Here is a 72,089-nt window from a genome sequence, read left to right as displayed (position 1 = left end):
GGTTGAAAGAAACTTTATAAGACAAATATGCACCATAAATGAGGGTACAACACAGGCTGGTGAGTCTGTTTACAGTTGCGTTTGTTATCTGAGTCAGTTGGAGTCAGTGACTTAACCTCCTGCCCCCTTTTTTCCCACTCTTTTGTTTTTTGTTTTTGTTGGTGGTGTTTTTTGTCCACCCCACCCCCGCCCTAGACAGGGGTTTCTCTATGTAGCCCTGGCTGTCCTGGAACTCACTCTGTAGACCAGGCTGGCCTCGAACTAAGAGATCCACCTGCCCCTGCCTCCAGAGTGCTGGGACAAAAGGTGTGTGCCATCTCTGCCCAGTGGACTTAATCCCTTCTAAAATGGCTAAATATTTCTGTAAACTATCCCTCCTTGTTCCTTCCCTGTGTGGTGCTCTCTGTGCAGTTCAATAAATACAGAGCAAAGCATTTTGTTAGGGACACACACAGACATGGGGACAGATTCACAAGGTAGCATTCGGTCAGGCACGGACTCAGACTCATACAATGAAAAGTCAGGTGATATAAGAAGAGAGAAGTGGAGAATTCAAATCTGATCTCTCAGTAAAATTACTCCAAAAGGGGAGTGTTAGTTTCTTACTTAATTCATTTCTTATTAATTTCTTAATTTGACACGAATGCATTATTGGTGACTCTTGAGGGCTGTTTCCAGTCCACTCTAATGTCCTCAGTGGCTGCCTGAAACCACACGATTTACCTACCCCAAACAAACTTTTCCTATACCTGTATACCCATCGGATAAAATTCAATTTATCAATTAGACATAGTCAGAGGTCGACAACTATCGTCAGCAATAAAATAGGACAGTTAATGGTGGTGCATGGCTGCAATCTCAGCACTTGGGAGACTGAGGCAGGAGGATCAGGAGGAGTGTGAGGCCAGCCTGGAAGCACGAAAAGACTGTTTCAAAAGGACAAAACAAGAGCTGGTGAGAGGGCTCTTGCCCTCAAGCCTGAGGACCGCTGGAACCCACACAGTGGAAGGAAAGAAGTGAATCCCAGAAGCTGTTCCTGACCTCCACATGTATGTGTTTTGTGTGTGTGTGTGTGTGTGTGTGTGTGTGTGTACGAATGTGTGCATGAGTGTGTGTGTGGGCACATGTGTGTTTTGTGTATGTGTGTGTGTGCTTGTGCGCACACATTGCTCTCCCAGAGGATCTGAGTGTGATGCCTAGCATCATCATCTGATAGCTTACAACCACCTGTAACTGCAGCTCCAGAGAATCCAACTTTCTCTTCTGCCTTCCAAGGGCACTTTGTACTCATGTGCTCCTGCCCCCCACCCCACATAAATAAAAAATAAAATAGCTCAAAAATCAACAACCCAGGGCTGGTGAGTTGGCTCAGCAGGGAAAGGCGCTTTGTGTCAAGTCTGACATTCTGAGTTTGATTCTCAGGACCCGTGTGACAGAAGGAGAAAACTGATTTCTGCAGGTTGTCCTCTGCTCTCCACACATATGCACTCATGTGACACCACACACACATGCACATAAATAAACGTAATAAAAACAATTTTTAAAGTGAATGAATGCCAGGCAGTGGTGGCGCACGCCTTTAATCCCAGCACTTGGGAGGCAGAGCCAGGCAGATCTCTGTGAGTTCGAGGCCAGCCTGGGCTACAGAGAGAGTTCCAGGAAAGGCACAAAGCTACACAGAGAAACCCTGTCTTGAAAAAACAAACCAAACCAAACCAAACCAAACAAACAAACAAAAAAACCCACCCACAAACGAATGAATGAATAAAATAAAAACTCAAACATAAAAGAGACAAAAGCAAATGATCACAATAGGCAGTAACAAAAAAGATGTCAGCGTCTCTCAGATACTTGGTGCTATGCAGGATCTTCAGACCTAGGTTGACTGTGGATAAAGGAAACTGAAAACCTCAGAGAAACAAGGACATGGGGACTAGCCGAGGGATGGGTACATCAGGAGCCTTTCTTTTTTTTTTTTTTTTTTTTTTTTTCAAAGATTTATTTATTTATTATGTATACAGTGCTCTGCTTGCATGTATCCCTGCAGGCCAGAAGAGGGCACCAGATCTCATTACAGATGGTTTTGAGCCACCATGTGGTTGCTGGGAATTGAACTCAGGACCTCTGGAAGAGCAGTCAGTGCTCTTAACCTCTGAGCCATCTCTCCAGCCCGCCTTTCTTTTTTTTAAAGAAAGGATTTATTTATTTTTATTTTATGTATTTGTTTTTCCTACATGCATGTATGTGCACCACATGTGTACTGGGCATGCAGTGCCCTCAGAGGTCAGCAGTGAGCGTTGGACTCGGTAGAGCTGGAGTTACAGGTGGTTGTGAGCCACTCCATGTGGGTACTGGGAACTGAATCTTGGTCCTCTCCAGAGTATCAGGTGCTCTTAACCACTGAGCCATCTCTCCAGCTCCACCGGGCTTTCTTTTGAGGTATAACACAGGAAGCGTCTGTGTCATACACATGTTTTGTGGGTGGGGACAGCTCAGGAAGCAAAGCTTCACCACAAGAACACAGAACAAAGGAAAAGGCGGGGTCAATGATGTTTTCTGAGCTGCTACAATGTGCCAGGCACCAAGCTCAAAGATCTCACGCGCATGACCTCAGAACCTTTCTCTCACACAGGTGCTCAGAGGCCCGGAGAGTTTATGCAAGGCTCTGTAGTCACACAGAAGTGGGGGTGCCAGGACTCAAACACACACCTGTCCAAAATGACCCTTCAGCACTAACAACAGCCCTGAACACAAGCACATTCCTAGATCTGTGTTTGGAGTAGAGGAGACCTGGGATGCAGAGAGAGTCCAGTCCAGATACACTGAGGAGTTTGCAGGTGTACGTGCTGGTGTGTGCACAAGTGTGGGTGCATGTGGAGGTGGGAGGTTGGCATTGTCTTCTACAATTGCTTTCCTCCTGGTTCTTCAATCAATCAATCATTTGTGTGGATGTGTGTGTACGTGCCACAGCGTTTGTGTGGAGGTCAGAGGAAAGTTTGCCATTCTCTCCTTCCAACTTGTGGGTCCCGGGGACAGCACTCAGGTCAACAGCCCCGGGTGCCTGGACCCGCTGAGCCATCTTCCCGGCCCCCACCTTACTTTTGAGATAAGCTCTCACTGAACTTGACGCTCACTGATGCAGCTAGACTGGTTGGCTAGAGAGCCCCCAGAGATCCCGTCTCTGCCTCCACAGAGATATCAGGCCTGTACCACCACGAGTGCAGGCCATCTGAACCTAGATCCCCACGCTATCTCCCGAGGCTCTGGAGTCAAAATCCTGCTGGCTCTTCAAGACCCATGAAGAACCGCCTCTTAAGGAACGGACAGTCACAGAGAGGTGCTCAAAAGGGGGCACAACTCTCACTTTCCTTCTTTGCAGAACCAGGGAGACTCTTTTGGAGGGTCAGCCCCGTGGGTGTGACAGTCGAAGCCTGCCCCCCACCTGACTCATCACCTCCATCAGAGTGGTCAGCTCTGCACCCACTTCTGTGTGGCTCGGGTCACCTGCACCTAGAGTGCTTGAAGTCAACCCAGGATCCTGGGGACCAAGGAAGCTGCAGGTCTGGTACAAGGCACGGTGTGCCTCCCCACCTTGCTCCACTCAGGCAGTTGCTGTGGTAGGTTCCTCAAGTGGGGCCATGAAGGGAGTCACCAGTAACTCCCCAAGGTTAAGAGCCCGCAGCTGGAGGATGGCTGGACTAAGGGTGATCCCCCTGTGGAAGACCTGGAAAGATCTGCTCTTCAGCAGATGTCAGCCTTAAGTTTGCTTGCCAAGCTGGGTTCTCCGAGCCTGTGTGAGGGGAGGCTGAATGGACCCCCCGAACTAATGCTTTGAAAGGTGAGGAGGTCAAGCTAGGGTGTGGTGGTGTGCATGCACTCCTGTCATCCAAGATCTGGAGAGGCATGGGTAGGAACGCCGGGAGCTGGAGGCAGCCTAGACTACATGGCAAGACCCAGACTCAAAAGCAAAACAAAACAGAACAAGATAAAACATGAACGCCTGGCGAAGGACAGACTAAACTCCTTCCCTCATCCCTGCCCTCGCCCCCCCCCCTTCCCGTACAGCACTTGTTTACAAAGGGCTCCTCCAGACTCCAGCATGGGTCTCCAGTAGACCAGGCAGCCTTTGAACTCCCTGTGAAACTGAGGATGACCTTAAGGACCTCCTGATCCTTCTGCTTTCTACCTCCCAAGTGGTGTTTGACAGGCATACAACACCCAGCCTTGATTTATGCAGTGCAGGTATGAAACTCAGTGCTTTGCCCATGCTAACAAGCACCCCACCAACTAAGCTGTGTCCCCAGCACCCTCCAGGCTCATTGGAGGACAACTGATCTCTACAGAACAGACACAACGGACAAACAGCTGCCCCACTCTCTCATGGGCGTGACCTGGCTGTTCGCAGGCTGTCTGTCTGCCGACTCGGGGGCTCGCAGACCCATTCCTGCTTTGTCCCAAAGTGCCCATCTGCCCACCGCTCCTCAGGATGCTTACTCACCCACTGGATCTTGATTCTTGCTGAAGCAGGTGGCTGCCCTTGTTAACAGCTCTTGCAGCCCCCATGTCAGATAGCCAGGGTTACCAGGGGCACATGGGCCAGGCTAACCACAGGGTGGCTCAACTTTGCCCAATTTCCTCTTTCTCAACCAACCGCTTTTTGGTTTTTTTTTTGTGCCCACCAGTTTTGTGCAGCGGGCAGCAGCTTTGGGGGTTTGCAAGGAGAGTAGAAAACAGGCAGGGGTGGGTTGTGAACCGCCGTGAGTCCACCCTTGGCTGGCACCTGCCGGAGGTGTCATGGGGAAGTAAAGCAGAGAGGGGAGAGGGGAGGCTCAGCCCACTGAGCCCCCACCCAACAGCTTCCTGTGGAGCCAACTGCTGAAGAGGAACGGGGTATGCGGGCCTCACCCTAACACATGGGTACACAAACAGACACACACGACATGCAAGTCACATGTCTCCAGAGAGACACACGCCGGAACACACGTGGGGACAGAAATGTAGATGGGTGTGGGGACCTATGGAGAGACTAGTGGAGCTTAGCGCTGTGCTGGTGAATGCCGGACAGCTATCATTGTGTCCGGCATCTGTCCATTCTTCTGGTGTAAACACGCCATCCTGGCAGACTCCAGTTCTTCAGCCGTTACCAGAGCTGTCAGGGTTAGAGCCTGAGCTCTCGGAGTCCCCTAACAAACCAGGTTCAGAAAACCATCCTCAGAATCAATCAAGGGTTGGGGAAATGGCTCACTGGGTTAAGTGCTGGCCCTACAAGCAAGAGGTCCTGAGTTCAGATCCCTTCTGACCTGACTAAAACCTGGGTGTGGCAAGGGCACCTGTGATAATCCCGGCACTGGGCTGGCAGAGACAGGAGGATCCCAACCAGCCTCCCCCAGTGAGCTCCAGGTTCAGAGAGAGACCTTGTCTTAAAAACTAAAGTGGGAGCTGGGGGTGTGGTTCACAACTTCACTGTCAGCACTGGGAAGACAGAGGCAGGCAGATCTCTGTGAAGTGAGACCAACCCGGGTAAACACACAACAGCGAAAAGGTAGAAAAAGCCCATGGATTCAGAGTGGCTGTCCTGGGAAGAGGAACAAAGAGACCCAGTGCTTCTTCCTGCCTCTGCCCTCCAAGTCTGTCCTCAGAGTGCTGACATTAGATTAGGTTTAAATAGAAGGCAAGAGGTATGCACGGGCTAGAGAGATGGCTCCGTGGTTAGGAGTGCTGGCTGCTCTTCTGGAGGACCTGAGCTTATTTCGGGACACCCACATGGGGTGCCTCATAACTGCCGGCAATTCCAGCCCTAGAGGATCCAGTGCCTCTTCTGACCTCTGTGGGCACCTGTACACACATGTACATATCCACACACAGACAAACACACATACACATAATTTAAAAATTAAAATGAGTGCTGTGGGATGTTCTGTATGGCAAATGTGTTTCTCTGATTGGTTGGTAAATAAAACACTGATTGGCCAGTAGTCAGGCAGGAGGAAGTATAGGCGGGACAAGGAGGAGAATAAAGCTGGGAAGTGGAAGGCTGAGTCAGAGACATTGCCAGCCGCCACGATGACAAACAGCATGTGAAGATGCCGGTAAGCCATGAGCTACGTGGCAAGGTATAGATTTATGGAAATGGGTTAATTTAAGCTATGAGAACAGTTAGCAAGAAGCCTGCTACGGCCATACAGTTTGTAAGCAATATAAGTCTCTGTGTTTACTTGGTCGGGTCTGAGTGGCTGTGGGACTGGCAGGTGAGAGAGATTTGTCCTGACTGTGGGCCAGGCAGGAAAACTCTAGCTACAAATGAGCATTTGATAAAAAGAGATATGCAGATATATGGAGAGATGGCACAGTGGTTAAGGGCTCTTACCATTCTTTCAGAGGACCCAGGTCCAGTTCCCAGCACCCACATGGTGACGTGGTAGCTCGCTGCTGTCTATAACACCAATTCTAGGGGTTTTATACCCTCTTCTGACCTCCTTGGGCTCCTGCACTTATGTAGTGCACACACACACACACACACACACACACACACACACACACACACACCCATAGGCCCACACACAGATACATAGTATATAATACATGATACATATTTTTTTAAAATTATTTATTTATTATGTATACAGCATGTATGACTGCAGGCCAGAAGAGGGCACCAGATCTCATTACAGATGGTTGTGAGCCACCATGTGGTTGCTGGGAATTGAACTCAGGACCTCTGGAAGAGCAGTCAGTGCTCTTAACCACTGAGCCATCTCTCCAGCCCGATACATATTTTTTAAAAGATGAGCATAGCTAAGCAGTTCAGGTCAAGGTGTGGTCCCTCCTGTCATCATTGTCTTGGCTCAGGTATCTCCTGCAAGGTGGTCTCAGAATTGTTTGAAATTTGAAAGATGAGTTCCCTATCTGTCTGGTCCAGGAGCCAACTTTTCCTTTTTCCAGCTTGAGACTCCTGAGGAAATTTCAGTTACTCAAGGTTCATTGTCTCAACAGTCAAGCAGCCAAAGGGAGCAAATGCCTCCTTAGAATATTCCTGGGCCAGGTGAGAAGGCTCAACAGGTAAAGAATCTTGTTGCCAAACTTGAAGGTCCCAGGTTCAACTCCTGGACCCACCACATGGTGCAAAGAGAACTTACTTCTGTAAATCATCCTCTGATCTCCACGGGTGTATGTGTACACACACACACACACACACACACACACACACACACACATACACACACATACACGCAGAGAGAGAGAGAGAGAGAGAGAGAGAGAGAGAGAGAGAGAGAGAGAGAGAGAGGAGAACAACAACAACAGCAACAACAACAACAACAATATGGAATATCTTCAGTCCTGCCAGGATGGGTACACAGTGAACGTAAAAGTGAGAAGAAGGGCTCACACTGGGCTCCAGTATGTCACTCTGGTGGGTTCTCACATGTTGCCCTCTGGGAAGCAGCTATGTACAAATAGTATCGTCCACAGATGCAGAGAGCCCTGCGTGGACACGTTATACACTGGGCTCTGCACACACATGTGGAGCCGTGCAGCCGCACACATGCCCAGGGGACATACACAGAGTGCAAGGCTGGAGGGAGTGAGGCGATGCCACGCACACAGGATGCACCGTGAGTGAAAGCAGCCAAAGGAAGAGTTTGTTTTGTCCTGGATGCTGGGGAAGGCAGGCAAGCAGGGGCAGGAAGCTGAGGACCACATCTTTATTCACCAGCAAGAAGCAGAGTGCAGCCGGGTGGTGGTGGCGCACGCCTTTAATCCCAGCACTCGGGAGGCAGAGCCAGGCGGATCTCTGTGAGTTCGAGGCCAGCCTGGGCTACCAAGTGAGTCCCAGGAAAGGCGCAAAGCTACACAGAGAAACCCTGTCTTGAAAAACCAAAAAAAAAAAAAAAAAAAAAAGAAGCAGAGTGCAGCAGACTGGAGGTGGGGTGAAGCTACACACCCCCAAAGCCCATCCCCAGTGACAGTCTTCCTCCAGCAAGGCTGTACCTCCTATAGGTTCCAGAGCCTCCCCAAATGATGCCACTAGCTGGAGACAAATGTTAAAATGCATAAGCCTATGTGGCACATTTCTCTGTAATTTTTTTCTTTTTTCTTTTTTCTTTTTTCTTTTTTGTTTTTCAAGACAGGGTTTCTCTGTGTAGCTTTGGAGCCTGTCCTGGAACTCACTCTGTAGACCAGGCTGGCCTCGAACTCACAGAGATCTGCCTGGCTCTGCCTCCCAAGTGCTGGGATTAAAGGCATGTGCCACCACCGCCGCCGCCGCCGCCGCCGCCGCCGCCGCCGCCGCCACCACCACCACCACAACCCGGCATCACATTTCTCATCTGTACCACCCCAAAGGGGACACAGACCTCTGGGATACCTGTTTGCACAGGGCCACAGGGACATCTCACACACTGTCAACCATATCTGGCCTCTCACACTCACCAGACCCCCACCAACTCCTCTGGCTTGTCTTGGCTCACAGTAGTGGATTATTAATCTTCTGGAATGTTGGGCCTATGATATGGCTAAGCAAACAAAGGTGGTTGCTGCCAAGCCTGATGGCCTCAGTTTGATTCCCCATCCTACACTAATAGAAGGAGAAAACTGACTCATTACCTTGTGATTCATTATCTTGTCACTGTGGACTCTCAGCCTGAAGTAGAATGAGGTAGAAAAGACCAATTATTAGATACTGATTTGCTGATTTATTTAGTGATTTAGTTAATACACTGCTTCTACTGCCTGTTTGCCAGGGCCGACTTCACCTGGCACCTGGAACAGAGTGATCTGGAGAAAGAGCTGAAGCAGTGGGAAGTCTTTAACAGCCTGCTGACTGCCATGGATACTTCAGTAAAATCTCACTTGCTTGTCTGCCCCACCTTGTGGTTTAAGAGCATAAAATAAGGATAAAAACTGGACCTGGGATCAAAGTCTTTCAGGAGCTTCTAGTGGCCAAGGGGACTGTGAGATCCAGGATCAGAGTCTCTGAGAGGAAGAAGACAAGACTGGGCTGGATGTCCAGATCAGGTGAGGCCCCTGGGCATAGGCAAGGGTGCTGGCTTCGTCACCCCACAAGGGATTGCATCTGAAGCCTTGATGAGGTACCAAGATGCACTCACTGTGTTGCTGGGTTCTAATGGCTCCCGGGGGAGGGGTGAGAAGGTGCAGTGTCAATGACACAGACACTGGGAGTTAGGTGAAGGCAAACAGCAGACTTGTTTATTCAATAATGGAGAAGGCCATATAGATCCTTCTCCCAGCACCCAGGCTGTGTCCCAATCTGGTGACATTGCATGGTCATCCCTCATTGGCTGGGCATGGTCAGGAGCTCTGATGGTGATCTGGTGACATTGCATGGTCACCCCTCATTAGCAAGGCATGATCAGGACCTCTGACAGTGCCTGTTGCTAGGACCTCAGGCAGACTCCAGATTGGCTCCTAAGGAAGTACATTATGTGCATGCTTTGGCAAGTGGTCTGAGCCAATTTCCTTGACCCTATGGGCCTGTCCTACTACAAGGAAAAGGTAGATTGTCTTTGGAGAAACAGACAAATTAGGAATTCAAAAATGGTAATGTGTACCTTCTGAATGAATGGTAAGTGAATGTGGAGATGCTTGTAATGGTCCCACAGCTCTGTGGCTACAGGATCAGATTGGGCCCTAACCTGTGGGTCCACTGAGGTCATTTCAACTTAATGTGCACTCACCTTTCAAAATAGGAGGTGACTGAGCACAGGGTTACATGTGTGGCTCTGAGGTAAGACCTCTTAAGTCACCAAGAGGTGGCTGGGCAGGCGAGAACCTGATTGAGGGAGAAGCTGGACTCTCAGCCCCACCTTATATACCAGGCAAGGCACATCTACACCACACCCCCAACTCCTAGTTTAAGGGACTCCTCTCATCATGGGATCTACACAGTCCTGATGTGAGACCCGCACAGTCCTACAGACTGTTCTCAACAACTTTAGAAGAGGGACTGCTGACTACAGGGTAAAGATGAAGCCTCCAAATTAAAGACTCTGTGAAATCACTTGCCCTTTGGTGTCAGCTGGCCACCTGAAGGAACTCCAGATTAACAGAGTCTGAGAGCTCTGTATGGGACACCTGGCCTCACAGACCAGTTCCCACGTATTGATTCATCGTGTCTGTTGGCCCAAGAGCCTCCAGGATGGCTTCTCCACCAGAACCTTCCCAGCCCTGGACTACATCAGCTTCAAGGACTGTTAAGCCTGAAGACACTAGGCTTCCCCAGGGGATGAAATTTTGCCCATGATGCCACCTCCCTACCGGCTCTGATTTTTCAGCCACCAGCCACATGGCTCTGAGGCAGTCATAAGACCTCTTGAACCTGTCCCTCCAAAGACACCCCCCCCCCCAACCCAATGCTCACCAACCTCATTCTGCCAGCCAACTCTGCCAGCCAGACTCAACATGGGGATGCTCACTAGACTCAGGTCAGTTGTGTTCCTGGCAAGAGTCCTTTCCAGTGTGCCGCTAAGGGAAATGCCAGGCTCTCCCCTCATCTAAGAAGATGACAGCTACGGTACCTGTCCCTAATCCAGCCACACACTTGTCTGAAGAGGAGAGAGAGCTCACCCATGATTTCAGAGAAATTATAAAAGGGATTTTTCTCCTCATAGCCTGACTCAAAGAACGAGCTGCTCCCCAACTCAGACATGGAACTTTTTACTGATGGGAGCTGAAGCCTCCAATGGGGGAAGAGCCTCTCACACCAAGACTCAAAGCAGCAATATATAGAGAAAGGGGACTGCTTACCACAGGGAGCTAAATAAACAAATAAACAAAAACGGAGACCATACACTCCAGCTGCTAGAAGCCCCGCTGTGGCAGTGTGCAGTGCCAGGCTCACACAGAGTCAAGGCTGAGGGAGCCAGGGGAAACCATCCAGCCGTCATAGGCTGCCCTCATGTGAAGACACAGCCCGGAAGTTCCCAGGAGCCATTACCCCCTACCAGAAGGTATGTTTTAATAACTGACAAAAGGGAAACCAAAATCTAGGAATGCTGGCTGGTTACCTGAGCTTTTAGCCTAGTCCAACAAGCTCATGAAACAACCTCTCCCCACTGGAAAAACTGCCAAACAGGAATTTTTGGCAGCAGAGATACTTGGTGGTCCCAAGGTTTCCAATACTGACCCAACAAGCTAGCAAAGCCTGTCTGCAATGTGCTCAGAACTATCCCAAGCATGGACCCCACGACGATACAAAAACAAGGGTCCTGCACGTTGGAACATTCTAGAAATGGTCTTTACTGACACTCAACCCAGTAGAGGGTATCAGTATTTGCTGCTATGGTGTGCACTTTCTCAGGCTGGCTGGAAGCTCTTCCTCTCTGCACAGAGAATTAATTTGGAATGTGACACACGGAACCACCCTCAGCCATCAGACCAGTTGAAAGGATGAAAAAAAAGCTTTTAACATGGTACTGGTCAAACATTGCCAAGAAACCACCCCAGGCAGACATTCGGCCACGAGTACTGTTTAGGATGCATTATGTGCCCTGGAAATACGTGGCCACCCACCTCCACTGCCCCCAAAGGGCTCAAAGGACCTCTGTGAGTGTGGACACACCTGTCCCCAGTGGTTCTTCAAAGACTTGGCTGACACTGCACACAATTTGCCACTCTCTCAGCTCTTAAAGTTGCAGCTGTGGATACACTACACCCACACCAAGGCTGCTTTGGACCTGAGCAGGAAGGGACTATGGAGCCCAACCGGACCAGCCTCTGAAACTGACCAGCTCAAAATGACCTTGGAACGGGGACCACAGCTCAGCTCCTATTCTGCTTCCCGATGCCCTTCTTGATCCTATGGATGCACATCTGTGCGGTCTCCACTCAGCCTCTCTGATCTTGTCACATAAATTAGTCTGGAGGGCAACCTTGTTCCAGGGCAACTCCAATTCCTAGACACCCATCAATATAACCCAGAGAGGGTCTGCCTTATCTCCTCCAGGTGATGCTTCTACTGAGAAACCGGCCCAGCCATGGGCCACACTGTGATGAAATTGTCCACACCGGTACAGCAGGCTGTGATTCCTTTTAGAGACAGCCTGTGCACAAGTGGCTGATGACAAAAGAATGATTCTGGATTGTGCAGGGACCTACTGGTCTTTCTTAAATATTGGTCATGTATGGACTTCACCTTGAAAGGGGCAGAGAGAAGGGGTCCTACAGTGGGACAAGGAGTTAAAGCCATAATGTGACTTTGGGGAGAAACAGGGAGGAATAATATGGGAACTGACCATAGAAAAGCCTTCCTTCTTTAAAAAGACATGTCTTAAAATGCTCCTTTACCCAGGTCAGGATTGCTGAATACGCTCACAATCAAGCCAGTTTATTAATACTGGAGTAGGAATAAGTAGCTAAAGCCTGACTAACAACATAGTAGGGACATGGTGACTATATTAAAAATAATGTATTGTATGCTTGAAAATCACAGAGGGTAGATCTTAAATTGTTTCCACAGCAGAAAAGATAGATAAATGAGCTGAAAGAATAGGCTAATTATGTAGATTTAACAATCTAAACATATCAAGACATCACATAGGGTTTGAGGCATGACTTAGTGGCAGAGCCCCTGCCTAGAATCCCCCAGTGAGGGGCTGGGGTGTGGCTCAGTGGTAGGTCACCTTCCTAGAATCCCCCAGTGAGGGCTGGGGTGTGGCTCAGCCACTTGTGTTGCAGAATATTTGTTTACACTGTAAAGATGTGTCTCTTCCTAAGGCAACTTTTGATTGGTTTAATAAAGAGCCAAATGTCCAATAGCTAGGCAGAAGAAAACACACAGGACTCTGGGCAGAGAGAGAGAGAAACTGTAGGAGGAATCAAGAAGGGCAGATTCCACCAGCTGACTTGGAGCAAGGTGGATGTGCCGTACAAAGAAGAGGTAACCAAGCCACGTGGTAGAATGTAGATGAAAAAATGGGCTAATTAAGTTATAAGAGCTGGTTGGAAAAAAAGCCTAAGCTAGGCCAAGCTTTCATAATTAATAATAAATCTCCACGTCATTATTTGGGGGCTGGTGGTCCAAAGACAGTCCGATAAGAAAGCTTGCTATCCACCTGTTCCCAAGACACTAAGAAGACACGCAATAGCGAAAAACAGAAGGACATTTATTCATTGCGGTCACACTTGGAAGAAGAACAAACTAGGAGGTCCAGTGATCTCTGGGGTCCTGACAGCAAAGGGTTGCATAGCTAAGCAGCCCTGGTCACGGTGTGGTCCTGCCCATCTTACCCCATCACTGTCTCTGCTACGGTTTTTCCTGCAGGGGATGTGACATGTCAGCCTGTGGGGATCTCTTCCCAGGAGACCAGTTCTCCCAGCTGGCTCAGGGTTTCAGTCTTTCTCTTCCCTCAACATGAGATTCCCGGGGAAATTTTAGTTCTTTGGGGTCATTGTTCCAACAGTTTGATAGCTAAGAGTAGGGGTTTAGGTATCTCTCATTAGAATACCCCATCTCCTGGGACTGGGGAGAGGGCTCAGTCAATAAAGTGCTCGTCATAAGAGCATGAAGACTTAAGTTGGCTGATCAGCACCCACTTAAAAACCCTGGCATGATGGTGTGTGTTTCTAATCCCAGGACAGAGACACGGGGGTCCCTGGAGTTAGTTAGCCAGCAAGCTTAGCTGAATCGAATGTGTGAGCTCTGAGTCTGTCTCAAATAATAAGGTTGCTGAGGCTTGACTTCTGGCTCTCTCTCATTCTTTCACACACACACACACACACACACACACACACACACACACACGAGGCTGAGTATCTCCTTTCCTGACAGGGTGGTTACAATCACGTGAACACACACAGTGAATGTATACACACATACTACCCAGGCACAGACACACACAGATACTCTCACACTGGTGTCTGGAACGTCGGACCCCACGGTTATCATGTGAGTCTCTTAAAGTCACAGATGCTTGGTTCTGGAAGCAGCTCAACACAAACACCAGTAGTTCAAACTCGTCTCCAGGGACACACAGGGGACTAAACTAAGGCAGCACTCACATGCATGAACACGCGCACGTGGGAGGCACCAGGAGACACAGCGATGCACAGATTTGCATCTATACATTCTGTGGTTAATTTTTTCTTCAATGAAAAAACAGACATTTATTTATTTTTGATACTGGGTCTAATGTAGCCCAGGCTGGTCTCCAACTCCGTATGTATCTGAGGTTGACTGGGCTCCTGATCCTCCTGCCTCCACCTCCTGAGGGCTGAGATGACAGGTGTGCACCACCTTGTCCAGTTTTATTCAGAACTCAGTGTGTCATGCCAGCCAAGCAAGCACTCCGCCAACTGAGTCCATTCTCAGTCTGCAACATGTACTTACGAAGCACCCACTTGTTCTGGGTACTGTCTGTTGAACAAGATAGATGACCTGAAGTGGATCACAGGTCAGTGGGGGGAGGCAAGCCGTGAGCCAGGAAAGATCTGGGAGGAACAGATGGTGTGGAAGGCTTTGACAGGAAGCACACAGGGTGAAGGGACACAGGCTGGGTCCGGGAGGCAGTTGCCTCAGCCTGGAGGGTCAGGAAAGGCCGTTGGAGCCGAGACCTGAAGGCTGTCTAACTTTCTGGGAAAGGTCAACCGGGAGCAGGATGTGGGTAGGGCAGAGGCTGGAAGCAAGACAGCCCAGAGGCCTGAGTTCAATCCGCAACAGCTGCATGAAAAGTAAGTGTGGCTGTGTGGCCTGTAACCTCAGCACTGAGCATGGCCAGCCCATCAGTCTGAGACAGCAAGCTCTAGACTCAGTGAGAGTTCGTGAGACACCTCAGTGGGTGAAGGCGCCTGACGTCAAGTCGGAGTCACATCTCCAGGACCCACTGGGTGGAAGGAGAGAGCCACCTCCTACAGATTGTCCCCGACCTCTACCAGTGCATCGTGCACATGTGCGCATGGACACTACAAACATACCTACAATTAATAAAAGTAGTAAACGTTTATTTTTGTAAAGTAGAGATTGATGGAGGAAGATACCTGGAGTATTAGGACCCTGCTATGGCTCACACCACAGTGCTGCAGCAACTCCGCTCCTCTCCGAGGAGACACTCACAACACCCTACTGAGACCTTGTCGGAGACTTCCCAGTGCCAGGTTCTCATCTTTTGTGTCCCACACCATTCCCTGCCTCCTGCAGGTGAGCGGAGGGACTGGCTGCAGGCTCCTGCTGTGAAACCCCAAGTACTCAGAGAGCTGCAGGAAGGGACTCTGCCTGACCTCACTTTCCACCCACTCCACGGTCTGTCTGTGGGCTGGGCCTGCTCTGAGCCCACCACCGGGTGTCGTGCTGGGTTGGCTGAGAAAGGAGCATCCTTGGGACTCAGCGGCCCATGAATGAGCCTGAGACACCAGTTCAAAAAATAAGGTGGAGAGCAATTGAGGAAGATACACTAGGACACCTACATACAGACAGACACAGACACCCACAGACAGACAGACACACAGACAGACACACACACACAGACACACACACAGACACAGACACACATGCACACACACACACAGACACAGACGCACACAGACACACATACACACACAGACACACATACAGACAGACAGACACACAGACATAGACACACATATAGACACACACACACACAGACACACATACAGACAGACACACAGACACACACACACACACACCCGTTATATGTCTTTTTTTGTCAATCATAGTTACAATCCCCAGTGTGGCCACCAGAGGGCAGCACTGTCTCCTGGCTTGTGCTTTCACAGGGGAAATCACACTTTCACACTGTCACAATCACAGAAAAAGAGAAAACCGTTGGATGTGGAAATCTCAAAGACTTTACAGGGCCAGGTGTGGCCAGAGCTGGGGTGTGAGCTTCAGGATACCCTTGCACTTTTGGTAAAGGCTTCATAGAACAAAATACGCTTGTGCCATCAGGAAAAAAAAGAAGTAAATATAATCTCTCTCTCTCTCTCTCTCTCTCTCTCTCTCTCTCTCTCTCTCTCTCACACACACACACACACACACACACACACACTCACACATTAATTTATGTAAGTAATCTTTAGTCTTTAAGCATCATTATTCATATTATTGTTAGATACAGGATCTAATGTAGTACAAGGTGGCCTCAAACTCAGCATCTCCTACATCCACTTCTCTAGAGCTGGTCTTATTAGCCTGTACCACGGGCCCTCAGCTTGGGAAATAATTGTAACATTATTAGGGAAACTATTACTGAGGACAATAACAACCACCACCACCACCACCACCACCACAACAACAACAAGTAAATGTCCCTCCCGTTCAGCCTTTCTGGAGAGTTTGGATTAAGGGCTGAGAACTTACTTTGTTTTTAAAAGGTGATTTGGGTGGGTGGGTGGGTAGGATGGCTCAGTGAGTAAAGATGCTTGTTGCCAAGCCTGATGACCAGTTTTACCCGGGACTCACCTGGTGGAAGGAAAGACCAGCTCTTGTAAGTTGTCCTCTGACTGCCACATGTGTGCTGTGGCCCTGGTGCCCATGCATGTGCACACATTAATTTAAAATGCAATAAGCAAAAATTTTTTTTTTCCCAGAGCTGAGGACCAAACCTAGAGCCTTGCGCTTGCTAGGGAAGCGCTCTACCACTGAGCTAAATCCCCAACCCCTCAAAAATAATTTTAAAACAATGAATAGGGAGGTGTGTGTATAAGCCACATTTCGGAGCTGGACAACCTCCCCTATTGCCCTCCCCTGTACTTCTGGAGACAAGTCTCCCACTAACTCCAATACTCATGGGTTGGCAGACTGGCTGGCTAGTGAGCTGAGGGATCCTCCTGTTTCTGACTGTCTTCCACATGCTGCCCCTGCAATGCTGGGGTTACGGGTGCACACGGCCATCCCTAGCTTTTCATACGGGCACTGGAGATTCAAACTCAAGTCCTCAGGCTTGCAGGGTGAGGGATTTATTCACTGAGACATCTCATCAGATCATCCCCTCCCCTACACACATTAATTCCTAGTGTAACTGCTATATTGGCTGTAGCCACTAGAGTGGAATGCTGTCTCATGGCTTCTCCTCTGGGTAGCCTTCTTCCTGGCCAGAAGGATTAGAGAATGGAGAGAGTTTACAAATTGGTAAGAAAAAGCAGGAAGCCCTGGCTTTCATCCTGGACCTCATCAACCAGGCTTGGTGGGACACCTGACATCTCAGCACTTGGGATGTGGAAGCAGGAAGATGCGGAGTTTGAGGTTAGCCTGGGCTACATGAGGTCCTGTCTTTAAAAAAGGAAAAGATGAAGAGGAGGAGGAGGAGGCAATGTAAGCAGAAAGTCATGAGATTATCAACAAGTGTGTCCATGAAAGGCACTGCTCTAACCACCAAAGACAGCGTTGAAATGGAGTCGCCGGAGCCCAGGGAGTTAAACTTCAGTCATAAGGGGCCACGGACACCACACCAGGGAGCAGAGTCAGAACCACAGAGAGAGGTGGATTATCATCTTGTAGCCTTAATTAGACTGGAGCTTAGAAAATTCATCTGAGAAATTCACATGTTTAATTTGTACATGGTTATCCAGACATTGTCATAAAATATGTAAAAACAAAGTGATTAAAACCCTGGGGGCTGGGGCTGGAGAGATGGCTCAGAGGTTAAGAGCATTGGCTGCTCTTCTAGAGGTCCTGAGTTCAATTCCCAGCAACCACAGGGCACACAACCATCTGTAATGAGATCTGGCGCCCTCTTCTGGCCTGCAGGCACACATGCAGGCAGAACACTGTATACATAATAAATAAATAAATTAAAAAAAAAATACAAACAAAGCCGGGCTCTGGTGGCGCACGCCTTTAATCCCAGCACTCGGGAGGCAGAGGCAGGTGGATCTCTGTGAGTTCGAGGCCAGCCTGGTCTACAGAGTGAGTTCTAGGACAGCCAGGGTTACATAGGGAAATCTTGTCTTGAAAAAATAAAAACAAAAACAAAACAAAACAAAACAAAAAAACAAATAAAAACCCTGGGGGCCGGGGAGATAGCTCATTGGGTAATGGTGACTGCCATGACATCGGGATGGCCTGAATTCAGTGCCTGGGATCACGTGGTAGAAGAGAAGAAAGACTGACCTCCACAGACAAACAACAGCACGCAGCATCCCCATCCCTGAATAAAATAAAATGTAACAAAATTTAAAACAAAACCCTCAACACCACTGGGCTAGAGAGATGGCTCTGGGTAAGGCACTTGCCATTTAGCCTAATGACCCAAGTTCAGATCCCCAGAACCCATGTAAAGCCAAATAGGGTAGCGTGTCTGCAATCCCAGGGCTCCTGCTGGGAGATGGGAGGCAGAGGCAGGAGAGTCCTTGGAAGCCCCAGACAACGACAAACTAGAGCAATAGGAAACCTCAAAGACGGCTCAGGACCCTCAAGACCAAGTTCTCAGCACTACAGAGATTTATTTGCCCCAGAGGGACAGGGGGCAGGAATAACAGACAAAGACAGGAGACAGAGGACGAGGGAGAAGGGGGGAGGGACAAGGGGGAGGGGGAGGGAATATCTGTCCTGGAGGACAGAGGACTGCCTCTGGACAGAGAGGAGACAGACGTGGCCCAGAAGCAAATGGCAGTTTATAAAGGTAGAAGGGGAAACCCATGTTAGGATGAGGTGTTTAAGTTTAATTGAGCATGCTAATTAGGGCAGCCCAGGGGGCTTTCGATCGCTGGACTTCAATACTTTGACAGCTGGACCTTGGTCGTCAGCCTCAGGAGGAGGAAGTGTCCAAATAAGGGAACAGACCTTGGTGTCCAGCTTTAGGAATGTGATCTAATGGTTTTTAGCAAGGCAGAGGGAATGGGGGAGAAGGGCAAGGCCTGTTGGAGCCTTGTTTGCCAGGCCCAGGCTGGAGTCCCTTCAAGAGGCACCCCACAGAAGGTGAGGACTGGCACCCCATCTTCTGACCTCCACACACAATGCACACAGTACATGCATGCCTACACTCACATATACATCTCTCTTCTCCCCCCCACACACACATACACACATATGAAGGAAGCATGTGACATTCATCTTTCTGAGTCGATTTTCCTTTGTTTAACTTCATGATTTCCATTTCCATCCCCTGTTCTGCAATGGACATAATCCACCCTTCTTCATATTTGCATTTTTGCCTTTGTGAATAGCCAACAAAAACATTGCTCTAGTTTGCTGTTTCTTGCTGTGATAAGCACAATGACCCAAAAGATCTTGGGGAGAAGAAGGCTTATTTCCTCTTACAGTTACAGTCCATGACAGAGTGAAGCCAAGGCAGAGACTGGAGCAGAGGCCATGGGGGAGTGTGGCTTACTGCTTTGCTTCTCACAGAAACTCAGGACCACCTGCCTAGGGATGGCACTGCCCACAGGGGGCTAGGACCTCCCACATCAGCCAGCAATCAAGAAAACGCCCCACAGACTCAGTCACAGGTCACTGGAGGCAATTCTTCAATTGAGCTTCCTTCTTCACAGGTGTGTTGGGTTGGCAACCAAGATTAGCCATCACACACATAGATGTACAAGTGTCTCTGTAATGTGGGGTGTGTGTGTGTGTGTGTGTGTGTGTGTGTGTATGTGTGTGAATGTATGCTAGTTTGTGCACACTTGTGTGAAGTGGCCATTAGAGGGTGTTGAGTGTCCTTTCTGGCTCCCTGCTCATTCCTTTGAGGCAGGGTCTCGGTCCAGGAAGGACATAGTTGGGTCACACAGCAGTACTATCTTCAGCCCTCTGAGGGGTCTCCACACTGACCTCCACAGCAGCTGCACCAGGGACCGTTTTGTGATAAACCCCAAATCTTCAAGGACTGGTTTCCTAGGTCAGAGAGTTACTTGAGGTTGGGGACAGAAGGCTGGTCCTTCCCAGGCCTCTAGGCTGAGGACTCACCCCACCCCCTCTGCTGTCCTGGACTGTCAGGGAAACCACAGAAGACTCCAGAGCCTCAACAGGAAAACCATGTCTTAATATAACTGGAAACTTACTGTTCCCATAACTCAGTGTCCACGACTGGAGGCCACTCCATGGCTGTTTATGAATTGTTTGAGGGCCTCCTATGTGGCTTATGCCATCTTGCTCTGTCTTTATAACTGTCATGAGAGGCGGGCCTCGGTGGCACCATTTCCCAAAAGAGGAAGCTGAGAATGTCTGAGGAAGGCTCTGTGAGATGTTTCCTGGAGGCTGCAGTGGTAGACCCCTCAGAGACGGTCCTGTCAGGGTTACTCCTGCTGTGATCAAACACCATGACCCAAGGGAAGGAAAGGGTTATTTCAGCTTACAGTTCCACATTACGCTTCATCACCAAGGGAAGGCAGGGCAGGAACTGGAGGCAGAAACTGATGCGGAGGCCATGGAGGGGTGCTGCTTACAGGCTTGCTCCCCAGGGCTAGCCCAGCCTGCTTTCTCATAGCACTCGGAACGACCTGCCTGGGGGTGGTGACCTGAACCCATGGGAATAAAGGTCCCAGGTGGTGAGGTGTCAAGGGAGAGGGCTGGGGATGAGAAATAAAGACAGATAGCTGGGGTGGGAAGTCCTGAGTGATCTGATGACTTATGCCAAGCAAGCTTATTAACCTTTTTTACTGTTTGCAGGGGCCAAGGGCAGCAACACTGGCAAAGAGAACACAGGGTACCTCAGACACTGATAACCACAGCCCTTCAGGGGGGAGAGCTGGGTTCTCAGGAACTGAACCCTTCAGCCCTTTGAAGCCGAGGCCCCACAGCCGGGTGCCCCACAGCCTGGTCTTGCCAAGTCTGCCCTGGTAAGGACACAGAACTAGGTTCCCTTTATCCTTTCATTAGGGCCTCTGAGAAAGGCTTGGATGAGTCTCTCAGCAGGGCCACACTGCCCAGAAATGGGCCCTCCCACATCCATCACCAATCAAGAAAACACAGCACAGGCCAAACTCAGGACATTTTCTCAGCTGAAATTCCTTCTTCTGAAATGGCTCAAGCTTGTGTCAAGTTGACATAAAACTAGCTAGCACAGAGACCTTTGTTGTCAAAAATGTATTGGTGGCACCTGCCTTCTGTTCTAGCACTTGGGCGGTAGAGGCAGGTGGAGCTCTGTGCGTTTGAGGTCAGCCGGGGCTATACAGTGAGACCCTGTCCTAAACAAACAAAAACGTATGGAGAGGAGCTGGAGATGCGGCTCAGTCAGCAGTGTTTGTCTGGCATGCACAAAGCTCCGGGGTCCATCCTCAGCACTGCATGCACTTGGTGCTGTGGTGCATACCTGGAATTCCAGCACTGGAGAATGGAGGCAGGAGGATCAGAAGTTCAAGGTCACCCTCAGCTACATAGTGGGTTTGTGGCCAGCCTGGGCTACGTGAGACAAAATTCACTGAGAGAGGCAAGACTCTGGCTGGTTGTGTTAGCCACAGTAGCTGGGAGCCTTCACCCTTATCACTGACTGACTTTGATTGTTTCTGCTACTGCTGGGGATTCGTGAAACTAGAGACAGAGGTGTGTTCTGTGTACCATCACCCTTCTCCATTCTCTCCTCTCCCTTCCCTCCGCCCCCTCCCCGCTTCCTTCCCCCTCCCTCTTCTCCAGCCTCTCTCCCTCTATTAGTCAGGGTTCTCTTGAGGAACAGAACTGACAGAATGAATGAATCTATATCTATATGGATATCAACATATAAGGGGATTTATTAGAGTGGCTTACAGGCTGTGGTCCAGCTAGTTCAACAACGGCTATCTACCGATGGAAAGTTGAAGCATCCAGTCATTGTTCAGTCCGTGAGGCTGGGTGTCTCAGCTGGTCATTAGTAGATGCTGGAATCTCAAAGAAGCAGGCTCTGAGGCCAGTGAAGGAATGAACTTGCCAGCAAGGCCAGGCAGGCAAAGAGCCAGAGCTTCCTTCTTCCATGTCCTTTACACAGGCTGCCAACCAGAAGGGGTGGCCCAGATTTAAGGTGGGCCTTCCCACTTCAAATGAATCAATCAAGAAAAAGCCCTCACAGGTGTGTCCAGCCTCTTGGGTTTTAGTTGATTCCAGATGGAGTCAAGCTGACAGCCAAGAGCCCCCCTCCTCCCTCCCCTCTTTGCTTCCCCCATCTGTCACCCTCCCTCTCCCTCTCTCTTCCTCCCGTTCCTCCTGTACCTGGATCTTCTGCGAGAGCAGACGTGCTCTAAAAAAGCTGAGACATCTCTGACGTCCCCTGAGTTTTAGTTGCTCTTTTGTCCAGTTTGGTCTTGCGGCCATAACTTCATATGGACTGGCTACCTATCACTCTAGGAAACTTGGATGCTCACTATCCAGATTAGCATAGCTCTTCTCTGTGGACACAGACACGATCTGTCTTACCACACTGGTAGTACAACAGATTCAGTTTGGACAGTGTTGTGGAACATTCCTTTACATTGTGTGAAGATATGTCACTGAGATTGGTTTAATTAAAAAAAGCTAAATGGTCAAAAGCTAGGCAGGATTTTGAGGCAGAGAGAATGCTGGGAAGAGGAAGGAGAAGAGATGCCAGGAGAAGAAGCCAGACTCAGAAGGAGTTGGATGCGCAAAATGGTATAGAGGTAAAAGCCACATGGTAGATAAACTATAGATTGAAAGATATGGGTTAATTTATTTAAGTTATAAGAGCTAGTTAGAAAAAAGCCTAAGTTATCGGCCAAGCTTTCATAATTAATAATAAGTCTCTGTGTTGTGATTTGGGAGCTGGTTGGTGGGACAGAAAAATCTGTCTACAGGTGAATGAAAAGACACGTTATAGAATAAATTCAATAACAATATAATATTTAAAAAAACTTTCTTTTAACAAATTATTTTATATACTAAATATTAATAATACTAATAGAAACAAGAGTCCAGACCTATTAAGAATCAGAATTTTATAGTCTTTGTAGGCATAACCAAATCTTGCTTTTTATTTTAATGTTTAGAAATGAAAATGGGAGCCAGACATGGTGGCACACGCCTTTAATCCCAGCACTTGAGAGGCATAGGCAGGAGGATCTCTGTGACAAAGCCAGCCTTGTCTACAAAGGAAGTTCCAGGGCAGTCAGGACTCTGTTACACAGAGAAACATGTCTCAAAAAAACAAAAAAAATAAAATAAAATAAATAAATAAAAATGGGCCTGGAGAGATGGCTCAGTGGTGAAGAGGACCCAGGCTGGGTCCTGGCTCACAACCACCTGTAACTCCAGTTCGAGGAGATCCAGTGCTCTCTTCCAGCTTCTGAGGGCACTGCCTACAAGTGGTGCACAGACATACCTGGAGGCAAACACTCATTCACAGACAATAAAAACAAAATTAGAAAAAGAAGAGAAATGGAAATGGGCTAACAGGAGGCATTGTTGTGGAATTGCTCACTTCCTTTTAATTAGAAAAATACAAATATTGGGGATTTTTGTTTTTGTTTTGTGTTTTTGAGACAAGTTATGGCTATGTGACCTTGGCAAACATGGAACTCACTATGTAGACCAGGTTGGCCTCAAACTCATAGAGATCCACCAGTCTCTGCCTCCTGAGTGCTGAGATTAAGGGTGTGCACCACCACACCAGAGTAGTCATTGTTTAATTGATTTTTAATGTTCTATGGGCACCTTAGATACTAATTTAATCAAGGAGCATCAGTACCTAAGATGTAAGACATAAATGCTGCTGTTATCAGAGATCAGCATCTTTGTATGATCCAGTATATAATCTATACGGGAAGAGTTGACTCAAAGTTTTTGAGTATCTCTAGCTGGAGTAAATGGAGTTAAAGTTTGTTCAGTATCTAAGTATGCTATGGCACCTTTTACAGTGTTTAATTTGTTGTGTATTCATAATAATACAATTGATTGGGCCATATATATTATATATTATACTATATATTGTTATATATATGATTAAGATATATGGTAATATATAATATACTATCACATGTTATCTATAATATATTAACATATAATAAATAATATATGCTATAATAATATATTATAATATATGTTATATATATTAATAGTAAAAAACTTTGGTTTTAGAGGAAAAACTCTAAGGAATTGGATTTAAAATATAGTTACCTCCAAATGGAGTTTCCTTTGGAAGATTTAAAATACACTTTTGTCAATTTAAAAATGAGATTAAAAACATTCAAATTATACTGAATAATGAGAAAAAATTAAAACAAAGACAGTGAAAACACATGAATGTTTTAAACATGAAAACTATTTTTTAGTTAGGTAGAGAGATGTTCTGAGTAAGCAAACAAATTACAAAAAACATGTTTAATGAAAGGTTATATCCTCATTTGTAACTTCATTAAAACCAAGACTACCATTATTATACCTCTTAGGAATATGCCAAATGAAATATTAATTATCACACAGAACGTTAACAATCTAACATAAAATATGAAGGAAATGTTCAGTAGATGCTAAAGATGGGCATGTCCACCACTTCTGAGGTCCACATGGATGTGATGGGCATGGTCCTGCACTTCTGAGGTCCACATGGATGTGATGGGCATGGTCCTGCACTTCTGAGGTCCACATGGATGTGATGCGCATGGTCCTGCACTTCTGAGGTCCACATGGATGTGATGGGCATGGTCCTGCACTTCTGAGGTCCACATGGATGTACTCTCAGGTGAAGCTGGTGTTTGGTATGAGACAGTTTCATCACCTGGGACTTGGGTGTGAGAAGTATCTGGATGAAGTCCTTTTTCTTCTGTCAGAACAGAATCTGTGATGTAATGTTCTTTCTACCTATCCTTTGAGGAAGACTAATTTATAATAGTATATGTTGTTTGGTAGAGAGGGCCTGTATAGTCTTTATTTAATTTTTTTTATAGGCTGTCAAGTACTTATTTTATGTGGAGATGACAGAAATTTTCCAAAAGGAACACATCTCTTATTTGAGATTTTATTTTTATTTTATGAGTATGAGTGTTTGCTTGTATATATTCAGTCTGTGTACCATGTGTGTGCAATGTCGGAGGGTGCTGGAAGAAGGGCTTGGCCCTCCTGGGAATTGAGTTACAGTTTTGTGCCACCATGTGGGTGCTGGGAAGGAAATCTGGGTTCTGAGGAAGAGCAGCCAGTGCTTTAACCACTGAGCCATTTCTCCAGGCCCCCAAAGAGATAAATCTTAAAGCCAAAACTATAGTTAATTTTTATAATTTATTAGTGTTATTTGTTTATGTAATAGGCCTAATTTTATAGATGGATTTAAAAACTTGTCTGTTAAAATGAGTTCCCCAGTCAGCACTTGACTTAGCAGGAATGCCCCAATAACAAATTTCTAACCAGAACTTCTCCCATGACGAAGGCTGTCCAACAGCAAAGGCTTTAACCAATGGGAAAACAAGCAAAACACTTAAAAATAAAATCTAATCACAGGTTGTAAATGTTACATTCGATAAAGAACAGAGCAAAGCTCTTGTTCTAAAGCCATTTTTTAGACATTACTTAAGAAACACACTGTTGTGAACACAATGTCATCCCCGTTAATCTACCCAATGAGAGTAAAGACTGTCACCCAAATTCTTAGGTCAAATTATGCAAGATTTATTTTCTGTCAGACAGGGCCATCTCTCTAAAGTGGGTTTCAGAAAATAGCCCTGAACATAGGAAAAAGTGGGGCTTGTGTGGTCCCCCAAACTGCAAGGCTAGTCAGTTTCCAAGGGTGTTTGGTTAGGTAGGAACTTGGCAGAACTTCTTATCAGGCTGGAGCATCAAATCCCAGAAAATGGTCAAGACCTGGTCAAATCCAAGTTTACAGAAAACAGGAACTTATTTTGATCTTGTAACAAGATGGCTTTTAATTTTAAAATGGAGTTGGGCTGGTCCATCAGTCTCAGCTATTGAATCTTGACCTTAAGTTAAGAACCATTATTTTATACTCAACTTAGTTATATTTTTACAGTCTTTCTAAAACTTAAATCTTAATTTAGTCTAACATTGTTCATTATGTTTCTTCCCCCAGAACAATCTCATCTCACTGTTTAAAGTCTTTTCTCTTTCAAAAGCAGTTTTCTTTAACCTTCTTTACCAAAAATATCTCATACCTATAACCTTTCTATCCTCTTTTTCAAAACTTGATGCTTTTGATTTTATCTTTATTATTTTTATAAATTTTAGAAAATATTTTTAATAAAATAATTTTAAATGAAAACCCAGGAAGCTGTATCTAAAACATAGAAAACATATATGTTGTATCTTAAGTATTTTTTTTCTTTTTTCTTTTTATTTACTCTTCTCTCACACGATACATCTAGACCACAGCCTTCCCTCTATCCACTCTTATCAGTTCTTCAGCATCTTAAATATTTAAAAAAATTGAATTAATTATTTGTTAAAGATTTAAGACATGTTGAAATTGTTTTTCTCTAAACAAAAAGCATTCAATTCTCATTAGGGTCTGAGACACAGGAACCAGGGTAAAGTGTGATCTTGACTGTATGCCTTTTGAATCGCCTGTTTAAGTATGTTAATCATTTAACAAGTATTTACCTAAAATACTTTATCTTTGTTAAAACTAAAAGCAGCCAGTCAGGGCGGCTCACACCTTTAATCCCAGCACTTGAGAGGAAGAGGCCATTAGATCTCTGAGTTAAAGGTCAGTCTCGTCCACACAGTGAGCTCCAGGACATCCAGGGCCTCATAGTAAGGTCCTGTCTCCAAAACAAAAACAAACAAAAAACTGAAAAGAGAGATGAATAATTATCCCCAATATATTATGATGTAATGCATTAAGATTGTTTATAAACTTTAAGATGTTTTTGTAAGTCTTGAAGCAGGTTTTAAAAAAATGACAATTAAAAAATTGTTTAGTATTGTCTCTTGCATAGTCCTAGTAAAGATAGGATCTGGGTAAACCTGTTGGTTAGTTTGTTCATTTATTTGATAGAGGCAGCCATTGAAAATATCCTTAAAGTCCTTCAAATTCTTGTGTTTATACACATGCTTGTGTACACGAACCTCTCAGACCTCAGAATGAAGGATTTGCAGCTCAGAGCAAAGCAATTATCCAGCAGAAAGCATTGCACCTGGAGCAGGAGCGCATATCTTGTGGATTAATCAATATCCTTGAGCAATGGAGACATTGTGAAGGGGTAGAGAGCGTCGTGGCTGGCTGTGCTATGGAGGCGGCTGAGGTTTGGTCGGTGCTGAATACTGTGGGTATACAGCGATGCTGGTGGCTGTGGCAGCCATGGTTTGGCTGGCAGCTGAAGAGAGCGGAGGAATCACAAGCCATGGTACCTTTTAGAGCTTTATTAAGAGAAGGAGAGAGAGAGAGACAGAGACAGAGACAGAGAGACTTCGCAGAGGGAGAGTACAGAGAGAGAACGTACGGAGTGCAGTTTCCTGCTGATGATGTAATGAGGCACCAGATGAGACTCCTGAGCAGCTGAGCTGTGGCGCGTATACAGAATTCTTACACCATGTAGAACCAAAATTGTGACAAGGATCAAGGAAATAACATCATGACCACAGCTTTTGTACATACATAATCACACATAAGATAGATTATTTTTTTGAGACAGGGTCTCTCTACACAGCCCTGGGTAGGCACTTTCTCTGTCCCACCAGCCAGCTCCCAAATAACCACACAGAGAATTATTATTAATTATAAATGCTCAGCCAATAGCTTAGGCTCTTACAATTTAATTTAACCCATTTCTATTAATTTATGTGTTGCCATGTGGCTCATGGCTTGTTGCCTCATTTTCTACACATCCTGTTCCTTTGGTCTGACTGGCCACTCTTTCCTCCTCTTTCCCAGTGTTCTCTTAGTCTGGTTCTCCCACTTAACTTCTTTCTTCCTAGCTCTTGGACAGTTGGCTCTTTATTAAACCAATGAGAATAAAATATCTTCACAGTGTACAAAAGGATTATTCCACAACATTTCCCCCTTTTTGTCTAATTAAAAAGGAGGGTTTTAACTTTTACTAAAATTATATACAACAAAAAGTTACCAGGTAAGAATTACAGTTACACACTTCCTCCAACAAAACCACATCTCCTAACAGTGCCACTCCCTGTGGGAGCCATTATCTTTCAAACCACCACCTATAAGTAGCAACTTACCTAAATTTCCTAGCAGTTTGGTTATGCATAGTTAGTAAAGATGTAAGTAGTTAGACACACATCTTAAATCAGCTTTTGTTAATCTGAATAGACCTTTATAACTTTAAATTTTATCATCATGTATAGTATATTCTAAACCAGAGTTGGTTTAGAATACATATATGGTATGTTGTAACAAATATAAACTTAGATTTTTGTCATCTCACAAAAATCTATACCAATCCAAAATATTTTTTGTGAAAGCTTGTCTGCTTTCTTCTTCTTCTTCTTCTTCTTCTTCTTCTTCTTCTTCTTCTCCTTCTCCTTCTCCTTCTCCTTCTCCTTCTCCTTCTCCTTCTCTTTCTCCTTCTCCTCCTTATTACTCTTATTTTAATTTTATGTCTGTTTTGCCTGCATGTGTGTCTGTGTGAGGGTGTCAAATCCACTGGAGCTGGATTTATAGACAGTTGTGAGCTGTGATGTGGGTGCTGGGAACTGAACCCAGGTCCTCTGGAAGAGCAGCCAGTACTTTTAACCACTGAGCCATCTCTCCAGTCCCCCAATCCAAAATATTAGATACTTATCACTTCCTTAGTCTAAAGGCAGACACAATATAAACAGAGAGTTTTTTAGGACTAAGAAGTTTTATAATTGTTGCTTTATGTCACATGGTCATCTGAAGATGGAGGAGTCATTTGGCATGTACCTTAGTAAAGATGGCTGCCAGTCATGTGGCTGCTTACATCCTGATGTGGTTACTAGCCAAGATGGAGAAGAACAACATGGTTACTATTTAAAAACATCTATTGATCTATTTTTTTTTTAATAAGAGTCAAATTCCACACATATACACACAGAGTTGAATCTGAGTTACACACACACATACACACAGAGTTGAATCCAAGTTACATATACACACACAGAGTTGAATCCAAGTTACACACACCCCATAAACAAGGGTTGAATCACACACATATATAAATTTTTAATTATAAGATTTTGTTATAAGTTTAAAACCAAATTTTGTTACAAATTTTATAGATATTTTAAAAACCATATCCAATGAACAACTTACAAATCCTGAGATAAGAGTTTATAGCATAATCTTAAGAAATGTATTTGAGAGAAGAGCACAGAGAAATCAGAGTTAAAAGACTTAGCAGAGTGGAATGTAGACCCTTAGAGATAAGAGACTTTGGGATGATTTTGTGTGGTGGCAGAAGTTGTTATAATCTAGGAGAATTTGGAAATCAAGCATTGCTGGTTTTTTTTTTTTTTTTTTGCCATTGATCTGTACTGAGGCCAAGCTGTTGTAATAAAATCGAGTTCATGGAGGAAGAGGGAGAGGGTTGCAAAACGGAACACCATGTGGGTGTGTTCCCATAGGTTCCAAGCGGGAGCGGACGGCCAAAGCTGCGGGACTGCAAGCTGGAGATAAAAGGAGAGGGCAGAGGAAGGGGAACAGCAGGCGACTTTAGTGGCAAGGCAGAGCTGAGAGAGAAAGTTGTCCTCATGGTGGAGCCCCAAGGGAGTAGAAGCTGGCTCCAGGAGCCAGAGAGACACTTGCAGCATAGGACAAGGAGATGATTGGCTAAGGAACAAGGAGAAACAATCAGGAACTGAGAAGCACAGTGAACAGCTCCTAGGGGGAGGCAAGGAAATTCGGTAAGTATAGGTCCAGGAAGACACAAAGAGAGACAGAGCAGGTAGCTCTGAGTAGGAGGAAGCAAGGAAAAAAGAAAGCATCTCAGGCTGCCAAGGCGGGCCAGCAGTTCCTAGCAGAAGTCGGGAGAGAGCAGGAGAGAAGGGAGATGTCCACACGGGTGCAGCAGGCTGCAGGAGCCAGAGAAGCGCAGAGGTGCCCAAGCGGAGGGCAACACAGGCCAGAAGGAAGCAGGGAGCTGAGGAATCAGACTCCAAAATTTGGAATCAAATTCACAAACAGATGATCCATATGTACCTCGGAAGAACGAGACTAGCTGCTTAGTTTGGAGCCGGTGTGGCAGCAGAACACAAGTGTGTGCTGGGGTGTGCATGCTGCAGCTGGCCTGCTCCTTCCTTCCACTACACAAGTGTGTGCTGGGGTGTGCATGCTGCAGCTGGCCTGCTCCTTCCTTCCACTACACAAGTGTGTGCTGGGGTGTGCATGCTGTAGCTGGCCTGCTCCTTCCTTCCACTACACAAGTGTGTGCTGGGGTGTGCATGCTGCAGCTGGCCTGCTCCTTCCTTCCACTACACAAGTGTGTGCTGGGGTGTGCATGCTGCAGCTGGCCTGCTCCTTCCTTCCACCACACACTCCAGCAGGGTCTGGCTCCAGCTCCCACTTGGCAACAAACTTACAGATCCATCAACTTTAACTTAAATTGGAACATTTAAAAGAAGTAGGGAATGGGGAATCCTTTGCCTTGCCATACCCCATCACTTGGTAGGCTACATTTGGATTGGTTATCTAAGGGATGTTGAAGCCAGATTCTACTGCAAAGGCAGATAAGTTTAGAGGCTCTTAAGTTGGGCACCACGTGAAGGGGTTGGAGGCTCTCCCAGAGGCATGCCAAACGGGAGCCAGGAGGTATGGATGATGAAGTTACCAAAAGGAGGAAGAGGGGAAGGTCCAAGGCCTGAGATCCTAGGAGTCCCAAGAACTCATGGGGACCGAAAGAGAAAGGCACACGCTGTTCAGTGGGTCGTCATCTCACTGGTCAGGAGGCCAGGGCTAAAAAGCCTGTGGCATTGCACCTGGTACCAGGGCTTTTGAATGAAGCCAAAAGGTGAAAACCGAGCTCAAAAAGTGAAGCCTCACCCAAGCGAAATGGTCAGAGGTGGGGTTGGTGAAGAGGGTCAACTGTAGCCTTGAAGACAGTGGCTGAGAGTACCTCTGGCTCTAAGAATACCAGAGGGATGCCAGACACTCAACAGCCTCTCTCTCGGATTCAGGGAAGCGTTTACGACCAAAGGGAAAACTTACCAATGGTCACTGTTGGAGGGTGCTCACCATTGGTGAGCCAGAAGGTGAATCTGTCTCAGGTGAACTGGAGATAAGGGATAGGGTCCCAGTGTGGCTTGGACTCCCAAGGGGGGAGTGCCCAGGTACCAGGATATCCTACCAAGTCATTGGCACCAACGTAAGGTTTTGTGGTGGGAATACCTTGGCAGATCAGAGCCAAGGAATACTGTAGAGATCATACCCTGAAACAGATCTCACACAGAGATTTATAAGGGGTGTGTGTGAGGAAAGGCTGTCTTGGAGTAGAGACGAGAGAGAGAGAGAGAGAGAGAGAGAGAGAGAGAGAGAGAGAGAGAGAGAGAGACAGAGACAGAGACAGAGACAGTGATCTGCAATGGTGAGGACCTTTTAACTGGTATGTGTGTTACCTTTGGTGGCTGGTGATGACATGATTGCTAGCTGAGTTGCTGGAGGCAGGCTGAGGCTAATAGTCAGTGGCCTTTCTGAGTCCAGAGGTCATCAAATAAGACTGTAACAGCTAAAAGGTATTTACACCCCCAGACCCAAAAGCGTCTGGGCGCTACAAAGACTTTAATGTAAACATCTATTACTATGAGATGCTTTTAACAATTGATCACCTGTCTCCTAGATGCTGAACCAGTAAAGGAAATAGGTGCTTTAAAATAATCTGTCTCTGATAATGTTTCAAAATCCATAGGGATAGGCCAGATCTACCTCAGATAAATGCCAACATAAAATAATAATGATTCTTTTTATCTCTCTAAGTTTTTTCTGTGTCACCAGCATCTTGTCAAACAGAAAGTTCCCAGCCACAGCCAAGAGGGATACATGTCTCCAGAGCAAACGGATGACAGACAGTATCCCACAACGCCTGTCGACCTCGGAAGACTCCCCTTCTCCATTCCCCCCAGAGCCAACCAACGTCCAAAAGTCAGCTGGAAGCAGTTTTTGAGAGGAACAACGCCCCTAGTCCCATCTACCTGCTTTTTTTTTATAATAAGGGAAAGTCTGGGATGTTAGGATTTGGTCCTTATTTACGTCCTTTAATTACGTCATCAGCCTTCGCCGGCTTCCCAGCCTAAAAAAGCGGTTGAGCCCTTTGTGGGCTCTCTCTCTCTCTCTCTCTGTTCCCTCTCCTTTCCGCTCCTTCCCCCCGTCGGTCCCCCTCTCTCCCTCTCCCCCATCTCTCTCTCTCTCTCTCTCTCTCTCTCTCTCTCTCTCTCTCTCTCTCTCTGTCTTTCTGTCTCCCCCCCCCCCCCAATAAAGCTTTAAAAAGGTAACCATGGCTATGATTCTTTTAATTAGCACACTCCTCCGCCGGCATGGCCGCCGCGGGCAGTGACCAGCCACGAGGGGCAGCGCCGCCGGCATAACCAACACTTTCTCTTCACATCTTTGGGGTTAACAGCATCTTTAAGATGTGAAAGTAAGCCGGGTGGTGGTGGCATACACCTTTAATCTCAGCACTCGGGAGGCAGAGCCAGGTGGATCTCTGTGAGTTCGAGGCCATCCTGGTCTACAGAGCGAGATCCAGGACAAGCACCAAAACTACACAGAGAAACACTGTCTCAAAAAAAACAAAACAAAACAAAACAAAACCCAAACAAACAAAAAAGAAAGTGGTTTTAGTAGCTGCAAGATTAAATGGTGCAGTTTGCCATTCGGACTTAAGGGACTGTCTTCCTCTCTTTTAAAGCTAATAGCTTTTACTGATAAAAACGTTTTTCTCAGTGTTACTTTAGACCAAAGCTTGTGTTTGTATCTCAAAGAAAAAGAAAATCTGTCAACCTGCAGTATGGTTTCTTCCTGCATCTGGCAGTGCTAACCAGTCTTTGTATCTTGGATAAGGCAACACACACCTGTCCCATATAGCCACTTACCCAGCATTTGGTCATTACTAATGCTCAGCTAACCGTTTTATTCCTCTAGGTATCCCTAGAGGCCCTGGAACCAGAAATGCTTCTGTCCAGAGTAAAGTTCAAAGACATGGACACACCTGACAGCTGTTTACCTAACCTCCCACAGAGTGAGAAAACAAGAGCTGCCTATCTGGAACTTAAAAGTTTTAGAATTCAGGTCTTTCGCAGAACCTCATAGAGGAAGGAAGTCGGCAGAGAGCCCCCCCTACCCCAAGCTGTTGTCTCTGCAGAGGCGTCCCTGACTACGCCATTGTCTGCAGAGGGCTGGCTTTATGGACTGCAGAGGAGACAGGAGGCAGGAAGCAGAGGGTGTCAGGAGAAGCAGCAGCATAGAAACGGTTGTTCCTAACCTGCTACGTTGGGGAGGCCATTCTCCACTGGATCTCAGCTGTTCTCTTGGAGGCAAGAGACTGCCACACACTGTTCAATGAGAGCCTGTGGGGCCAAAGCAGGACCAACGTACCTTGCAGGTTAAGAATTCTGTTTGTACTTAAAGAGTAAGTTCCTGTTTGTCCTGTGTTAAATCCTTGCAAGTTAAGGTTTCTATTTGCAATTAAGAATAAGTTCCTGTTTTTTAGATCTGCTGTAAACAGCAAAACATGTTTTTCAACCTACACTAAACTTGTGACCCCATTCTTGTGATGTTTATGCTCACACCTGTTCCTTCCCTTTCATGTGTCTTTCTAACAATGTACAACAGACAACTCTCTTGCCCCTGTGAACACCTTATCTCTCCTGTAAAAGGGACTCCATGTGGCTGGCAGGGGCTGCTTTATAAAATCCCCACATAGGGTGAGACAGCTGGCTGGCCAGTCCTGGGTGCACCCCAAAATACAGTTTGCCTTAGTTGGACAGTCACGGATTTGGTCTTTTTTCCTTGTGATTCTCAGGTTTTAACAACCCAGAGATTTTCTGTTTTACATCTCAGTTGAAGCAGGTTGCTCATTCAGTATTTTTTGTTTTCTTTCTGTTTGGGTTCTCCACCTTTTTTCCCTCCACAAAGAAACTGCCAGACAAATTACTTTTTCTTTGTTCGTGTGCTCCTTTTGCAACTGTTAGTTTTTCGGCTGCGTTGTGTTCTTACCCTGCAAGGAAATGTCACGAAACACGACAGAATCCACTAACAAGTATTTTATTAAAGGTAAAGGGACAGAGAGTGAACAGGCCTGCGGGAAGCACGTGTGTGGAGAAGAAGAAGGAACTGGGAACATGGTGCCAGATTTTAAAGGCTGGGCGTGGACAGATCAACGTCACTACTACACGCAAGCGCGTAGATCACATGGCCACGTTGTGCACCTATGTGGCTAATGGAACGTCACGGATCTTGGTCATGCGAGATGCCCTGACCCGGAAATGGCTATCCTGACCTGGAACTGGCTAGGCGGAAGTGTCCGCCAGGCATATGCGAACACACCTGACCATGGGGGCTTGTTGTAAACCTTTCAGCAACACTGATATTACTCTTTTTTCATATCCCCTGTGCCCTATCCAGGTCAACAGATGGAACTGGAATAAATTATATTGACAGAGTCATCCAGACTCAGGAAGACACATACTGTATAGTTTTTCATCTGCGGATCCCAGCTTAGAATCTTTTGATGAGTGTGTAGCCTGGGGTACCTGTGGAGGCCAGGAAAGTAGGAAGTGGGCCGTGGGAGCATGAGGAGCAAGAGCTTAAGTAGGCCTAGTAGATATTTTTAATTAATTGGTTAATTAATTAATTAATTAATGCATGTGACTGTGGGTGTACCACATCACATGTGTTGAGGTCAGAGGGCTTCCGCTGTGTGGGTCCCCAGGGATGGAACTCAGGTTGTTGGTCTTGGTGGCAAGCACCTCTATACTCATTTCCCATCTCAAGATTTATTTTATCATTTATCTATGCTAGAAGAGATAAGAAGAGGGGTCAGCTATGTCTTGCTCCCAGAATGAGCCATGAAGTGTTACCAGCAAGTCCCTGTCATACATGATCATCCTGTGAGGTACCTTGCATGCAGCACATAGCTGTCATTTGTTGAGCTGCTACACTGGGTTTGGGAGACACAGAACTATTATTATGATTATAATAATCAGAAGATAGCCCAGGGTGGCCTTGAACTCCTGACCTTCTTGTCTCCACCTCCCAAGTGCTGGGATAGCAGATCCCTGATAGCTTCTGTTTTCATCTGACACAGTCCAATTGAAGGAGTCTCAACTGGGAATTGCCTCCATCAGATTGTCCTGTGGGAATCTGAGGTGTTTTCTTAATTGCTAATTGATGCTGGGGGTGGGGGAGTAGGTTACCCACCTAGGCAGTATCATCCCTAGGCAGGAGGTCTCTGCATAAGAAAGCAGGCTGAGCAAGCCAAAGGAAGCCAGCCAGTAAGCAGTGTTCCTCCATGGTTCCTGCTCTAAATTCCTGCCCCGATTTCCCTCAGTGATGGACTGTGTCCTGGAGGAGTACGCCAAACAAACCCCTTCCTTCCCAAGTTGCTTTGGACATGGTGTCGGACGGCAACAGGAAGCACCTGGGAACAATATGTCTGTGCGCACCGCTATACCTGGTGTATGTGGTGCTGAGGCAGAACACAGAGAGCAAGCACCCCACAGACTGAGCCGCATCTCCAGCCCAGAGCTTTAGGTTTGTACCCCTAAGGAAACAGGAAGCCATGGGACGGTTTATGAGGAGGAATGTCAAAGCTGGCTGGGCATGAGAATGGATCCTGGGGGCTGGGATGCTAGGATGCTGGGGGTGGGGTGGGGTGGGGGTGGCGCTGTAAGTATCCTGGCAAGAGAGAAGAAATTTTAAAGAGATGCTGGAGCTATTTGGCTACTGGAGCAAGGAACCCAGAGAAGTCAGATTTTGTCAGGAATCCCATGCTGGGGAAGGAAGGCTGAAGCCCTGATATAGCCAGAGGGGATCTGGTCTCACAGGGAGAGATTCCACACGCTTCTAAGAAGTCCCTTTCTTTATTGTGTGTTTGTTGTGAGAGTGGGGGGCGTGTCTCAGTTAGGGTTTCTATTGCTGTGAAGAGACGCCATCATCACAGCAACTCTTATAAAGAACATTTAATTGAGGTAGTGGCTTGCTGTTCTGGAGGTTTAGTCCATTATCATCATGGCGGGACATGGCAGAGCTGGGTACAGTATGATGGCGTGCAGGCAGAAATGGTGCTGGAGAAGTAGCTGAGAGTTCTACATCTTGGCCTGAAGGCAACAGGAAGTGGTCTGTGATACTGGGCATGGCTTGAGCATGTATGAGACCTCAAGGCCCACCCCCACAGTGACACACTTCCTCTAACAAAACCATGCCTACTCCAACAAGGCCACACCTCCTAGTAGTGCCACTCCCTTTGGGGGCCATTTTCCTTCAAACCACCACAGGGGGGTTGGACAGAGATAATTTCTGGAGTTGGTTCTCTCCTTCTACTTTTATGTGGGTTCTGGGGATTGAACTCAGGTCATCAGGCTTTTGCTGCAAGCACCTTTACCCACTAAACTATCTGCCCAGCCCAGATTATACACATTTCTGATAACTTGTTAAACCACCTTGCAGGAGACTAGAGCCTTCTTTTCTCCCCATCTCCGTGTGTGTGTGTGTGTGTGTGTGTGTGTGTGTGTGTGTGTGTGTGTTGGTGTGTGTTGGTATGTGTGTGTGTTGGTATGTGTGTGTTGGATGTGTGTGTTGGTATGTGTGTGTGTGTGTTGGTATGTGTGTGTTGGATGTGTGTGTGTGTTGGTATGTGTGTGTGTTGGTATGTGTGTGTTGTGTGTGCATTGTTGGTGTGTGTGTGTTAGTGTGTGTGTGTTGTTGGTGTGTATGTGTGTTGGTGTGTGTGTGTTGGTGTGTGTGTGTGTTGGTATGTGTGTGTGTTGGTATGTGTGTGTGTTGTTGTGTGTGTGCTGTTGGTGTGTGTGTGTGTGTGTGTTGGTATGTGTGTGTGTTGGTATGTGTGTGTTGTTGGTGTGTATGTGTGTTGGTGTGTGTGTGTTGTTGGTGTGTGTGTGTTGGTATGTGTGTGTGTTGGTGTGTGTCTGTTGTTGGTGTGTTGGTGTGGGGGGGTAGAAGACAGCTTCCAGTGTCACCCTCACCCCCAGAAAGGCTGTCCATCTCCTTTGAGACAAGTTCTCACTTGGTGTGGACTCACTGATCAGGCCTAGGGACCCTCCTGTCTCTGCCTCCCTAGACCTGAGAATACCCATGTGCACCACCTGTGGCATTTTTATGTGGTTTCTGAGGATCAAACTCAGGTCCTCACACTTGCAAGGCAAGTGCTTTGTGACCACGCCGTCCTTCCACCCTTGCCTTTCCCTTTAGTTGGAGCCCTGGGTAGGAGTGGCTGGGACTGTCATCCTTTTTGGATTGCCAGGACCCAGGCTTATGTCCTAAAGGCTCCAGCAACAGTATTTTTGTCATTTAGGGGACAAAGCAGTGGTCCAGATATATGAAGGAGGAAGAGGGCAGAGTGCACGGATACTCAGCAGGCAGTGGGGGGCTTGGGATGGAGCTCTGTGGGTATAAAGCTGTCTAACATGCATGAGGCCCTGGGTTTATATATGAAGCACCACATAACCTGGGCATGGGGGTGCACATCTGTCATCCTAGCACTCAGGAGGAGAAGACAGAAGGGTCAGGAATTCAAGGCCAGCTTTGGCTCTATAACAGGCAGTGTGAGCCAGATTTTGTGTATCTGAGGTGTGGGAGTAAGGATGATGCCTGCTTACCCTTGGACACAGCCAAGGAGGGGATATTTTCGGGTCAGCAATGTGAACCCACTGGCCTCCATTCCCACCATCCTGTGGGAGTAGCTCCCTACCCACTTCCTGACATTTGCGTTTCCTGTACCTTGAATTTTCCAGCGACGTCTCTGGTCTTTCTGGAAAGGTCTCTGTAGATCTCCACCCCAGCAGCTAGCTCACAAGAATGAGTTGTACTGACGGCCTTCCTTTTCCTCTGTGTGTGCCAGGGACTCTGGGAACTCTGAAGGAAGGGCATGGTGTCCAGGGACAGGGAGGTCACAGATGTGAAGGTTTCTCTTGCAAGGTTCCCACAGACTCAGAATCCAGCCATCTGCTTGCAAGAGTGAGCTCTTGAAGCCCAGGACTGAACTGGGGACTGGGATGTCTTAGTAATCTGGTCACCTGGGAGCATATCTGGCTTTTCTAGAATGTCATCTCTGCTGAGAAGCACCCCTTCAGGGGCCTGTGTCTCTGCTAGTCTGTAAGCCTTCTTCAGTTCTGTTTTTATGTGTTGTCTTTATTTTCTTCCCATTTAGGGAATCACCTTATTTTTCATACTTGAGTTATGTATTAGTGAGGTTCTCTAGGAGAACAGGGTGGATGGAATGCATGTATATTGGAAGGGGATTTATTAGGTTGGCTTACAGGATATGGGCCTTCACACTGGAAAAGCCGAGAACTCAGTAGTTGTTCAGTCTACAAGCTGTCTCAATCCGAAGGCCTGGAAGATGCTGGGAGAACTGCTGTCTTTAGTCCATGTTAAAAGAAGTTGGCTTCTGCTGTCAGGAAGGAGTACAGATGTGCAGCAATCAGTGAACTTGCCAATGAGGGTTGAAGGGGAGCTGACCGAGCAAAGCTTGGGACTGCAGAGGGACTCAGTACTCACCTGTAGCTGGATGTCTGATGTCCCCTTTGGCCTCTGTGGACACTGGCACATACACAGTGCACATCCTCAAACACAGGCACACATAAATAAAATAAAATACCTTTAAAAAAAGAAGGAAGAAATAGAGAGCACTGCCCCTTCCTTAATTCCCTGAAGCTTTGAGTATGTCACCTGATACAGCAAAAGGGACTTGGGAGGTATGATTAAAGATCTTGGAATTGAGAATGTATCCAGGGGGCACCCAAGGCTGTGAAGGTGTTTATGGGGAGGGAGGAAGACCAGGGTAAGGCTCAGTTAGCAGGAGATGTGACGGTGGGGGGAGGGGTGAGATTTGAGTTTGAGGGTGCTAGACTGCTTGGTCATGGTTATGGGAGTGTAGAGCCAACATTCAAAAGTATAGATAGAGACATACCTAGAGATATAGGCTCATAGGTGCTGAGGATGTCTTTCTGTATGCTGTGAATGTGTTGCTCTGATTGATTGATAAATAAAATGCTGATTGGCCAGTAGCCAGGCAGGAAGTATAGTATAGGTGGGACAAGGAGAGAGGAGAATTCTGGGAAGTGGAAGGCTGAGTCAGGAGTTGCTGGCAGCCACTGTTGCCATGAGAAGTAAGATGTAAAGTACTGGTAAGCCACAAGCCACGTGGCAAGGTATAGATTTATAGAAATGGGTTAATTTAAGATATAAGAGCTAGATAGCAAGAAGCCTGACATGGCCATACAGTTTATAAATAATACAAGTCTCTGTGTGTTTACTTGGGTCTGAGTGGCTGCGGCCCTGGCGGGACTGGAGAAATTTCCAGTTACAAATAGACCCAGGCAAAGGTAGAAATACAGATGCCAGATAGCTCTGAACCTGGGTGTCCAGAGGTCTAGGGCAGATGTGGTTATGTCTGTCAGTACTTAAGAGATCTAGCCTGTGTTCTCTCTCTCTCTCTCTCTCTCTCTCTCTCTCTCTCTCTCTGATGTGTCTGTGTGAGTGTCAGCACATGTGAAATTCAGACAAAAACTTGCAAAAATGGGTTCTCTTTATTACCATGTGTCCTCAGGATTGTGTGTCAAGAGTCCTTACCTGCTGAGCTATCTTGTCAACAGCTCCTTCTTATCCATGCCTCCATCCAATTTATGAATCAGATGATCTACTATCTATCCACATATCATCTTCTACTAAACTATCCATCAATTCAATGTGTTTATCCATCTATCTATCCCATCTCTTTCTTTAACTTACCTCGTTAGCCCCTAAAATGTTTCGAATGGCTTTCTTTCCTCCTCCTCTTGTTCCTCCTCCTCCTCCTTGGTTGTTCCTTTTCCAAATGTGGCTATTGTGTAAGATAGAGTCAATTATCTTATGGTGCCTGGGCTGGGAGATTTGGGAGAATACAAAGACAGTGTTGAAGTCCAGCTGCTTTCCTGACAGGTGTGTGTGTGTGTGTGTGTGTGTGTATGTGGCCCTGGGTTCCGGCAGGGGATCTGAGGAAAATGATGCCAAGCCTATCTCCCCAAACATGGCCTTCCCGAGCCAGACTAGGGAGGACCCCCGCAGGTGCTTGTACCACACCTCAAAGTCCAAGTGACTCTCAGGCTCATCCTTCCAGGATGCTGCAGTGACTCTCAAAAGCACATCCTTGCAGGATGCTGTGATGACTCCCACCTTTCAGAATCCAGTCTCAACAACTTTCATGTCTATAAATTATGGCTTTGTGCCAATCCTTGAGCTTAGCTGTTATAAATAGAATTTTTATGTGTTTCTCGTCCCAAACAGGACCCACCATGCTTTAGCCACACGCAGGTGGCCTTCTGCTGCAGACCATTCTTCCAGGGCCCTACACTTACTGACTCATGTGTTCCCTGCTCTCTTTTCTGTCCCTTTGTCTTTGTGAATGAACACTTCTCAGGGTAAGTTACTCCTGACAAGGCATCTCATCTCCTTCGAAAGGCTCCCACCCTTTATTGTCAGGTCATTAAATTCTATTTTCTTTACTGGGTTTTGAGTTTTTTGGTGTTTATTCCTTGTTACCAACAGCCACTCCTTATTCCCCTCCTCCCCTCCTTGGCCTCCTTTCCCATCTTCCTCCTCCAGTTCTTTATGTCTCTCATCTTTTCCCCATGCTCCCCTCCATTTCCTCCTCCCTCCTCCCATTCCATCGCTTCCTCATCTCTCCATCTCCTCCTTTATCTTCTCCTCCTTCCCCTACCATCTCCTCCTCTTTGATCAGCCTCTCTTCCATGTCCTCCTCCACCCCATCTCTCCACATCTATCTCCCTTCCTCCTTCATCTCCTTTTCCTCCCATTTCCTCTTTATCTCCTCCTCCACCTCCTCCTCTTGTTCCATCTCCTGCCCCATCTGTTCCTCCTCCTCCAGTGTTCACAACAGCTCTATTCACAAGAGTTAAAAAATGAAGACAACACAAACACCCACCAATAGAAGAGCAGATAAACAGAATGTGCTCTGTATATGTGACGGAGTATTATTCAGTCTCAAGAAGGAAGGTAACTCTGATACCTGCTTCAACATGGTTGAACTTTGAGGACACAGTGCTCAGTAAACAGGGCATCCATTAAAGAACACATATCACATGATTCCACACATAGGAGGTCCCTAAGTCACCAGAACCACTGAGACAGAAGGTAGAACGGTGGCGGGGGATGGGGAGAGAGGTGAGGAGTTAATGCTGAAGGGACACAGAGCTTCAGTTTAGGGAGGTGAGAGAGTTCTGGAGATGGGAGGTATTGTTGGCTGTACAACTGTGTGAATGTGCTTAATGTCATGAATCCTAAACGTTTAGGTAGCAAATTTAATTTTGAATTTTAATTTAAAAGTCTTTTTTGGCTCTTGACAATTTGATAATGTCTATATTGATATGTATACAATGTATCTTGATCATATCCACTTCTTCTGGGACATTTCCTTCTCCCAGTGTCCCTTTGGGCCCCCAACATGTTCCTCTCTTTTTGAGGTGCTCTCACTTGGTAACCCATCAGATCAATTAGTACTTCCTGATGGAATGCTGACCAATCTTGGTGGCTCAGTCTTGCCTAGGTAAGTTCATGAGTGTGTTAGGTCTGTGAGAAGTCCCATAAAAGACTACCAGTCATGTATGCAATCAACAAGAGCATTTAATAAAAAATTCCAGCATGCTGGGGTCAAACCATCTGAGAAAGTGGCAAATGATGACCTTGAGAGAAGCTCACAGGCTTCTTCTAAACAGGCTTAGGGGAGTTCCAGCTGTGGTTAAGTGTACTTTGAAATGACTGCGTATAGACCCTTACTGGTATAGGAATCATTTTATGATTGGCACATGACATCTGGTCAGCAACTGTGGTTACAGTGTCAGGGGTCTGTCTGCTGTGTCATGGGTCTGTTTGACTGAAAATAGCAAGAACAGTTCCTGCTTGTGGCCGGGTAGGACCCTGATTGGCTACCAGTCTGGATGTTCTTCCTGAGGGTCTGACTGAAGCCAGACATGAGTCAACGTATGATGGTGGGGTAATATGGGGCAGAAGTCTCGGCAAACTGGCCCCTGGAAAAATAAAACAAAAAAAACTGACCTTGTTAGGTTCAGTCCTGTTGTAAGAGGGGACAGCTGCTTCAAGTGCAGTGCCCATGCCATGTCCAGGAGATGGCACTTCACGTCACTCCTCCCCATCCTCTCCTTGCTCTTACATTCATTCTGCTCCCTCTTTTGCAACATACCCTTAGCCTTTGTGGGGTTAATATAGATGTCCCATTTATGGCAGAGCATGCAACAGTTGCTCATCATTGTGCTGATAACTCAGACCAGTTATGAGTCTGTGCATTTACTGCTGTCCACTGCAGAGACAAGATTCTCTGGCCAATGACGAGGGTGGTACTAAGCACTCAGCATATTCTACTACAATTAGAAGAGGTCTAGATCAGTGGTTCTCAACCTGTGGGTCATCACCCCTTTGGGGGGTTAACAACCTTTTCACAGGGGTTGCCTAAGACCATTGGAAAGCACAGATATTTACATTTTAGTTCATGACAGTAGCAAAATTACAGTTATGAAATATCAATGAAAATAATTCTACCATGGGGGGGGGGGTCACCACAACATGAGGAACTATATTAAAGGGTCATAGTGTTAGGAAGATTGAGAACCACTGATCTATTTTAAAGAGGTATTCTGGCCCAGGTTACAGAGACTCTCTGCTTCAGGAAGCTTCTTTGCTTTACTGATTTCATGCAGACTCTACTCTCCATCACCTACCCAAGTCTTTAAGGTTGAACAGTTTAGCCACACTAGGGATACAGGCTAGGTTGAAACTCACTGTTTGTGTGTGTGCTGAGGCTTGAAAATGAAAACATCCACCACAGACTCACTTGTCTGAACACATGGTCCCCATTCAGAAGCCATGACAGACTAAAGCAACGATTCTCCTGAAGTCCGACTTGTGATCTAAGGCTCTTCTATTTGGCTGCTCACAGGACTATGGGTTACTGTGGAGGAGGGATGACTCAGAGGAAGCTGCATCAGCACAGAGCTCGGTCCAGCATGGGAGACAGATCACAAGAGTTGCACTCAAGAAAACTCAACTGTGGAGCTCACTGCCGGACTTGCGGCAGCAGAACGCTCGGCACCAGCTCGGCACCAGCTCGGCCCAGCTCGGCTCGGCAGGTCAGAGATTCTACTCTCAGTAGCTGGGCTCCTCCCCAGCAGATTGAATCTTCATCTTCCCAGACAGGTGAAGTTTGTTCATTTCAGGAGTCTCCTGATCCTCTTCCTTTCTTCCTGCAGAGAAGTTTCAATTTGGAGGAAACTTCTACACAATAGGACCTGCAGGAGATGGAGCCTCTTTGGAGAAAGTAGGTCCTTGGGGTGGGGGTGGGGTGGGCCTTGGGACTTCATAATCAGTTCCACTTCCTGCTCATGGCGCTTCCTGAGTGTGCCTCCTGCTTCCACCACCAACCTGTCTCTCCTTGCTGCCCTATCTTCCCCAACACCATGGTTTTCCTTCTAGAACGACAGATCAAAGCAGACCCTTCTCCTGTAAGTTGCCTTTGTCAGAGTTTTTATCACAGCAGCAGGGGAGGAAACAAAGACAAGACAGCGGATGCGAACGAACATAAGAGATGATCCTGACCAAGAGTCCCACAGACTCGCCCTGTGAGCAGAAAGCATTCCCCAGCAGTCTTACTAGTAGTTTTTTTTTGCTTTGATGAAAATAAAGCTGTCCTTAGTGAGAATGTGTTTGAACACCAGCCCTGTGATGATGCAATAATCCATGTAACCAAGATGGCTAATGACTAACGGGAGAGCAGCAGATACAGTTGACGTGTGCCAAGCAAACTCACAATTCACATCCAGAAAGAGAAGCATAAGGGTTCTCACAGTACTCAGATGTACAATTTAACCTGGTACCTGAATGATAGAAGGAAATTACAGACAGAAGCAACCACGGAAGTCTTTCTTTGATCTGTCAACGAGTTTTACTTAAAGCATCTCTGGGTAGGGGATGTTGCTCAGATAGTTCAGTCAAGAGGGGTGAGAACCAGGGGCGTTCTAGACAGCAGGGCCCCGTGGGGCCGAGTGAACAAATAGACGATATGGATCTTAATTCGTAATAATGTATTTGTGTGGTGTTGATTTTAGCGGGGCTCTTACCCTGCGAGGAAAAGTCACGTGATCTATGCGCATTTGTGGAGTAGCCGCATGGGCCCACATGCGCATGCGCGCAGGGGCAGTCCTTAAAAGGTGGATCCCATGTACCCTCCCTCCTCCTCTTCATGTGTCTTTCCAGCAAGCCTGATCACACCCTGTCCTTTTCTCCTTTTCTTAATAAAACTTTTGTGTGTTTAGCGAAACTATTCTGGACCAAAACTTTTGTCCCATTTTGTTTCTGTGGCGTTGCTGAAGTGTAACTGGCACATGACAAACTGTGTGCTGTCTGAAAACTGATGACTTTGGATGCTTTCCTTCATTCAGTTCAGAAACATGTCCATCAGTGCCCAGAGCTCTGGCTTACTGTTGGTAACCCTCCTTGTTCATTTCCCTGCCCGAGCCACCAAACACCACAGATCTGTTTTCTGGAACCACAGATCGTAGATGAGTCACCGTTTTCTAGTATTTTGATATAGATTCAGCTGGAGACTAGAGAGATGGCTCAGCAGTTAAGAATGTGTACTTCTTTTGCAGGGGATCTGAGTTCAATTCCCAGCACCCATATGGCAGCTCATAATCGCCTGTAACTCAAGCTCCTGGGACTCTTGTACCCTCTTGTGGCCATTGTGGGCACTGCACTTATGAGCACACGCTGTGTGCCCCTCCCCTCGCGCCCCCTCCCCCAAAATAAACATGTCTTCAATTCAGCCAAACCATATGTGCTGTTTCTTTCTTGTCTAACTATGTGTTAAGCCTCAGTGTTCAACCACAGATAATATGGAAATGGGTGTGTGTGGCTATGTCCCAGTACAACTATTTTAAAAAAACCATTGTGATAGGCATGTAGCTCAGTTATTCGAGTCCTTGCCTAGAATATATGAAGCCCTGGGTTCCTCTCCCAGGACCACATAAACCAGGCTAAGCCCCTCAGCCCTGTGGTCATCTCGGTGTGCAGTAGAACAGCACATCTTGATCCATTTCACTCCAACTTCGCTCCTGTTGATCAGTATCACCCCATCTCCTACCTATGACCCCTGTGAGCTCGACATACCTGTTTGTTTTGTTGAGACAGGGTAGATGTAGATCTGGCTGGGCTTGAACTCGCAGAGATATGCCTGCCTTTACTTCCTGAGTGTTGGGATTCAAGGTGTGCGCTACCACACTCAGTTCAATGTGCATGTGTAGCTGGAGAGTTTCTCTCTGGGTCCCGCCAAGCCCCGGCAGTCCCATAACTCACTTATAAAATAAACACACAGACTCTTATATTATTTAAACTGTTTGGACTAATGGCTCAGGCTTCTTGTTATCTATTCTCTCTTAAGTTAACCCATTTCTGTAAATCTATACCTTGCCACATGGCTCGTGTCTTACCAGTGTCTTACATGTTGGTACTCATGGCTGTGGCTGGCAGCATCTCTCCGCCTCAGCCTTCCACCTCCCAGTGTTTTATTTATTAACCAATCAGAGCAACACATTTAACATACAGAACATCCCACAGCATGCATGTTTGTTATCCCAGCACTGGGGAGGTGGATGCAGGAGGATCAGGAGTTCAAGGTCATCCTCAGCTACATAGCAAGTTTCAGGTCAGCTAACCTTGAATACACAGACCCTGTCCCCCGCCCCCCCCACAAAGACACACACACACACACACACACACACACACACACACACACACACAGTGGAATGCTTAGGTTCTCAGAAAATTCCTTCACTTTCGTCACCATGGATGGACCCAAAGGACACTGAAAAGACACCAAGAAACAAATACCTCATGGCTTCACCTGTGTGTGAGATCTAAAATAGTCTCAGGGGTAGAGAGGTAGCTCAGAACTGGAGCACTTGTCTAGTGTGTCCAAGGCCCCTTGAGGTCAGACAGTACAGAGTACAGGAGCTGGGGAGATGGTCTAGTGGCAAAGCATTGCCGTGCCAGTGTGAGGGCCAGATTTCAGATGACCACCATCCACATAAGATCTGGTGGATGTGGTAAGCCACAGGTGATCCCGGGTCAGTGAACTTCAGGTTCTTGCCTCAGTAGCTAAAGGTGGAGAGCAATTGAGAGAAACACCCAACGTCCATCTATGCCCCCACATACCCACACGTGCCAACACACACACATGTACATGTACCACTCCCAAAACATACACAAGTGCAGAAAAGTCGGGTGAGGGATTGTAGGGTCATAGGTAGGAGATGGGGTGGTACTGACCAATGGGAGCAAAGCACTAGTGAGATGGATCAAGTTCCACCATTCCACTGCACACCAAGTGACCAGGGGCTGGGTCACAGGCTGAGGGCCCTGGGTGCTCTTCCAAAGCCCCTGAGTTCAGTTTCCAGCACCCACATCAGGCAGCCGACCTGTAACTCCAGCTCAGGGGGACACAAGGCCCTCTCTGGCCTCCTCAGGCACTTGCACACACTTAGTACACATGTGTGTGCACACCCAGGAGTAACAAAAATGTTTTTAAAGGGGACAGGAGTCGGGGAGGGAAGACGCAATATGATGCATTCAGTGAGAATAGGGCTTCTCAGCTTTCACATTTTTTGTGTGTCAGATTTTAATTTATTTTGTGTGTGTGTAACTCTGTGGATGAGAGGAGGTGTACCCATGTTCTATAGTGTGTGTCTGTGTCTGTGTGTGTGTGTGTGTGTGTGTGTGTGTGTGTGTGTGTGTAGGTCACAGGACAACTTCTGAGAGCTGGTTCTCTCCTTCTACCGTGAGGGTCCTGGAAATCAAACTCAAGTCAGTTACCTGGACAGCAATCACCTTTCCTCACCAAGTCGCCGCAACAGCTTGGCTTTTCACCGGTGTGGCTGGTGTTTGGGGTTGGGTGATGCCTTTTTTTTCTTTTGATTAATTGATTTTACCTAGTTTTAAAATGTATTTTTGACATGTAAAAATGAATTGACAAATGCTAGTTTTATATGTGTGGATGATATACTGTTTGCATACATGCACACAGCGTGGGATGGTCGGAGGAGAAACATTAGCAGATTCATCCCTCCAGATAGTCACTATTTCTTCTGCCTCTTCTTGCACAAGCCTCTAGAGTACCAGGAGTACAGGCGTGCACTACCATGCTTGGCTGCTCTCAACTCTTTGTCTCAGCCTCTCTCTCTTCCTCTGTGTCTCCTTTCCTCTCCCCTTTCTTCCCCTCCCTCCCTCCCTTCTTCTGCATCGGTTTATTTTTATTACTCCCACCAACATGTGTGTGGTGAGTGTGGTGTGTATGTGTTTGTGGGGTGTGTGTGTGTGTGTGTGTGTGTGTGTGTGTGTGTGTGTGTGTGTTTTGGGAGGAGGCGCATGAGTGCAGGTGCCTCAGGGTTTCTATTGCTGTGATGGCCACGGCAACTCACAAAGGAAAACACTTAATTGGGGGTGGTTTACAGCTTCACAGGTCTAGTCCATTATGATCATGGTAAGAAACATGGCAGCATGCAGACAGACATGGAGCTGGTCAAAGAGCTGAGAGTTCCACATATTGATCCACAGGCAACAAGAAACGAACTGTCTACCACACTAAGAGTAGCTTGAGCATATGAGACCTCAAAGCCCGCCCCCACAGTGACACACTTCCTCCAACAAGGCCAAACCTCCTAATAGTGCCACTCCCTATGGGGGCCATTTTCTTTCAAACCACCACAGCAGGTCCCTGAGGAGGCCAGGGGCACCAGCTTCCCTCAAAAGTGGAGCTAGAAAGACAGGTGTGGCTGGGCAGTGGTGGTGCATGCCTTTAATCCCAGCACTCGGGAGGCAGAGGCAGGCGGATCTCTGTGAGTTCGATGCCAGCCTGGTCTACAGAGTGAGTTCCAGGAAAGGCGCAAAGCTACACAGAGAAACACTGTCTCAAAAAAAAAAAAAAAAAAAAAAGAAAAGAAAAGAAAGAAAAAGAAAAAAGAAAGAAAGAAAGACAGGTGTGGTGGCACATGCCTTTAATCCCAGCACTGGGGAGGCAGAGGCAGGTGATCTCTGTGAGTTCAGGGCCATCCTGGTCTACAGAGTGAATTCCAGGACAGTCAGGGCTGCACAGAGAGACCCTGTATTGGAAAACAAAATAAAACAAAACAAAATGAAAACATTGGAGCTGGAGTTACAGGCAGTTGTGAGCTGCTTGGCATGGGTGCTGGGAATCGAACTCGGGCCCTCTGAAAGAGCAGCCTCCCTCTTTATCTTGGCAACGTCTCCTGCAGCCCAGGCCAGACTCAAATTCACTATGTAACCAAGGCTGGCCTTGAACTCTTGATCTGCTTGCCTTCACTGTTTGAGTTCTGGAACTAACATAGGCCACCATGCCCAGTTTATGTGAGGCTGGGATGGAACCCAGGACTTCATGCGTACTAGGCAAGTACATCACCAACTAAGCCATATTATATATTCAGGACCTGAATCTCTTGACCATTATCTTCTCGCCTCCATTCCCAGTCATAAGCAGCTACCATTTTACTCTTTACTTCTGAGTATGACTCTGTGTGTGTGTGTGTGTGTGTGTGTGTGTGTGTGTGTGTATGCTTGTGTGCATGCCAGTGTACATACACAGAAGCCAGCAGAGGATGTCAGGTGTCATGCTCTGTTACCCTCCACCTCGTTCCTTTGAGACAAAGTTTCTCATTGATCCTGGAACTAGACTGACATCTAGCAAGCCCCAGCCATCCTCCTGTCTCCTCCTTCACAGATCTGGGATTACAGGTGCACTGTGGCTTCACTTTTTACATGGGTTCTGGAGGTTTGAACTCAGCTCCTCATCCTTGGGCATAAAGGGCTCTTACCCGCCGGGCCATCTCCCTGGTCCCCTAGTTGTTTCTTGTTCCTCATTTTATAGAAGAGCTTGAGATAATCAGAGGTGGACATGCCTGTCCCATGACTTAAAGGTGGCAGAGTGGGGGAGCTGCAAAGGGCTAGGTAACACCAAAGAGAAGGGCTGGTCCCAGACCCAGACAGGCCAGAATGAGGGCCGTGAGGTGGGTGTGCACAGAGATCAAGTGTGAGCTGTGAGCTAATGGAATTGATCTGGTGGCCTTTTCTTCCTCTTTAGATGGGAAGGGAGGCACCAGTTGGGTGTATCTGAGGCAGAGGTGGTGGGGGGTGCACACCATTCCTGGAACCAAGGGTGGAATAATGTGAATCCGCTTATGGGATGTGGGAGGGGGTGCAGTTGATGGGTAATTAGGGAAAGAATATTCTCAGATTCAGAGGTTTCCTGCATATGAAATGTTCAGCTGCTGAGTCACATGTTTTCTTGGTGACGGGAAAGCTTCGTGGGCTTCCTGTGACCCAGTCCACAGGATGTAGGCTAGAAGGTGCAGAGTTGGAGACAGAGTGAAGTTGGACTGTCACCTTTAGGGGTGGAAGAATTGCCCTAGGCGCTGGGGTATGAGGAGCTGGGGTGTGAGACCTTTACTAGGGTAAAGAATGAGTGTTGGGTGGGCGTGGGGAACTGCAAGTCTTGCGCCCTGTGGGAAGGCAAGAGAATGCTGTAGTTGCCCATACTACTTCTGCCACCCCTTAAAATAGCCACAGGCCCTTTCTAGTCTCCTGGCTTTTATAGGCACTCCAAGTTAAACACATAGAACTAAGGTCTCAGATTAGGATCCACATTGAGAGAATGTGTGGTGTTTGTCTCTATAGGTCTGGGTTAAGCTCACTCAGAATTGTTTCTTCTAGCTCCATAATATTGGCCTGCAAATTTCATAATCTTTCTTTCTTTCTTTCTTTCTTTCTTTCTTTCTTTCTTTCTTTCTTTCTTTCTTTCTTTCTTTTCTTCCTTTCTTCCTTCCTTTGTTTCATTTTTTTTGGTTGTTGTTTTTCAAGATAGGGTTTCTTTGTGTAGCCTTGTGTGTCCTGGAACTAGCTCTATAGATCAGGCCAGCTTTGAACCCACAGAGATCCGCCTGCCTTTGCCTTGAGAATTCTGGGATTAAAGGTATGGGCCACTACTGCTGTGGGAGCCCAGCTCCCACATTTTATGACAGGGAACTCTTGAGGACAGAGGGGTAAGAGGTATCAGGTAGAAGGATAGAGGGGAGAGAAAAAGATAGAAACACAGGACAACCTCAGGAGGGCCTGGAGCATTATCCACCGGCCCCTTCTGTCTCTTGTAAAGGGCTGTTTATAGGAATGCCAAGGGGTGGAGCAAAGACCTCCCCCAGCTTAGCCAAGTGTAGACCCTTCCAATCACCTAGTAACCATACACATGGTCAAGCAATTCTCTAATGCAGCCCTGCTGGATAAAGCAAGCTACCCTTCCAATCACCTAGTAACCATATACATGGTCAAGCAATCCTCTAATGCAGCCCTGTTAGGTAAAGCAAGCTCAGATCTCACTCGGCAATCTTTGTGGGCCTCCACACATTGCCCAGCTCAAATTCCACAATTTCAACAGTTAAGTAATAGTCATTGTACATATGAGACACAATTTCATCATCCATCATCGGCTAAGGGACACCTAGGTTGGTTCCTCCCTGTGGTGCTTTCAATAGTAATGGCCCATAGCCCCATGTGTGTGCTTGGCCCATAGGGAGTGGCACTATTAGGAGGGGGTGACATTGTTGGATTAGATGTGGCCTTGCTGGAGGAAGTGTCACTGTGGAGGTGGGCTTTGAGGTCTTCTCAAGCTAGGCCTCATGGGGCAGTCTCCTTCTGCTGCCTGTGGATCAAGATGTGGACCTCTCAGCAACTCCAGCACCAGGTCCGCCTGCACGCCACTGGGTCCTACCATGATGATAATGTAAGCCAGCCTCAATTAAATGTTTTCCTTTGTAAGAGTTGCCATGGTCATGGTGTCTCTTCACAGCAATAGAAACCCTAACTAGGACACTACTTATTGTGAATAGAGCATCACTAAGCATGAGTGAGCTAGAGTCTGTCTGGTGGGGTATAAAGTGGCCATGAGCCCAGGAGCACTGGATCATGTGGGCGATCTGTTTCTGGCTTTCTGAGGAGGCACCACACTGATGGCTCACTCCTATCAGAATGAGTAAGTGTCTCTCTTTCCATACAGCCAGGCCATCGCTTCTTACTTTTCTTTTTTGTTGTTGTTGTTGTTGTTTTGTTTTTATTTTTTCAAACGAGGTCTCACTATGTAGCTCTGGCTGTTGTGGAACTCACTCTGTAGACCAAGCTGGTCTCTAACTCCGCCTGCCTCCCAAGGACTGGGATTAAAGGTGTGCATCACTATACCTGGCTGACATTTAGTTCCTTGATCTTAGCCTTTTTGACTGGGTTGAGATGGACTCCCAAAACAGCTTGATGTAAACTTCCACAAGGACAGCCCAGTTTCTTAGAGGCAGAGTAAAGTACAATGTACTTTATATTAAGGTTTTCCCCCTGCCCACTGGGCAGTGGCAACTTTAGTGCTAAAGAAGGATGCGAGTGCCCACCAGACTTTCTGCCATACACCCACTAGACAAACTCCTACAGTAAAGGGCTCCTGCTAGCGATACTCATAGGGCCCTTTCTTGGCCCTCCTGCCCATAATCTTTTTATTACTTTTTAAAAATCAGATCTAGCTGCTTTATTTTGTTCATGGTCCTCCTTGCTGACTGAATTATCTTTATAACTTCCTTTGTACACACGTTTATTGCCTGTTTTCCAGCCTTAGCAGGTCAGATAAGAACAGGAATTCTGCACCTATAAGTAGTTGTGGCACTCACTGAGTAGGGTGTGTTTGAGAGGCAGAGGCAGGACAATCATGAGTTCAAGTCCATCCTGGGCTACACCTTCCCCTCCTCAGCTGCAGTAACACCATTGAAATGTGTAACCGTAACTGCTGGTAGATTAACTTGACTGGATGAATGGTGGATCAATTAAGAGTGATTCAACACAGAGGACCAGAGTTTGGTTCCCAGCACCCACCTCACAACTGCCCCTAACTGCAGTACCAGGGGATCTGATGCCTTCCAGACCCCAAGGGCACTGCACACAGATAGTGCTTATAAACGCACAAAGGCGCAGACACATACACGTAAGTAAAAAAATAAATCTTTTTAAAAAGCAAAATAAATAAATAAGAACAGGATCCCTGGTAGCTTCATCCTCATGGTCTCTCTTCTAGACCTGACTATTGTACCCATAAACTCACAGCAGTCATGGTTACCTGCACAGTCAAGCCTGTAAGATCCCAGCATGGAAGGAGGGCTCCTGAGGCAACGCCCTTGGTAGAGGCACTCTTGGCAATTGACGGCAGCTGTGGAAGGGAGACACTCTCCTCTGGGGATGTGGCTGCTGGTAGGTGGCCCTGTGGTGCTATGTTGTGTACCCTGATAAAATTTGCCTGAAGATCAGAGGACAGAACAAGCCATTAGATTAAACATAGAGGCCAGGTAGTGGTGGCACATGCCTTTAATCCTAGCACTTGGGAGGCAGAGATCTGTCTGGATCTCTGTGAGTTCACAGCCACCCTGGACTTCATGAGATTGATTGAGTCTAGAAGGGAAACAGAGCCAGACAGTGGTGGCACACACCTTTAATCCCAGTACTTGGGAATCTCATGCCTTTAATGCTAGCACTAGGAAGAAAGTAATATGGCTGGGTGGATAAAGATATTTAAGGCGTGAGGAGACGGGGACTAAAGCTTTTCAGGCTGAGGAGTCCTAGAGATAAGACTTGGCAGTGGCTTGTTCCTTTGTCTCTGATCTTTCAGCATTTACCCCAATATCTGGTTCTGGATTTTTATTAAAAGACCAAATTAGAATTCGAGTTACATGGCCCACACCCATGCACATAAGGGTAGCATCAACTGGACTCAGGGAGTTTTTAGTAACAATTAAAAAAAAAGACATGAAATTGGAAGGGAGGAGGGGTGGAGGTTCTAGGGGGAGTTGGAGGGAGGTGGTAGGGATGGATGTGATCAAATACATTGCATGGGGGCTAGAGAGATGATTTAGCAGCTAAGACTTCCTGCTGCTCTGGCAGAGGACCTGAGTTCAGTTCCCAGCACTCATGTTGCACAGCTACAAGTGTTTTTAATTCTAGCTTCAGGGGGTCCGACACCCTCTTCTGGACTCTGTGGGTACTGCACTCATGTGTGCAAACCCACACATGGACACACATAATTAAAAATACTTTGAATAAAATGTATAAAATTTCAAAACCAAAACATATTATTTAAAAAAGAATAACAGCCTTTCCAAAGCTGCCCTTTCTTAAACAAACACACAAACGAAGAGAGAACCCTGTCTCAATTTCTAAGATGTTTTTGAGTATACCAAGTTCCCTTGTGCGATAGCTCATGTGGACTGTCAGCTTGGCAGGGTCTAGAGTCTCCCGGCATGTCTGTGAGGGGCTATCTTAATCAGGTTAACTGAGGTAGGGAGACCCAGATTAACCGAGGGCAGCACCATTCCCTGGACTCCAGTGCATGGAAGGGAGGGAGTGAGCCGAGCCCCAGCACTCATTGTTCTCTGCTTCCCGACTGCAGATTCAATGTGACAAGCCGCCTCACACTCCCGCCATCCTGAATTCCGGGCCACTGTCCCCTTCCAACTGTGAACCAAAATAACCTTTCTCTCCTTAAACTGTTTTGGTCAGGTATTTTTAATCACAGTGATGGCAAACGTGGCTAATATAATTGACAAAGGAGAATAAAAGGTGTGGTTCTGTTCACCATTGAGGGGATTCTGAGGGGACCATCACAGGGCATGATCTCTGCAGGATTATCTCAATCTGGTTAGAGACTGGTACGGAAGTGAGGGATTATCTAGATTACGTTAGTTGAGGTGGAAAGGACCGCCATGACCCCCTGTGTCAGTCATTTTTCTGTTGATTTGATAAAATACTGTGACCAAAGGCAGCATAAGGAAGTAAGGATTTATTCTGGCTTGTGGTTCCAGAGCAATTGAGTTCATCCTGGCTGGGAAGGTGTAGCAGTAAGACAAGGAAATTGGCTGATGACATTTCATCTACACACAGGAAGCAGAGAGAGAGAGACAGAGACAGAGACAGAGACAGAGATAAAGAGAGATAGAGACACACAGAGAGATAGAGACAGAGAGAAAGACAGAGAGGGACACACACACACACACACACACACACACACAGACAGACCAGACAGATTAGGAAGCAGGTTGAGACTATCAGCACTCAAAGCTCTATTCCAGCAGTGTGCCATCTCCAGCAAGTCTCCACCTCCTAAGGGTTCCGTAACCTCCCCAAACAGTGCCTTCAGCTGAGGACTAAGTGTCCAATACATGGCCTATGGGGGTACATTCCTTATTCGAAGTACAACACAGCTCGGCCAAGTAGAAAGGAGAAAGGGGGCCGAGCATCATCATCATCATCATTATCATCATCATCATCGGCTGTCTCTACCTCCTGAATGTGGATGCAGTGTGACCAGCTGCTTCCCTTACCTACCGCGCCTCCTGCCACGCTTTCCCTTCACAACAGAATGATCCCTTCCAACTGAGAGCCAGGATAAAGGCCTTCCTCCCTGAAGTTGCTTTGGTCACAGCATCGAGACAAGACAGGGGTTTTAGATGTGGAAGGGAAAGGCGGCAGACGGAAGGCCAGGAAGGAAGATTTAGTAGGATGTTGCTGGTTTTGAATATGGAGAGCTGATCCACAAGCCAAGGGAGGTGGGGCCTCGAGAAGATGGAAAAAAGGAACATGGGTCTTCCCCTGTTGGATGGATGATCACTAAGGGGCTCTTTAACCTGCGGACACATTGGCTGTGACACAGTGAGACTCCTGTTTACAGAGCTGCGAGAGTGCAAAGGTGCTGCCACATTTCGTGGTCAGCATAGACCATGTGGTCCTGTATGTCTAGAGCACCTGTCTAGCATGTGTGAGACCCAATACTCAATCCCCAGTACTGAATAAAAAGTACCACATGAAATTATGGATATTGTATAATGCTGGATTGTAGCTAGAGTTTTCCTGCCTGGCCCACAGTCAGGACAAATCTCTGTCACCTGCCAGTCCCACAGCTGCTCAGACCCGACCAAGTAAACACAGAGACTTATATTGCTTACAAACTGTATGGCCGTGGCAGGCTTCTTGCTAACTGTTCTTACAGCTTAAATTAATCCATTGCCACATGGCTCGTGGCTTACCGGCATCTTCACATGCTGTTTGTCATCGTGGCGGCTGGCAGTGTCTTTGACTCAGCCTTCTACTTCCCAGCTTTATTCTCCTCCTTGTCTCGCCTATACTTCCTGCCTAGCCACTGGCCAATCAGTGATTTATTTATTGACCAATCAGCAACACACTTGACATACAGACCATCCCACAGCATTGGATCACAATAATAAATGTCTATATTACTTGTTTATATATAATTTTCTTCATCATTTGAATGTGTACTCCAGCTTACACAAAAATTTATTTCAAAATAAGTTTCAGGTGGCTACAGCCTGCTATGTCTTGTGCTACTGTGTATTTTTTCAATTTTATGTAGGGTGTGTGTGTGTGTGTGTGTGTGTGTGTGTGTGTGTGTGTGACATACGTGTGCCACGGTCAATGTGTGAAATTCAAAGGACAGCTTTTGGGAGTCAGTTCTCTCTTTCTACCACATGGGTCTTAGGGATTGAATTCATATCATTAGGCTGGATGGCAAGTGTTTTCACCCTCCTGGTCATCTAACAAGCCTGTTTGGGGGCCTTTGTTTGTATGGAGCAAGTAGCCTTGTGGTGTGATGACCCACACTGTGTAGATTTGTACAAGGAAGGGCAGGAAGCTCACAGCATGCAGAAGCCACCTCATGATGCTCACCTCAAGCTGTCTCTCCTGTGTTCCTCAGCACAGACTTGGGGTGGATCTGGGCTTGTGAGGGTCAGGATGCTGACTGTGAGTGGCTGATTTTGCTCAAATGTTGATTACTCAGGTATAGTGGGAAGAAAGGATTCCTATAAAGAGGAAAGACAATGATTTTGTTTTTAATTTGTGTTGCTGGGAAAGAATCAAGGCCCCATGCATGCAGCAATGTTGTTTAGAGCTCTTTGGGGTTTGCAGAAAAGTTGGTTAGAAACGACACTAAGTTCTTTCCTGATATCTTCCTTCCTCTCTCTCCTCTCTTTTCTTTATTTTAAAAGATCTATTTACTTCTTTATCATTTATGTGTGTGTTTTGTGCCTGTGTGAGTTTATGTGACTGCAGAGACCAACAAGCACACTGGATCCCTTGGAACTGGAGTTATGGGTGGTTGTGAGCTGGTCAATGTGGATTCTGGGAACTGAACCCAGTCTCAATGCAGAAACTTACCCATCAAGTCATTTCTCCAGCCCCTCTTTTCCTCCCTTCCTTTAAAAAAGATTATTATTGTTGTTATTTTGAGGCAGGTTTTCACTATGTGGCCCCAGATGTCCTGGAACTCAATATATAAACCAGGCTGGCCTTGGACTTCCAGAGACCTGCCTGCCTCTACCTGCTGAGTGTTGGGATCAAAGGCATGTGCCATCATGCTAGGCTCAATTGTGTGTATGCATCATGTATGTGTGAGCACGGTGTTAAAGAACATGTGGACGTCAGAGGAAAACTGGGTAGAATTGGTTCTTTCCTTCCACCTTTATGTCTTGGGAATTGAACTCAGGTCACCAGGACAGTGGGGGCAAGTGTTTTACCAGCTGAGCCATCTCACTGACCCTTGTTCCCTTTCTATCACCACTGGTACTCTTGTGAGCAGGTGACATTGTTACAGCTGACAGACCCACACTGAACCATTATTACTAGCTAAACCCATAATAGTCCACACCCGGGTCACCAGGGGCTTCTTCACTCTAAGGGCTTTTTCAAAAAGACTTATTTATGTGTACACCGTGTGTGCCTGCATTATTTCATGGGCACCATGTGCATGGGGTGCCCACAGAGGCCAGAAAAGGGAGTCAGATCCCTTGGAGCTGGAGTTACAGGTGGTTCTGAATCCCCTGTTGCGGGTGCTGGGAACCAAACTCAGGTCCTCTCTAAGAGCAGTAAGTGCTATAGACCATTGAGCAATCTCTACAGCCTCAGTACTTTAATTTCTGATGGAGGAATGTCTTTCTGTATGCTTCAAATTTGTGTTGCTCTGATTGGTTGATAAATACAAAGATTATTGGCTAGTAGCCAGGCAGGAAATACAGGTGGGATAAACAGACAAGGAGAATTCTGGGAAATGGAAGGCTGAGTCAGGAGATGCCAGTCCGTCATCCAGGGAGCAACATGTAATAGCACAGGTAAAGCCACAGAACATGTGGTGACATATAGATGAACAGAAATGGACTGAGTTTAAGTGTAAGAGCTAGACAGTGGTAGGCCTGAGCTAATGGCTGAGCAGTTTTAATTAATATAAACCTCTGTGTGTTTACTTGGGTCTGAATGGCTGCGGGACCATGGGACCACTAGGCGGGAACATAGAAAAACTTTCAGCTACAAATTTCTTTAAAGACATGGTCTTGTGTAGTCCAGGCTGGCCTCAAGCTCACTGTATATCCCAGGATGGCCCTGAATTTTCCTGATCTTCCTGCCTCCACCTCATGGATGCTGGGATATTCTGTATGGTCCAGAGAATGATCCACAGTAGCTATGCTTTAGGTTTTAAGTGAGAGATTTTATTAAGTATATAGCAAACAAAGTAAAAGGAAAAATGGCAAGCTGCACATAGATAACAAATCATCAAACTAGGTTTTCACAACATCCAGCAGAAACCGACTGAGGAGGTTGAGGCTGTCATCTGGAGCTCCTGATTGAGCTTTCTGTCCATGGCTGAGCTTCCCATGGCTGAACCTCCAGCCTCTCTCCCACTGTGGCATTTTTGTATCATTCAATAAATACTAGTGACCCCTGTGGGAAATGGTTCACCTGCTAGCTGTTCTCAAGGACACAATGATTTTACTCTTGGGCTGTTTGGCTGATCTCTCCATGTCACCGAGTTAGAAGCTCAACTCACCTTCAGCAAGGGATCTTAGAGGATACTCTGAGACAAGATATTAGGGTCTGAGTGGGATAGGGGCACCATGCTTCCAGAGCCAGCTTCTCAGAAAGCTCAAACAACATACTACAGTTTACCAATACGGCATGCATCACATGGAATTATGAATGCATGCTACCACACTCAGCTTACTATGCATTTTGAAAATGTACAATGATATGTAGCCACTGTGAATCCACAAGGAATGTTAATTTTCCTGTTTTAGGATTTCTCTGTGTTGCCCGGATATGATGGTTTTATGGTGCATGCCTGCAGCATCTGCATGCAGGAGGCTGAAGCAGGAGGATCACAGGCTTGAGGCCAGTCTTGCTACAGAATTTGACCTTGTTCCAGAAAAGCAAACCAAATAAAAACATGGGTGAGGGAGATGGTGAGGGAGATGAGCAGTTAGTTCAATTTCCAGAACATATGTAAAAAAAGCCAGGGGTGGCAGCAAGCACCTGCAATCCCAGACCTGGGGAGGCAGAGACAGGATCCCTGCAGCTCGATAGCATCCAGTGTTGATGGGTGATGTTTCTCTGTATGCTGTGAATGTGTTGCTCTGATTGGTTGATAAATAAAATGCTGATTGGCTAGTAGCCAGGCAGGAAGTATAGATGGGATAAGCAGAGAAGGAGAATTCTGGGAAGTGGAAGGCTGAGTCAGTTGACACCAGCCTGCCATCCAGGGAGCAGCGTATAACAGCACACAGGTAAAGCCACGGAACACATAGTGACATATAGATTAACAGAAATGGGCTGAGTTTAAGTGTAAGAGCTAGTCAGTGGTAGGCCTGAGCTAATGGCCGAGCAGTTTTAATTAATATAAGCCTCTGTGTGTTTACTTGTGTTTACTTGGAGGACGCGAGTGAGAGAGATTTGTCCCGACTGCCAGCAGGCCAGGACACAGAAAAACACCAGCTACACAGTATAGCCTGTGTGGTGAGCTCCAGGCCACTGAGGTGGGGTCTGGGGAGTCGCTCAGTGGTTAAAAGTGCTCACTGCTCTTGTAGAGGCCACAGGACAGGAATGGAGATGAGGAAGAAGGAGGAGGCTGCTCCTTACTGGGGCAGTAGGAATAGAGAAGCAGAGAGACAACCTGTCGACCTTGTACTTTGTGCCCATCTTGCCTGGCTGTGGGTCCAAGTCTGTGACTCATTCCCTGTTCTATAGGACCCTTTCTTTTCTTCTTCATGGCTGCATAGTGCTCCCTGGTCTATAAGCATCTTGGCCTTTGTGTCAGCTTCCTGGTAAAGGTAGTTAAGCCTTTTTCCAGCCACATAGTCCCATAATTTCAAATGCACTGGGTTGTGGGACACCTTCATAGGTAGAAGGGATGATGATGGGGTGGTGTCTGGCCCTTCTCTTGACAGTGGCAGAAGTTCATGGCTAGGTTGGATAAGAGGCTTTGAACCAGCTCGGAGTTCTTCCTCAACATCACGCTGTCCCATGTCAGTGAGGCTGAGCTTTGTCCATCCCAGGCTCAGGTCCTGAAGTTCCTCCCATAGTCAGAGTGACACAAGGTCCACTGCAGCCCACAAAGCCCTGACACCTACCTGGTTACCTTTCCTCTGCCCTCACCTTGCTCACCCCCCTCATCTGTGGGACCTGGCTGCCCGTGGGACCGTTTAGCTCATCTTCATCCTTATGCTTTGTATTGTATATATGTATAGTGCATTCCTGTGCATGTGCGCCCCCCCCCCCCCCGTGTGTGTGTGTGTGTGTGTGTGTGTGTGTGTGTGTGTGTGTGTATACAGAGGCTGGGGGAGACACTGGATGTCCTGCTCTGTCACTCTCTTTCTTATTCCCCTGAGACAGGTCTCTCGTAGACCCTGGAGCTGGGCTGACAGCTGAGTGCATGTGTGTGCCAGCATGTGCCATGGAGTACTCATGCAGGCCAGAGAGGAGAACTCTCGGGCACTTAGTCTCCTTCCATCGTGTGAGCCCCTGGGCATGAAGGCAATCACCCTAACCACTGAGATATCTCAGCAGTCTGTTTTCTGGAATTGCTTTGGTTAAGCATACTACCATGTGAGCTCTCACGTAGCTTTATTTTCTCTTGGAAACGCTCCTTGATCTACTTGTTATCTGGTAGCACTTACCCCTTTTCAGCTTGGGGACACTCATGTAGCACAGGTCCGGATTCCCTTAATGAACACTCTCTGCCTAGGGCCCTGCTTAGGCTCTTTCATTGTGGCAATTTTCTTTTCTCTTCTCCCCCTTCCCCCTGCCTCCCTCCCCCAACAAACCAAACCTAAAAAAAATCACAAGAATTAGTACTTTGGGCTGAATGAGCATAGCACAGAGAGTGTGGGAAAGAAATACAAAGCTATAATTAATAAAACACAAAGTGCCAGTGAGAACACAAATAACACCAAAAATCAATAACACGATGACCACAACTAACAAAGACATTTCATTAGTAACTTTAAACATCAAAGGTCTTAATTCTCCGATTAAAAGACACTGGCTGACTCAATGGATCGAGAAATAACATCCATCCATCTGCTGTCTACAAGAAACACATCTTAGCTTTAAAGAGAGGCACTGCCTTAGTGAAAAGATGAACAAAGTACTCCATTCAAATGGGACCAGGAGGTGAGCAGGCGTCGATACCCTGATATCTGACAAAGCAGACTTCAAACTAAAACTAGTCAGAAGAGTTGAAGAGGGACACCTCATTCCAACCAAGGGAACAGTTAACCTAGAAGATATGTCCTAAACACATATGCAACCGAATTCATTTTAAAAGAATCACTTTGTCCTGTAGTAACTACAGAAGCCAGGAAATAAAATGGAACCATTGTCAGGATGGGGGCAAAAGGAGGGGGACAGAAGAGTACCAGTGATCTGATAAGGGAATGGGGAAGGGGGCTCCTTAGGGAGGTAAAGAGGAAAGGAGGAAGAGGGTAAAGGGAATGGTAGGACACACGTGATCTGACAGGGGAATAAGAAAAGGGGAGGAAGGTCAGTGTAGGAGGAGGAGGGAGAAATGTAAAATGAGAATAAATACATCTGAAAAAGTCATAAGGAATCATTGCATTAACTGTTTACCTAATTAAAAACCCTATCATACACACAATTCTGCATATAGATATACACATATAATTCAAATGACTTTTGTCTTCAAGACTGACAATGCTTCCCCCAAGCACCAAGACCCAGCTAGCAAAAAGTCCAATACAAGCTCGAGAAGACCTCTTTTGAGGTATTTCATCAGGCTTGTCCTTGAGACTCCCAAACCACTCAGCCTTCTGCTCTTGCCCTTGGTTGCTTCCCAGAGTTGGAAGGTAAATTTCTGTTGCTGAAGAGACCATATACTTCAGAGACAGGGCCCAGCGCTTCTGAGCTGAAACTGACCTGCTCCCTGAGGACTAGTTTTCATGGTATCAGAAGCACAATGCGAACTTCCAAAGGGAAGAGGCAACCAACAGTCCCCTCTGGCTGTGGTGCCTGTGAACCACAGCAACCGGCATGACATGACAGACTACAGGTGCAGTAGTGGCCCACATACCTCGGCAGCAACCAACGGCTCTCTTATTGGACTTAAGACCTGCTTACCAAGAGGGAGACCATGCTGGAAACCTACTCAGTGCTAGTCAATTCATGGGTTATTGGAAGAGAACCTACAACCACGGCTTTACTAAACCAACAAAATCCCTAACAACAATCTATAAACACTTGTCCTTATACCCACAGATAAATGTAATTTTCAACCCTCACCAGGGAAATTTCTCTTTACAACAGATGTAAACCATTACAGAAAACCACAGCCAATCAAAATGCAGAGTTGTGGAGCCCAGTCCCAATGGGTACATCTCCAAAGCACCTAAGGCTCAGGGAATACTGTGGGAAAGAGTGCAGGAAGATTGTAGGAGTCAGAAGGTCAGGGACTTTGTGGTGATCTGGGAATGTCAGAAGCTACACCTATTAAGTCTCACCAACATTGCTGTGGATATCGTTCTGTATAAATAAAACACTGATTGGCCAGTGGCCAGGCAGGAAGTATAGGCGGGTCAAGGAGAGAGGAGAATTCTGGGAAGTGGAAGGCTGAGTGCGGAGACACTGCCAGCCGCCGCCATGACAAACAGCATGTGAAGATGCCGGTAAGCCACGAACCATGTGGCAAGGTATAGATTTATGGAAATGGATTAATTCAAGATATAAGAACAGTTAGCAAGAAGCCTGCCACGGCCATACAGTTTGTAAGCAATATAAGTCTCTGTGTTTACTTGGTTGGGTCTGAGCGGCTGTGGGACTGGCGGGTGACAGAGATTTGTCCTAACTGTGGGCCAGGCAGGAAAACTCTAGCTACACAACATGGCTGCACAAATGTGAGCAGAACAAAAGCAATAGATGTGCCAAGTGGACGGGGAAAGTCCTCAAGGCCCCAATCCCTGCAAAAGAACTACAGGCAGCTTAGGATGCTGGAGTGGGAGAAATAATCTTCTCAGGCTTAGTCCTGAGGATGAACACGTGAGTAACATTGTTCAGGTTGAGCAGGTTATGTTTGTGAACTGATGTGTATACACATATGTGTATATGTATGTGTGTGCATATAGATGCATATAGCAACAATTAAAAGCAAGAGAGGCAATGAATTTGGAAGACAGCAAGGAGAGGTTCATAGGAGAGTTTGGAAGTAGAAAATGTAGGGGAGAAATTATGTTTAAAAGTCCCCATCTTTCCCTGTTAGTTTTCTCTCTCTCTCTCTCTCTCTCTCTCTCTCTCTCTCTCTCTCTCTCTCTCTCTCTCTCTCTCTCTCTCAGTTTTGTGGTTGTTGTCTCAACATGCAAGCTCTCAGCTACTGTTCCAACACCATGTCTGCCTCCCTGCTGCCATGCTTCCTGCCATGGTGGTCATGGACTCACTTTCAGAAAGTGTTAGAAGGTTGCCTTGGTATTTTGTCACAGAAATTGAAAAGTTACTAAGACAGTTAGGTAGGGAGATGTGGGTGAAGCCAAGAGTGAGGGAAGGGGTGTGAGTATGATAAAAGATACATTGTATAAAATTCTCAACAAGGTGCTTGCCCACAATGCAGGAGCTCTGGGTTCCATTCTCAGCAGCACATGAACCAGGCATGATGGAGCACACCTGTCAGCAACACTGGGCAGACGCCATCAGGACTGTGGATGGAGGAAGAAGAGTTACAGTGTAGATCACACAGAGGTTAAGGAAAGAAAAAAAGGAGTTGGAGATGGGGGGAGAGCGAAGGAAGAGGAGGAAGAGGAAAGGAGGGAGACAGAAGAAATAAGGCCAGGCTTGGGGCTGGAGAGACGGATCAGCAGTTAATAGCGCTGGCTGCTCTTCCAGAGGTCCAGGGTTCAATCCCCAGCACCCACATGGCAGCTCACAACTATATGTAATTCCAGTCAGGTGATCAATGCCTTTTTCTGGCCTCTGGGGGCACTGCATGCACATGGGGCACAGATATGCATGTAGGCAACCCCTACCCCAACACATAAGATAAGTGAATAAAGTAATTTTTAAAAACAAAAAGAAAGCCAGGCTTGAAGACACAGGCCTATTGTCCTGGTTGGTTTAGTTTAGTTTAGTTTAGTTTAGTTTAGTTTTTTCAACTTGACACAAGCCAGGGTCTTCAGGGAAGAGGGAACCTCAATTGAGAAAATGCCTCCATAAGATCAGCATGTACATCGTGGGCAAATCTGTAGGGGTGTTTTCTTGATTGATGATTGATATGGGAGGGCCCAGCTCACTGTGGATGGAGCCACCCCTGGACAAGTGGGCCTGGGTTGTTTAAACGAAGCGAGCTGAACAAGTCATAGCGGCATGCTGGTAGCAGTGTTCTTCAACGTCTTCAGCTCCTGACTCCAAGTTCTTGGCTTGAGTTCCTGCCCTGACTTCCCTCAGTGATGGACTGTGACCTGAGAGTTGTAAGCTGAGATAAACCCTTTCCTCCCCCAAACTGCTTTTTATCACAGTCATAGAAATCCCAGCTAAGATACCAGACACCCAGCTATTCAGGAGGCTGAGGTAAAAGAACCACAAATTCAAAGCTAGCCTGGGCTACAGAGTGAGTTCAAGTCCAGCCTGAGTAACTTAGCGAGGTCCTGATACAAAATAAATAAATAAATAAATAAATAAATAAATAAATAAATAAATAAATAGATAAATAAATATGGCAGACCACTTGCCCACCATATGCAAGGTCCTGTGTTCAATATGTAAAAACAGATAAATAACAAATATATGAATAAAGTAGATGTATTGAGTGAATTATGGAAATGTCCTTATGTCCTTATACATCCCACCCAGAAGCATGGACAAGGAATCTACATCAATTAAGATAAAAATTAAAATGCCACATAACTCTGGTAAAAGCACTTGCCACTCACACCCAGTGACCTCAGTTGGATCCTGGAACCCATTTAAAGGTAGAAGGAGAGAACTGACCCCACAATGTTGTCTTCAGACTGCCACATGCATGATGTGTCATGTACAAATACGTCACACATATAATAATAAGTAAAAAAAAACAAAAACAAAAAACCCTTCCCAAGAGATTTGAATAAGGACCCAAAATGAAAAATTTAAGACCAAGAACGCACCAAGCATACATACCAACAATAACAATAAAAAATAAAGGAACTCTGTGTATGGACTGGGGACATGGCTTAGTGAGCAAAGTGTCTCCCTTGCAAGAATGAGGACCCAAGCGCAATCCCTAGGACCCACGGGAAAAGGCCAGGTGGAGTGGCATTTGCTTGTGACTCTCTGGGTCAGGAGGCGGAGATGGGAGGATCTCTGGGGCTTGCTGGCCAGACTCCAGGCCAAGTGAAAAATCCTGCCTCAGAAAACAGAAAAGTTGATGGTCATCTAAGGTTGACCTCTGGCCCCACATGCATGTGCACAAATGTGTGCACACCAGGAATACACACACAAAGAGATAGCTCCCAATTGGCACCAAGGATGTTTGATAAAGCCCCAAGGTCATATTATTTTATATTTACACATATATGTAAATATATACACTGATATAACACACACACACACACACACACACACACACACACACACACAATGAAGTTATGCCACTTGAGCTGACAGTGCTCCCCACAAGAGCCACAGACCATGTAACAAAACCCTGGTACCAGGCACCAGAAACCCCCATTTGAGTTGCTGGTCAGGGGAATCTAAGTGATTCCCCGAACAAATATGTGCTATTGCCCTTGGTTACCTCAAGGAGATTGAAGGTAAGTCTCTCTTGCTGAAGACACAGTATAGTTAGGACACAGGATTTGGAAATTTCAAGCTTGATTTGACCTGGAAGCCTTCTTCCTGCAGTCCAGGTTTCATCATACCAGAAGATGTTATGCAAGCTGCTAAGAAAGCGGAGCAACCAACAATCTTGTCCAACTGTGAAAACAAAGAACTATAACAGACATGGTAAAGTACCCCTAAATGTGCAACAGTGGCGTTCATATCTTGACGGTAACCAACAGCTGTCTAATTAGACAGAAGGCCCACTCAGTAGGCCGGAAGTCATGCCTGGGGCATGACTACCTGGGGCTAGTGAGGTCATGGGTCTTAGAAGAGAATATATCATCAGGACTTTGCTAGACCAGCATAATTCCTAACCGCATCATAAAACTTATCGTTACGCCCACAGGTAAGTGTAATGCAGGCCTCTCATCAAAGAAGCATCTCTCTACAGTAAACAGAGACCATTGCAGAAAACCAAAAGAGGTCATAATTCACAAATCAAATCGTGTGGAGCACGGCCCTAATGAATACATCTACAATACAAGCCCTGAACCTAAGGAACAGGGAATATGGAGGAAAAAAGGGTAGAGAGACTGTAAAAGCCAGAAGACCAGGAAATCTGCTGTGAGACTGTATCTTCAAGAGGTGTCAAGGAAGTCACACCCATGATACTTCAACAACATGGCTGCCCAAACAAGACACGAACAAGGGCAGTGTCATGTGGTACAACCCCTAGACAAGGCACTAAAGAAAACTAATGACTGCTGGGAGTGGGAGAACTACTTTTCCTCAGGGATGATTCTCACAGTGGGTTACCCAATGCTAAGCGGTCAGTCTAAAATCATACACGCAAGCCACACTAAATGGACTCAGCAGGTTATATTCATTTATGCATTTATATATGTAACAATAATTAAAAAGAGGCCATCAGTTTGTGTGGTAGGTGAGGGGCATGGGACAGGTTTGAGGGAGGGGACATGGAAGAAGACAGGAGGGAGAGAGACAGAGACAGAGACAGAGACAGAGACAGAGACAGAGACAGAGACGAGACAGAGAGCGCTCCTGGGGATCAGAACAGACTAATTACAAAGCATCCCCTTCCTTACAGGGATTTCACACCCTGACTGTATTTCCCTAAAGCTTCAAATAAAGCCCAGAGGGAAAAAGAGGAGAAAAAAAAACCCACATATTTTCCTACTAAGTTGTGATTGCAAATTACTCATGAAAGGTGTTGGAAATCCGGGTAGAGAGAACACAGGAAATAAAAATCTGTGCGTGTGTCTGGAGTGATGTAAGTTATTTCTTGAAAGTGATTATCAAAGGCCAGGTGTGGTGGTGGCACAGGCCTTTAGTCCCAGCACTCTGGAGGCAGAGACAGGTGGATCTCTGTGAGTTCCAGGACAGGCTCCAAAGCTACACAGAGAAACTCAATCTCAAACCCCTCTCCCCCAAAAAAAGTGATTATCAAATCAACACCCCACTCTATCCCTACCGCCCCACCCCATCCCCACCACCCCCATCCCACCACTACCACCCCCACCCCGGCAATGCCATACTCCACCTATGATACTTACAACAAGAACCACCCCGAGGAAGAATGTGATGAAGAAAATGTGATTTTAATGCTGGTCCCAGTGACCGAGCAGCCCACCACAGAACATCCTATGGAATCAAGTGTTTCTTCAACCGAAGACTTCAAACCACTAGTTCCCCATCTGCAGACTTCTGAGCAAATCAAAGCCTCAAGGATATCCAGAGCCCTCCCTGCAGGCAGGCCATCCTACCTCCTGTTAAGGATGTGCCCCGGAACACTGGTAGGTATTATCATAACTTGAATACGGATGGCAAGAAAATCGACGTTTATTTGAGACTCCAGAGACATTCATATTCTAAACAAAAATGTCAGATTCCTAACACATTGCTTGAGGCCAAAATGAGTCCGGTTCCCAAGAAACCCAAGATAGTCACCAAAGAACCGGACTCAAGAAAATTACAAAAGTGGGAATAGAGAGGGGACTGTTATAGTTGAAGCTGTGACTTCAGCCCGGAAGTCCATGTTTGCAACCTGGGGAAGAATTTCTATGAGAGCTGTCCAGCCTGGGGCTGTGAATCACCATCCTCCTCCTTCGGTGGCGGCTTCCTGCTACAAGCCTGGATCCAGGTGGTGTGTCCTCCAGGGCAGGCTGCTCCCTGCAGATAGGACCGGCTGGGTTCACCTGCAATGTCACACTGCTCAGACCGAGGTTCCAGACACTCCCCAAAGGATGATTTCTCTCTTGGTTATGAGCCTGTGTTTTCCCATCCCCAGGAGTGGAAGATAAAAGGCTATGTCCTGAATGTGTTCAAAGCAATACGAAGATCATGAGAAACTTTACAAGAGAGAGAAGCTGTGTGGGGAATTACAACATGCTACCCCCGAATATGCTGCTGTAGATAATGTCAGGTTTTATTTTGGTCTGAAGGGAGTTGGAGGAAGCAAAGAGAAAGTTTTTGTGTTCCCTATAATGGCTAAAAAACAAACAAGCAAACAACAACAACAAAACCCCAGGACTTCAGAAGTCCTTCCTCCTGTCTCTACCAGCACTGTGAAGTCTACAGACAGCTCAACATCCAACTATCTAACAATGTCCCACTGAATCCTAATGTCTTGGGCATGTTCTGATGGCCTTGCCTTGGACCTGTTAAATGCTGTACATTTTTCATAGTTTTTTTTTTGGGCGGGGGGGGGGGGGGGGGGGAGCAGTTTCAAATTAGTAAAGCAGAAAGTACACACACTCTGCCTTAAGCTTTTTCTATTAAAACAATATCATGATGCTTTAAAAAACAAAACAAAACAAAAAACAAACAAACAAAAAAACGTGTGAATGGGTCAGATATTTCTGTGGTGTGTATACATGTGTGAGTAAATGTGCATAAGTGTGTGTAGGTTGTGTGCATTTGCACTTGAAGGCCAAATGTCAACCTTAGGTGTCATACCTCAGAAACTGATCCCCTTATTTGTTTTTTAGTATTTGTTTTTATTTATGTGTATATGCGCATATCTCTGTGTATGGATGGGTGCAGTGCCCTCTGAGGCCGGAAGAGGGAAATGGATATTGTGGAACAGGAGTTCCTGATGGTTGTGAGCTGCTTGACATGGGTACTTGGAAGCACTGAGCCATCGCCTCTCCAGATCCCTGCTCCCCCATTGAATTTTGAGACAGGGTCTCTCACTGGGACCTGGTCCTTGCCCACCTGACCAGGCTGACTGGCCACCGAGTCACAGAGACCTCTTGTGCTTGCCCCAGCTCTGCCATTGTGAGCACACACCACCATGCACAGATTTTCCTTTTCTTTTTTCCCCATGTGGGTTCTGGGAATTGAACTCAGTTCCTCATGCTTGCGTGGCAAACACTTTACCTGCTGAGTCATCCCTAGTCCTGTGGACCAAGTTATTTGAGGACAGTGTACATTTCTGGGGTAAAGGAAGTGTTTAGATTATTTTGGGTTTTGCTCTATTAAATTATACAGATGAATTCTTGTCACTACCAGCCTTACTCCCAGGAACAGATCGGTGCAGTACAGTAAATATCTTGAAGTGCTATCAGTGGATCAAGGAGTTAATGCAATATATTTGCTGAAAGTAGTTATTAAATCACCCCTAGTGATTGGACCTATCTATTTATTTGTCTATTTATCAAAACAGGGTCTCATGTAGCCCAGGTTGGCTTCAAACTCATTATGTAGTATTAAATTTCTGATCCTCCTTCCTCTATTTCCTGAAGGCTGGGATGACAGGTGTGAGCTATCATACCTAGTTATGTGCTGCTGAGGATGGAGCCCAGGGCTATGTGGATGCTAGGCCAGAGCTGCAGCATTCTGTGTCTCCAGCTCCTGACTGAGCCAATTTAAAACAGGAATGTAGGAGACTGCCTTCCCACATGGCTTTGTGCTGTGTCCACTGTATTTGAATCGTTAATTCATGCCTTTAATCCTAGCAGTTCCAAGGCAGAGGCAGGAGGATGTCTCTTTGAGATCAGCCTACTTTATATAGTGAGTGTCAGGCCAGCCAGGGCTATGTGATGAGACCCTGTCTCAAAACCAAAACAAGTGTTTCAAAATTATGTGTCTGTATTTCTGTGTGTGTGAGTGCAGTGTTTCCAGAAGCTAGAAGGGGCACCAGATCTACATGGAGCTGGAACTACAGGCTGCTGTGAGTCACCTGACTTGAAAGCTGGGGACTGAGCTGAGGTCTTCTGGAAGAGGACTCTTAGAAGCTGAGCCATCGTCTCTCCAGCTCTGTGGATTTTAGTTTTTGAGTTATTCCTAACATCTTAATTTTCTGATGTGTGTTGTACAATTAATTGTATGTGTGTACATGTGTCTATGGAGGCCAGAGGGAGGCATCAGGAGTCTTCCTTGATTACTCTCCATGCCTCGAGGTGAGTTTTCTTGATGAACCCAAGTTTACCGATTCCAGCTGGTTTAGACGGCAGTTTGCCTCGGGAGTGTTGGGATTATAAGTGGTTCTCACTCCTTCCTGCCTTGGGTGCTGGGAATTCAAACTCTGATTCCCATTCACAGTTGCTTGGTCAACACTTCATCCCCTGAGCTGTCTCTTATAGCCTTAATTTTTGCATAGTCATGTATATTATTTTAAACTGTATTTTTGAGCCAGGGCCTTCCTGTATAGCCCAGGCTAGCCTTGAACTCTGGATCCCCCTGCCATAGCCAATAATGCTGACATTATGGGTAGGTGCCACACACCCAGTTACTTTTAAAGTTTAAACCGAGGACTCAGGTCTCGGTTAAACAAGCCTTCTCTTCATACACAATAAAATCTTATTCTGCTATATTAAAAAAAAAAAAAAAACAACCCTTGAATCTGTGACATTTGCATGGAAATACATCGAATTGTAAATCAGTATGTTAAGTGAAATCAGCCAGAGTCAGAAAGGCAAACGAAGTGCCTGGCAGGAGCAGAGGCTAGTCCTGTCCCCCAGTGCTGGGCTGCCAGGAGCATGCTGTCATGCCCTGCTTCTGTGTGGGTGATCTGAACTCAGGTCCTTGCCCTTGCTCAGCGAGTGCTCTACTCAATGGGCCACATTTTTTTTTTTTAATTTAATTTAATGTTTTCTGTTGTGCCTGTTTACTGTTTAGATACAGCACTCTGCATGGTGTCGCGTAGTAGACAATGTTTGGTGTAGAGTGTTTTGGAGTTTGTAGCCTAGTAAGGACAAGGCTGCACCATACAGCCCAGACTGTACTATCTGGGCGTGTGCAAATACACTCTGTAACATTTAAACAAGGGAAATAAAAAACTCCTAATGATGCAGCTCTCAGCACAAAGCCAAGTCATTGGCTGCATGTTGAAGACAGAGGCGCAAGGATGATGCCGCTGCTGTTCGCCCTCGTGGATGGCTCTTGCCTGAATCAGTCACCAACGAAGAGATTACAAGCTACTAACGCTCTCCTTCCATCTCAGTGATTGACCCAAGGGTTAGAGGAGTGTCTTACCACTGAGCTACACTCCCAGCCCTCTTTCCACTTTTTCTTTTGAGACAGAGTTTCACTAAGCTACCCATGTTGGCCTTGAACTTGCCCTGAAGCTCAGGTAGTCTTTGAATCTCAATTCTCCTGCCTCAGTTTCCTCAGTAGCTGGGATAACAAGTCACCAGGTTCAGCTGTTTTTTTTTTTTTTTTTTTTTTTTTTTTAAGAGTTTGGCCTCAGACTTGCTGTGTAGTGAAGGATAACCTTGAACTCCTGCCACTACCTCCTCCATACTGATATCAACAGTGTGCACCCCATCTCCTGGGGTAGAGTTGCTAGGACAGGATCCAGGGTTTCTGTTTCTCCACAGTCACTGCATCACCTGAGCTCCAGCTCTGGCCCAAAGTAAGACTCTGAATGCACATAAGGAAACAGTTCGTTGTGAACCAGAGAAGAGTGGCTGTGTGTGCCACTGTGCACACGTGGCAGTCACAGGACAACCTCTGCGGCTGATGCTCGCCTTGCACCTTATGTGAGACAGAGTTTCTTGTTCACCGCTGAAGACGCCAGGTTAGCTGTCCTTTGCCTTTCTGAGTGATTTTCCAGTCTCCACCTCCCATCTCCTTGTAGAAGTGTTAGGATAATCGAGGAACACTCTGCTGGGTAATAGAGGGGCACTCTACTTCATCCATGTTTATGTAGATCTAGGGATCTCAGGTCCACATGTTTGGCAGCAAGCCATCTCTGCGAAACAAGCTGTCAGTTATTGTGTGGGCCAATTCCATTGGCGGTAACATCAAATAATCAGGCCCCAGTAACAAAAAGAAATCTCTTGGGGTGCGAGATGGTCTACAGTAGTCTTAGTCTTAGGGTGGGTGGAAGCCAGAGATGTGCTGATAACGGCTTTTTCTTTAAAGTTTACCTGTTACTTGGGTCAGAGGCAGAAGTTAAGCTAGATGATTATTCAAGGTCTAAGACAGTCAAAGATCAATATGGCTCATGATCTATGACATTCCAACACCGCAGTGTCCTCATTGGCTAAGTAAGATCAAGGCGTCTGCAGTCTGGTTGTCTCTGGAAAGCATCAGCTCATACTCCTAGCATGCTGGTTTCAGCATTTGGGGCCCACCTGGTGTAAGTGTTAATTGTGTGTGTGTGTGTGTGTGTGTGTGTGTGTGTGTGTGTGTGTGTGTTTGTCAGGGGACAGCTTGTGGGAGTCAGCTCTCTTCACTCTATGGATCCTGAGAACTGAGTTCAGATCGTCCAGCTTGGTGGTGAATGCCTTTACTCACTGAGCCACCTTCCTGGCTCCTGACTCCAGGGGACACAACTCCTTCTTCTAGCATCTCTGGGCATCTGCTCACATTCCTCCCTACCCCTGCAAATAAAAATAAGGTTGGACATGATGG

The sequence above is a fragment of the Peromyscus eremicus genome, chromosome 23, assembly GCF_949786415.1.
Source record: "Peromyscus eremicus chromosome 23, PerEre_H2_v1, whole genome shotgun sequence".
Lineage (NCBI taxonomy): Eukaryota > Metazoa > Chordata > Mammalia > Rodentia > Cricetidae > Peromyscus > Peromyscus eremicus.
The sequence above is the reverse complement of the archived record's forward strand: the minus strand, read 5'-3'. Positions refer to the sequence as shown.